The sequence below is a fragment of the Panicum virgatum genome, chromosome 8N (assembly GCF_016808335.1).
Source record: "Panicum virgatum strain AP13 chromosome 8N, P.virgatum_v5, whole genome shotgun sequence".
Lineage (NCBI taxonomy): Eukaryota > Viridiplantae > Streptophyta > Magnoliopsida > Poales > Poaceae > Panicum > Panicum virgatum.
Window position 1 is genome coordinate 22355992 of NC_053152.1, and position 72089 is coordinate 22428080.

At 42.7% G+C, this 72089-nt stretch overlaps 3 protein-coding genes, 2 long non-coding RNA genes and 1 pseudogene across 6 annotated transcripts in view; 4 read left to right on the forward strand and 2 right to left on the reverse strand.

Moving 5' to 3' along the window:
* LOC120685479 (ATP-dependent (S)-NAD(P)H-hydrate dehydratase) overlaps window positions 1-1255 on the reverse strand; it is a 4101-nt gene extending 2846 nt beyond the window's left edge. Inside the window, exons 1-3 of one of the 2 annotated variants that reach the window (XM_039967428.1) lie at window positions 906-1255; window positions 103-179; window positions 1-28 (exon numbers count right to left, since the gene is read on the reverse strand). The exon at window positions 1-28 is cut by the window's left edge and continues 82 nt beyond it. In XM_039967428.1, coding sequence (XP_039823362.1) covers window positions 1-28; window positions 103-179; window positions 906-1203 — 403 coding nt within the window. In that variant the 5' untranslated portion in view covers window positions 1204-1255. The remainder of the gene's footprint in view (window positions 29-102; window positions 180-905) is intronic. The other variant, XM_039967429.1, reaches the window with a different exon arrangement.
* Window positions 1256-10743: 9488 nt separating this feature from the next.
* Window positions 10744-14653, forward strand: LOC120684387. Its single transcript, XR_005679272.1, has 2 exons — window positions 10744-11053; window positions 14373-14653. It is a non-coding gene; the product is annotated as an uncharacterized LOC120684387 (long non-coding RNA).
* A 14537-nt stretch (window positions 14654-29190) lies between these two features.
* LOC120684895 (zinc finger BED domain-containing protein RICESLEEPER 2-like) lies at window positions 29191-30942 on the forward strand. The gene has a single exon (XM_039966760.1). It carries the CDS (start codon window positions 29191-29193, stop codon window positions 30940-30942), a length of 1752 nt encoding a protein of 583 aa, XP_039822694.1.
* Window positions 30943-55202: 24260 nt separating this feature from the next.
* Window positions 55203-56713, reverse strand: LOC120684560. The gene is made up of 2 exons (XR_005679351.1): window positions 56404-56713; window positions 55203-56038 (listed from the first exon to the last, which is right to left on the reverse strand). It is a non-coding gene; the product is annotated as an uncharacterized LOC120684560 (long non-coding RNA).
* An 8148-nt stretch (window positions 56714-64861) lies between these two features.
* On the forward strand, window positions 64862-66321 carry LOC120686225. Its single transcript, XM_039968408.1, has 2 exons — window positions 64862-65541; window positions 65805-66321. The coding sequence occupies exons 1-2, from the start codon at window positions 64929-64931 to the stop codon at window positions 65882-65884; spliced, it is 693 nt and encodes a 230-aa protein (XP_039824342.1). The 5' UTR covers window positions 64862-64928; the 3' UTR covers window positions 65885-66321.
* Window positions 66322-67243: 922 nt separating this feature from the next.
* LOC120684896 lies at window positions 67244-68066 on the forward strand (annotated as a pseudogene).
* The last annotated feature ends 4023 nt before the right edge of the window (window positions 68067-72089 follow it).

Genomic DNA, 72089 nt, shown 5'->3' on the forward strand with positions numbered 1-72089 from the left:
TGCAGAAAACATGTGAAAGATCTGCACCCTGGACAACATCATGTGAAATAATTGCATTTACATGTGGTCCATGCTGTGATGAAACATTAAGAAGATACTAACAACTTTCAAGGCAGAGATAGCCGCAAAATATGGAGCGCCTGTGTACTCGCGACATCCACCAATTACTGCTATCTTTCCTGAAAATTGAAAAGAAACATATTTATATATTACCAAAGCAGCTCTTGTGAATTGAAGTTTTCATTTGAAACACACCAGAGTTAACTGGAAGCAGAAGCCACACTTCTATACAAGATGTAAACACATGAACCATTTTTTGTGAAATTCGTGATTCCAAAATTTAACAAAAATGAGAACGATTAAAACGAAAATCATACTGGAAAAAATGCCTGCATCCTTGAATTGCGTGCCATATTATCCTTCTGAGTACTGCGTGATTTACCCAATGAAAACACTACAGCTTTGTAAACCCACACCCATCAGTGGCAAACAGGCATACAGCTTTTAGCAATTAGCACACAACAAATCGGCAAGAAAAACAAAGATTGACCTAAGCGTTTGAGCCTACTGAGCTTGAATTCATCCTACCAAAATACCAATTTTCACCAGAGATGTCCGGTGCTGACCCTACTCCCAACAACCCAAAGGTTCCTCCATCAAATTGGAACCAACACCATCCTATCTGCAAATTCCCCCGCAATCGACCCACCGAGTTCGCAGCACAAAACACAATCTGCCACCAATCCTCAACCACAAACCTACCCGGGCGGGGCATTCCTACAAACACCGAGCGCACACGCACCAGCGGCACCACCGCCCAAAACCCATCCGCCGAACACGCGCGCTCAGAAGCAGACAAGCACGGCCCGGGGAGCCGGAGACGGAGGCAGACGGCCGCGGCTCACCTGCCTGACCCTTGTGCCTGGCGCGATCGAGCGGCGGCGTGATCCGGCGGACGACGGCCTCCGCGTCCGCCTCGTACACCGTCGCCGCCGCCATGGCGCGGGCGGCCCGGAGGGAGCCGGAGGTACCCGAGGGGGAGGACAGGTGGGCGAAGCGGCAGCCGGCGACGGAGGAGGGTGGAGGAGACTGGGGGAGGAGGGAGCGGAGCAGGACGAGCTGCCTGCGGAAGAACGGGGAGGCGGCCCACATGCGCCCCCGGTGCTGCGGCTGGTGTCGCCACGCGCCCGTGGGCCGGCTCATGGGATGATGCTGCGGCCGCCGTGTGGGGGGAAGCTACTGGAAACTGTTGGCGTGAGCGGTCTGAAATTTGGAGTTGGGGACAGAAATTAGAGAAACTAGTGAGGTTGGCGCGCTACGCGCGCCTATACCAAAAATATGGACCTAAAATATTAATAGAAAGATATTATCTGTTACTATGTTCGAAGCAACATCGTATCGATGTATTGAGTTAGATCTAAAAATTACAGTAAAGCGGCATAGTAGTTTTGTGTCTGAGAGCACGCCAATCTCAAGCATTGTAGTATAGAGGTACAGGTAATTTTTCCTTAGGAATTTTTTTTGTGTCAGTAGGTATAGTTTAATTACTTTAGTAGGAAAAAAAGTAAGATTAGAAATGAATGAACATTTTAATTATATTTTGTGGATTTACGGAGGGAAATCAAAACCCAAGAAGTAGTACAACTACCACATGTAAATATAGTATACAAAGTTTAGTTATTATTTTTGTATGTAGGAAGTAGTTAAATATATTTTGTATTGTCAAATAATGGAAGAGAAATATTTTTTAAGATAAAGAGACTAACTTAATAGAATCGTGGGCCCCACGTGAGTCCCGCCTGAATAGTACATGGGCCCCACGTGGGTCCCGCCTGAATAGTACGTGGGCCCACGTGGGTCCCATGTGAATAGTATGTGGGACCCGCATGAACAGTGCACGGGCCCCACGTGGGGCCACGACTCATGAGGAGGCCCCAAATCTTGGCCCTTTAGTATATGTACTTAATTAATGATGATAATTGGAGCGTGGATTTGTTGGGAGAGTTTTTTTTAGCTATATTTGTTGGGCTAGTTTAACCACTATTTGGAAAATCGGGCTGGGCCATATTGTGTTTCCCTCTTCCATTCGTCAAAGTCGGGTGCACTAATGCTGGCTGTAGGCTTGCTCGAGCTCTGCAGTCCCCCACCCTGGTACATGAGCTTGTATTTATTTACATCCTGGTACATGAGCTTGTATTTACTCTCAGTCTATTACTGTACGTAACTTCCACTTTTGAGGAATTGCTCAACTTTGGTAAAGATTTTTATGCAGTCTTGGGTTATGAATTTTTCAAATTATTCTTATTCAATTCGGGACTGCACAATTCTTGTTTTATTTCATTTGCTTATGAAAGATCGGATCGTGTGCTCTAATCTAAAAGGGGAAGAGAGTGAATTAGGCAACTTAAAATCTAGACCTATGGCTCCAACTAAATTACATAATATTAAACTAAAACATGTTATCTATATATGCAACTAAGGTTGTTCTAGGGTGAAACTCCTATCCCAAAAGAGTTTAGTAATCTATAGCTTTTTCCTATCAAAATACTACTCTAAAAAGTAAAGGCACACAAGAATAGCTAGTATGAATTGTGAAAGTTTAAAGAGCGGGATAGGAAAAATCAAACTCTCGACGCGGGTATTTATCCCGTGGTTCGGTTAGCTACAAAGACACATATATCCACGTTGTTGAAGCGCTCAATAAGAGTATCGTTTCTCGGTAATCAAGTCTCTTCCGCGGACTCAACCACGGTCACTTTGATCCCGATTTCCACTAAGGAGCTTCTCCACAAAGGAAAGAGGGTCTCCACTTTCCTCGTACAAGGATGTCGTCGCCGCTCCACACCAAGTCGGAGGGTTGATAACGTGCCGGCGAGCCACCGATACTCTAAGGTGCCGGCGCACCGAAATCTTCTTTTAGTTCACTCAAGAACTAGAGCACAAAGACACAAAGTCTTGTTTGTTCACTCTCTAAAGAGCTAACCTAGCACTAACACTCTCTTGTGTGTGTGATAAGAACTAAAGATATAATCAATAAATACTTGGATGGCTTGGAAATATTTTTGGGTGTGTTTGAGACTTGTAGCAACTCCAGCAAGTTTTAAATGACCGGGAGATGGCATATATATAGGCCTCCAAGTCTATAGAGCCGTTGGGGCTTTTCTGCGTAAAGCACCGGATAGACCGGTGGTAGGGCACTGGTGCATCCGGTCACTCACGGCTCTGCACTATCCGTTAGCCTTCTGACAGCTGACGAGACTGTCACCGGTTAAACCGGTCCCATGCACCGATGCTTCACCGATTCATCCGGTCCTGTAGAAATCTTCAGCTTCTATCTTAAAATTACACCGGTGCCTTGCCTGGTGCACCACCGGTTCAACCGGTGCTAAAAAAACTTCTTCACATCCACTTGACATGCTCTCAGAGTGATAGTATGGTGGTTGCACCAAGGCTCCCACTTAACATCATCGGTGCATTCGGTGATACTTGCTTTTTTCTACATGGCCTAGGCATTGCATGGCCCATTACACCGGTGCATCTGCTGCCAACCGGTTAGACCGGTGCAGTGTCACCGGTTCATCCGGTGATACTGTTTCTCCAGAACTCGTCCAATTCAGGGTTTCTTTGAGCTCTTTCTTCGTGTTTTGCTTTGCTTGGCCTTTTTGCTTCATCTCTGAGATCTATTAATGTTCACCTGACAAACTCATTAGTCCCATTGATTGCGTTGTTATTCAATCACCAAAATTATAAAACAATGGTCTAATGGGGCCATTTTCTTTACAATCTCCCTCTTTTTGATGATTGATGACAACACAATCAAAGCAAGCATAAATTTTGCAAAAATTGAAAAATTGAATCACTTACATTTGCTTGGATGCTTACCATCATCCAATGTTGACTTGGGCTCCCCCTAAATCTATCATTCCCCTTTTGTTTCTCCCCATGTTTACTACTTCTTCTTCTTTTTCTCCCCTTTTGGAATCAAAATTGTTCCCCTTTTTGGGTGATACTCATTTTTACCTTGTTTTGATCCAAACTTCTTCCCCCTTTAGCAAATCACCTAAAAAGGCTTGACAAAATAATATAGCTCAAAGGGAAAAGTTAGTAGCATAGGGAGTTAGTTCCATTAATCATGATCCAATTGTATAATATCAATGAAGATACCAATTGAGTAATTACTAAGGTGGATCACAAAATCACAAAACTTGCATGACGTGAGCTAAGCTTTCCACAAAGTGTGTGCACAAAAATAATAATGTGAAAATCATATGCGCAACTAGACATTTGAAACAGAGCTTAGATCATATCATGCACGGAAGTAGCTTTATGAAGACAAAGAATTGACAAAGATACCAATTAAAGGAATTTTAGAACCTTACATACCTCCGGGGGTTGTGGTTACCTTGCATGTACCAAGTTGAAAGAGACTTGTGCCAAATGATATCAATTGAAATTAAATACCAATTGAAAGTCTTTGAGGTCAAACACACTTGGTACACAAAGGTGAGTAAATATATGAGCACATAGCCTATGAACTTAGATATGGAATTTTAGTTCAATAGATCATGGCTCAACATGAGACTACAAAAATATAAACTTGAAAATATGTTAGTCTCAAAATCACAAACCATAAGATGAACTCCCCCTAAACGTGTGCATTTAGTGTTTGAATCACTAATCAAATGTATGCACATTATTTTTGACAACAATAGAAAGTTTACCCTATAGCTTGTGTTTATGGTACACAAATGAAATACATACCTAATGAAGTCCGTGTACCATGAAGGGTAACCTTGTGTAACTTTCTACACACTTATCAAACCATGTAGGTTATTCATGGGTTAGAGTCATGACACAAACAATCCACCATATATAGCATTAGGTGATGCAATGCAAACAATCTAGCAAGGGAAATGGAGCTACATGATGCATGAATTGAAATCTAACTACCATTATCTTATGGGGGACTTGGGCATCAAATGTCCAAGTTGTGAGCTTAATTTCTTTGGCTTGAACCTTTTCGTCATCTTGTAAGCTAAGCCTCCAAATCCACCGAAGTCATCCTTGGGCTTCAAGTCTCCTTTGGAACCCACACCATTTGAGACCCTTTCATATTGGTGATGACATCCTTGGGCACCCAAATTGAGTGATTCCAACTCTTTTCTTGCTTTCCAACCTTGTGAGCAATCACTTTGCCATTGTTTTTCTTCTTGATCATATAGATGGTGCTATTGCTTTTGTTTTTCCGATTGGGCTTGGTGTAGATGAGAGAACCCTTGATTGTAAGCTTGTTTTTGTTCTTCTCATCCGAAAGCTTCTTCTTTGGTTGAGGGCACTTATTAGATTTGTGACATTCTTGATGGCACTTAAAGCAAGTCACGGCGGACCTCTTCTCAAACTTCTTCACCATGTCATCACCGTTATCTTAAAAAAGTTGGACATTGCTTTCTATGTTCTTTCCTTTAAGTCTAGTCAAGTCCTTCATGAGTATTTGTACTTTTTGCTTGAGTTCATCATTCTCCTTGGCAATGAGATCATCACATGATTCTACAATAACATCCTCAAAGCATTTCTCATTGCAAAGGTTAGATTTATCAATTGAATCAAAACAAAAAATTGAAGCACTATTAATATCATTAATGCTCTCAATTTTCAACTTGAGCTCATCATGCTATTCGCTAAGCAATTTGAATTTGCATAACAAATTTTCATAATTTGTAGTGAAAATAACATTAATATTATTAAGAGCATTAAGGTTTTCAATTTCATTTGATTGCTTCTTAATAACTTTATGATGCTCATGAACTAGATCAAGAAGTTCTTCATATGAAGGAAAATCGAAGTCATCATCACTTACATCGTTTTCCATACCTTGGGCCATAAGACAAGTGTTTGATGATGATCCTATGTTGGTGCGGATGGTGAATTTCTTGTTTGATTCATCGCTTGAGCTAGCACTTGATTCTTCACCACCACTTACCCATTCACCAAATATGGCAAATAATTCATGTTTGGGCTTCTTCTCCTTTTTTTTCTTTCTTCTTCTTGAATCTCCTCTCAACCTTCATTTATTGGTGATAAGGCCCATCTTTGAGGAAGACCATATACCCCATTGAGTTGATTTATTGCAAACATTTATTTATTTTTTTGACTTGCATGTAGAGGTTGGGGTTCATTGGCTCTTTTTCATCATTTGAGGAGCTTTGGCATTCCTCCTCTTCTTCCTCTTCACTTGAGCTATCTTTGATGGCCATCTTCTTCAACTTCTTGACTTAATTGCATGCAAATACGCTACGTGTTGGTGAAGAAGGTGACGCTCTTGGCTTGATGTCATGATGTAGCTCGTGGGCGATCACCTTATTAAGGATTTGATTTGGTGTCAAAGTGACGATTTCCTTTTCATAAAGAATTGTGATCACAAAATCGTATTCCAGCCTTCGTAGAGAGTGAAGGATCTTACGAATGAGCTCCAAATCATCAATTTTCTTTACACCTAAAGAATTGATCTCATTCACAAGAATATTTAACCGTGAGTACATAGATTCGGCATTCTCATCATCAAATTGCTTAAAGCTATTGAGTTTATCTATGAGAACATGGTATTTTTCATTTGCAACATTTTTAGTGCCTCCATGATTCTCACAAATAGTTTTCCATAAATTCTTAGCATTTTCACAAGCAAATACACAGTTAAACACGGTGTCACCAAGAGAGTTTAAAATAGCACATTTTGCTATAGCATCGTATTGCTTCTCTTGTTGACTATTGCTCTTCACTCCATCACTAATTATCCTCCAAATATTTAGGCCCTTTGTTTGGAGGTGAGATTGCATCAAAATCTTCCATCGTTGGAAGTCTGTTCCATCGAAACGTGGAGGAGGTCCTAATGAATCCATCCCTTCCCCAAAGAGCTAACTCACTAGACGGTGAAGTCTAACCGATCAAGTGAGCCGGTAAACACAAATTGCCAATAGAATTGGCTTTCATTGTGAGACGAAGTAAGTTCCAGCTCTGATATCAATTGAAAGATCGGATCGTGTGCTCTAGCCTAAGAGGGGGAGGGGGTGAATTAGGCAACTTAAAATCTAGACCTATGGCTCCAACTAAATTGTACAATATTAAACTAAAATATGCTATCTATATGTGCAACTAAGATTGTTCTAGTGTGAAACCCCTATCCCAAAAGAGTTTAGCAACATATAGCCTTTCCTATCAAGATACTACTCTAGAAAGTAAAGGCATACAAGAATTGCTAGTATGAATTGCGGAAGCTTAAAAAGCGGGATAGGAGGAAACAAACTCTCAACACGGGTGTTTATCTCGTGGTTCGGTTAGCCACAAAGACACACCTACATCCACGTTGTTGAAGCACTCACTAAGAGTGTCGTTTCTCGGTAATCAAGTCTCTTCCGCGGACTCAACCACGGTCATCTTGATCCCGATTTCCACTAAGGAGCTTCCCCACAAAGGAAAGAGGGTCTCCACGTCCCCCGTACAAGGATGTCATCGCCCCTCCACACCAAGTCGGAGGGTCGATGACGTGCCGGCGAGCCACCAATACTCCAAGGTGCCGGTGCACCGAAATCTTCTTTTGGTTCACTCAACAATCAGAGCACAAAGGCACAAAGCCTTGCTTGTTCACTCTCTAAAGAGCTAATCTAGCACTAACACTCTCTTGTGTGTGCTAAGGATTAAAGATATGATCAATAAATTCTTGGATGGCTTGGAGATGTTCTTGGGTGTGTTTGAGGCTTGTAGCAACTCCAGCAAACTTCAAATGACCGAGGGATGGCATATATATAGGCCTCCAAGTCCATAGAGCCGTTAAGAGCCATTGGGGTTTTTCTGCGTAAAGCACCGGATAGACCGATGGTAGGGCACCGGTGCATCCGGTCATTCACGGCTCTGCACTATCTGTTGGCCTTCTGACAGCTGACTAGACTGTCACCGGTTAGACCGGTCCCATGCACCGGTGCTTCACCGGTTCATCCGGTCCTGAAGAAATCTTTAGCTTCTGTCTTGAAATTACACCGGTGTCTTGCCTGGTGCACCACCGGTTCAACCAGTGCTGAAGAAACTTCTTCATGTCCACTTGACATGCTCTCAGAGTGATAGCATGGTGGTTGCACCGAGGCTCCCACTTAACATCACCGGTGCATCCGGTGATACTTGCTTTTCTCCACATGGCCTGGGCATTGCATCTGCTGCCAACCGGTTAGACCGGTGCAGTGTCACCGGTACATCCGGTGACACTGTTTCTCCAGAACTCGTCCAATTCAGTGTTTCTTTGAGCTCTTTCTTCGTGTTTTGCTTTGCTTGGCCTTTTTGCTTCATCCCTGAGATCTATTAATGTTCACTTGACAAACTCATTAGTCCCATTAATTGCGTTGTTACTCAATCACCAAAATCACAAAATAATGGCCTAATGGGGCCATTTTCCTTATAGCTTAAAAGTAATTGCTACTGCACGCCTAATTATTGAGTACAAGCTAAGGTGAAGTTCACCTCCGTCGCTGCCTAAGCTCAAGTGCTATGGCTGTAATCCAAGCAGTCACCGATTAAACTATCTGCTACTCCACATCATGCTAACACCTTGGCGAAATATGATGATGTGGTGTATCCGAGACCGTATATGCATATAACATACTCGTTGTAGCATGTGATTGCACATTTTACAACTTGATGGACTAAAGTGATACAACATTACAACTTGTTGTATCGTAGGTGTAATTAACTCAAAAAATAGTACCTTAGCAGCAAAGAGGCTTGCGGTGGTGGCCGATTGGCTAGAATATATTTTTTCTTTTATTGTTTTCTATTTTTTTTAATTTATTATTTTCTGGTAATTGATTTGTAGAGACAGATCATGTTGTAGCAGTGTAATAGAGATATATACAAAACCTGATATTACTTTGAATAAGCAGCCAACTGCACAGTGTCAATATGAAGTTGCTGACGTGTCTTCCATTGAGGAAGGTGTGTTGGCTTCTAATTGCAACGCAAGTTAAGTTTAACTGGTTTTGCATTGGCATTTCAAAACTATTGTTAAAATATTATCATGTCTTCTTTGCTGGACCAAATATGGTCTAAATATTGTATAAGGCCAAGAGCCCCAGACACAAAATCAAGATGGGTTAGATAGATGTTGAACTACTTTTGTCCTCAGCGAATACAATTAATTTCTCTGTGAGAATCACTTGCCTATATTCACATCTAGAAGATGAAAAGAAATAGGATGTAATAATAAATTGATAAGCATCCTCTAGTCCTGAAAGGAGGAAAAATGCCATTTTTTGTGGTAGGTATATGCAACCTTCAACATTCATCATAGTAGGCTGAGGAAGCTCACTACCAATGATTGGAGCAGCTGCAAGTCACTAGCTGATGCCATGGCTGGTGTATGCCTGATTTATTAAGGCTTCATGACTGTGTGAGCTTCATGGGTCAGATGCTACTCTTGCTATTTTAATTTTAATTCAAGGTCATCAATAACTCTCTGATCTGATTTGAATTGTTATTGATATGATCATGATAGGGCGCGCAAAGCGCGCCAAATGTTCTAGCTAGCACACGAAAATAGTATGGATAAACGAGGAGATGCCTTTACGCGTGCAACGCCTCACATGTTCCTCTGCATGTCTCGCCGTGAATATCGATGCATGTGATAGGGGTGGGCCCAAGGCCTGGCAAGCCTGGGCACTCATTGCACTCCAGCCTAGTGGAATAATATGATGGGCTGCTACCAGCCCAACTCAAAATCGGTAATTCTATGCATCTTTCGAAAGTTAGATAGTTATACAACGACGCAGGAGGTGGGTGAGGGCGACGACAAGGATGTTGCTGCAGCCACCGCCGCTGCCGGGGACGTTGAGGAAGGACACCCCTTGGTCCAGTACCGTGACATATAACAATGTTGTAACAGCAACAGTATAGAAGGGATAGAGTTAACTTTTGACGACGAGGATGTTACGGCAGCCGCTGCCGCTGCCAGGACGTTGAGAGACACCCCTTGGTCCACTACTGTGACATATAACAATATTGTAATAGAAGGGATAGAGTTAAATTTTTAATGGCCTTAAAGAAATGCCTTAAATTTTCAATAGTGTTCAGAAAATTTTCTTAAAAAAAAAAAGCTAAACTCACATGTAGTGAGCCAGAGCCGTGGAGGCTAATGCATGGAATTCTCTATTCATGTTCTGAGGGAGTGCGCTCCGCGCCTGCCGCGCGTGATCGGACCGTCACGGTCACGGTTTATTAGCAGCTGCGGTCAAGGTTGCCCAGCCCATGTGCCACTAAACAATATAAATCTGCTCATATGTCGCACCGTCATAACCCGAAATCTGCACTTGGGCCGGCCAAACCTTTAGGGCGATTTCGGGCCCGGCGCAGTCCAGCTTGTTTTTCGTTTTCGGTGCGGCGACTATGGGCTTCTTCTATTCTAGCTTCTCAAGCGAGCTGACACGCGGCACTGACGATCGTGCCCGGTAATTCTATCTAAACAGTTTTCTATCTCAAATTTAGAAGTTTAAACTAAAAAGGTAAAGACTACTTACCGACCAGCCGTATTTTTATTTGTCGTTATGGCCTTGTCTATTCCGTGCCACTCATGTAGAAAATACCATCTCCCCCACTCTCCAGAACCAACCATTCTCTTTCTCGTCTTCTCCTCCTCCTCACCCCGACGTCGCCTCCTCCAATCCTCCTCGCCACCACGCCCACCGCAGCCTCCTCCCGTCCCCCCCGACCTCCTCCCTATGCAGCGGGGCGCGCTCACGTGCGAGGACATCGCGGCGCGGCGCGGCAAGGATCTCCACTCCCCGGAGCGGCGCAGCGAGGATCTCCACCCCCTAGAGCGGCGCGGCGAGGATCTCCCTCCATAGCGACGGGTGGGACGAGGAGCGAATGAGTCGGCTCGTTTGCGGCGGTGGGCGGGACAAGGAGCGGATGCGGCGGCGTGTGGGGAAAGGAGCGGCACATGAATCCGCGAGGCTGCAGCGGGGGATGGCGATGCGGCGGTGCGCAGGGTAGTTTCGGCTCATCGTTATCACCGCCGGTAATGGTCCTCCTCCCTCTTCCCCTTCCCTCTCCCCGATTGAGGCATGGACGGGTTAGGATTAGGAGATTTGGAGCTGGTGGTAGGGTGGGGTTTAGGTATGGAGACCCATGGATGCTCTTTCATCGCCATCATCGAGGATTAGAGGTTAGGGGCTAGGGATGTTGTTCGACGTGGTTCTGATTTTACCATTTCTACTTGTCAATTTTGCGCTTGTTGTTTCGTGCTAGAGCTAGCACATATGAACTGAGTGATGCAACCGATCCATGTGTTGTAGCTAGATGATGGTGAGCGAAGAAATGAAGATGTGGATGGGTTTGTTTAGGATTCTACAGTACACACAATTTTTATTGTTTGGTGTGTGTTTAGGAAGGTCCGTTTAGGAATTGAACTTTTTGCTCTAGTTGTCCGTTGCAATGGGGGTATAGGCAAGCCTGATAGGGTGCCATTCAGGGACGCAATGGTTGATGTGGGAGGGAGTTTGTGCTAAGTCGTACTTGCTGCCACTTGTGTTCGAGAAGCCATGGGATTGGTTGCTTAGATTGTTCTGCTCAATTGGAATTGCTTTCATTTGTCAGGCAAAATGAGGCAAAATTAGGCAAAATTATTGTTATTAGTCAGGCAAAATACCATTATTAGAAAACCACTTTTCCTTTTGATTTTCTTCTGCTCAATTGGAATTGCTTTGCATTTGTCATAATTTCTCCACTCCACTTCATGCTGGTAGGGATAACATAAGCGCATCACTTGTTACTTTGATTGGGTCGGCCCAACAGGGGCAGTAGGTATTCTTATGTAGCAACTTTTGTGTTCTTATGATCTGATAATTTTTTCTACTAGTTTAGTTCCTGCTTGGTGTTTGGTGTTAAGAGCAGGCTCACACAGACCATGTTGCAACCAATTTATGCTTTTTTGAGTTTACGATATGATTTTTTGTGGTAGAAGGTATGCATTTTTATCAAAACTCATAACCATTTTAATTGGATCAGTTATGTCTTTTTTCAATCTCATATAAATATTTTAATATTGGTTCTCAATAAAACTGTTATGTGGAAGCAATAATATTGATTCCCAATAAGCAATTTTATTGTTATATCTAGGCATAACAATACATTTGTTTAAGCAATTTTGTCTTAAGCATTTTTTTTGTAACATTACTGGTTGAACAAACAAACTAACATGCTGGTTTTTTTGCCAACTACATTTTGCAGCTTCAACAAAAAGGAATAGGGGTGGGGGGTGAAGCTTGACCAGCAGCGTGCCTATAAAGAATTTGTCCAAACAACTTTATAGATCAAGAAATCTATTGGGGTCAGTTGAACAACTTTGTAGACAAAGCAAAGGTGGTTCAGATTGTCTTTCGGCAGTGAGGTTGGGGTTCTGATGTTTCCGTTGTCATCAGTGGAGCATTTTCATGCTAGAGTCATTTGTGGTTTTTTATTAGGGTCAGTTGGATCCATGCCACTCCAATTTCTTGAAATTGGATCTCATGTTGAAAATCATGCCATTGAGTGGCATGATTTTCAACATGACACCCAATTTCACGGAGTTGTGGTGGCATGAATCGAATTTTCCCTATTTATTTAGGGGTTTTGATGTTTTCGCAGTCATCAGGAGAGCATTTTTGCGCTGGAATCGTTGTGGGCAACGTCGCACCGTGAATTTCTATGTTTAAACCAATTAGTTTTAGCATTTCTGTGTTTAAACCAATTAGTTTTAGCATTTTTGTGTTTAAAATTATCATTAACAGAATATGGATGCATTCAAAGCAGAGATGCATCAAAGTAGCTACTCAGTGTGTTTATCCAGGAAATAATGTGTTGAGAACATGGTAAAACCTAGTTTATTTTATCTGGGGAAATTTTCCTGATTTTTTTCGGATATGCAACTCAGTATATGTATTTAGGCAACAATATGTCAATAATTAGGTAGAATAATGCAAGTTTTTAGGCAATTTATCTGAGGGTCTTTTATGTTTAGCTAGCTAATATGGTTTTATGTTTATCTTTGGTGCTCCACCTGGTTCAGTATTGCCACATCTAAGGGCCTTTTATGTTTAGCTAGCTAATATGGTTCTTAGGGAGGATTGCAATTTCCTGAGTTAGAAAAGGTGTTTGGTTCGTTGATAACTAAGCTAAAACACAAATCATGCTCATTATATTTGAAGTTCAGTTCATCAGTTGGTATCTTCATTTTGGAAATTCAAAAGTTTCAATATCTAAAAGCAATGGTGAATGTTTAGATTTTTTTTAGCTTGTTTCTTTTACTTTCTACAACATCACCTATTTCCTCCCATTTCTTTTTGTCAGGTGAAAGGTCAAACCTGGGTCAGAGAGAGAGAGGGAGGGAGGGAGATTTGTTGTTGTAGGTGTCTGGTTTGGCCCCAAGCATGCCAACCGAACAAGACTGTTGTAGGTTTGGATTTTTTTTTAGCTTGGGGAATAACCCAATGAATATCCCTGAACAATGCATATGACACATAGCTATGAATTTTGCTTAGTGTAGTAATATAGTCAGGTTTTTTTACAGTTAAATATATTGATACCCCAACTACATCACTGCACTAGCAACTTTTTTATTACAAACACGCATTAATCTGTTTTTTGATAGGCAATACTTTGCTATTAATTAGGCAAAGTGTTATCTCAAAAAGGAGGGTGGGAGGAAAGTTTGTTTCTGTAGCACCGTTACACATTCTGTCACATGAGTAAATCTTAGCACCGTGATCACTTTTTGTAATGCCCATAGGGGCTATTATTTTTGCTATATGAGGCATATATATTGCCAAATTAAATCACAAATACACATGGGTCCTAAGATTAAGGTTAATATTCTTGCTTAATCAATTACAGATACACTATCGCATTGTGAGTGCTCTTTTGGGAATCCTACACTTTTTGTTATCCCTTTTGCCTTGAGCATTCATCACCTTAGTTAGCCGCATTGTTTTTCACCACTTGTTCTGAAGCATGTTTGATGTGAAGTTGCCACTAGGTACATCTGTAGTGTCTCTTTTCCTAAATATGTACTTCATTAGGCAACTTATGTAGTTATGCTAGTAGATAAAACACAATTTATCCATTGTGGTTTAGCATTTTTGTGTTCTGAGTTTAGCATTTTGTGTCTCTTTGCATGTTACCTAATCGACCTTTTCTTGTTTTGATCTGCTCCTTTCAAACTACTGAACTGAATCAGAAAATAAACTAGCATTATGATACACAAGCTAATTCACCTCATCCGACTTATTTTTTCCGATTGCACTTTGCTTATATGCTATTTGGTAACTGATTTCATTCTCTTTTTTCTCATTATATGGCAGGTCATGAAAGGAGCTTAACAGTCATGCAAGTATGAAGATAACGGGCATTTGTGATAATATGTTGGTTGATCTTTTTCTATGATCCTGCGCAGCATAATGAATCATGAATGTTCGATTTTGCTTGTGATGTACTTTTGGATTCAGGCAAATGTGTTTCTATAAATAGCCTATTACAAACCAAATTGCTAGGTTTACCATCATTTGTAGTTCTAAATAATGTGTTGTGCACCTAATCATGTAAATATCCATCTATTTTTTATGATTCTGGATCATCCGTGGTAGTGCTTTTAGGCTGCAGTGTCATTTTTTCCAGAAAAGAGAAAGCAGAAACAAACAAAATAACTCTGGTTGCCAAAAGGGGAAAGGCCGTACGGCCGGTCTAATGTACGGCCGGCCGTACATTAGCCGCGTCCAACTAAAAAAGATGCACTCCAGCAAATGTTCTACTTGATTCTCTATTTTGGGAAGGTCTCCAAATTAAGAGATATTGTTGGAGTTAGAACCAAATTTGAAGTCCTCTACAAAATAGAGGCAGCCCCTATTCAATATTTAGAGAGTCTAATTTAAAAACTGTTGCTGGAGATGCTCTTTCCACTTTACCCCTAAAAAAAAATCTAATTTCCTTTTGAGATTTGTGTCCATGTATGAATTCATCTTGAAACCAGCCTTCGTACGGCCCATCCAAGCGAGCAAGCGCTTTCCAAAAGCATGAGGAAGCAAGGAAGACAAGTGGCAACGCCTGATCGCAGCTGTGAGTTGTGAATTTTGTTATCAGCCCGACATTCAAATAGCATTATCTCTCCAACCATGTACTTATTTTACATTCTATTTTTAATCTAAATACTATTTAGAATTAAAATAACAAAAAAGATCCAATATAAATATATTTTCTGTATTTATTATTTAAAAAATCAACAAATTAAATATACTATTTCAATATTGTGAATATATTGTTCCAACATTTTAGATATACCTTTTCACATTACAAATAAAATGTTGAATTGGTTTATTTGAAACGTGGAATTGGATTTGACGAAATCTGGAAAATGGTATTTCAAAATGTTGAATATACTAGCTTTTCTTTTACTTATGTTTTCCAAAAATAGAAGTGAACATCACCGGCTTAAAGCATATATATAATGAGATTGAGAGCAAAAAAAAAATGCTAACATGCGTGAGCACCTGACCATGGAGAGAGTTCATCCGCTGTTCATGACCCGTCAGGTGTCCTTCATGCAGCACGTGGTCCAATCCAACACTTCACCATGACATCTTTGTTTTGTTGAAGCAGCGTGGACACAAAAGACGAATAATTGGTGGCCAGCTTCGAGCTGTTCTGGGCCAGTTACTAGGTTGGATTATAGATATACAAGCTAACTATCTAGCGGAAGGCACCCGTACGTCTTACGTATAACACCCTAGTCACTACTGCAAAATGCTTAGTCCCGGTCATAAAACCACAATAGTCCCGATTTCCAACCAGGGACCGGCAAACGGGACTAAATCCTCTACTACAACCGGGACCAGAAAAACTTATAGTCCCGGGGTGTAGCTGTAATTGGGACCAAATATATGAAAAAAAAACTCCACACCCGCTCTCGCCTGCTCGTAGCCAGCCACCGTGCTCGCCGCGGGCTAGCTCGCCCCGCCGCCGTGCACTGCAGGCACCGCAGCCCCAACTTGCCGCCGCTCGCCATGGCCCGCGCCGCCACCTCTAGCCGTGCCCCTCTATGCTTCCGCCAATCCAGCCGCTAGAGCAAGAAAAGAGAGAAAGAGGGGTGAGATAAGTAGATAAATGTTGTCCAGCTTTTGGTCACGATGCTTACGTCCACCCGGGACTAATATACCAATTTTAGTCCCGGTTGCATTGGTGGCTCCAACCGGGACTAAAATAAACTAGGTCGAGTACGGTAATCATCGTTGCTAGATAACTCTGACCAAAGACCGCACTACAATGGTAGTTTCTCGAGTAAAGTCTCGATTAAAACCACGCTATCCAGGATCGAAGCAGGCAACACTCACACAAAGGCGAGCCCAGAGAATACAACACAGAATATTTCATACATCTCAGAGTTGTAACGGAATTTAATTATTACAAACCAGGTTCAGAACAGCAAAGTACTACGAAGTTTTATGTTACAGAAATTTATTTAAGTCTCATTGTTTGCAGCGGAGAGGTACAAACGTCATCCAGGGTAATGATAGTTCCTTGATAAAGCCCGTACGAGACTTCAGTCAGTGGAGGGGGTGTCAACACCGACTGAGGGACCATCCCACTCTACAGACCAGCCTAGAGACAAAGTACACGGCCAGGTAAGACTCACAATCATGTCTTCAAAGTTAGTACATGAAAATAGTGTCACAAGTAAGACTGAGTATATTAATATTCAGTAAGGCTTACCCGTCTATGAATATACTTAGTCCATGCAAGATTGATATGGCTCTGGGTTTATTTTGCTGAAAAACAACAAAAAGTAGGTCTTTAATTTCAAATTTTAGCTTTCAAATTCTATGGTGATTAACCGTTTTAGGTGAGCACCTGTTTCTAAACATACATGGTTGTCCAACCATCTAATCATACAACCATAATTTCCATAATCCTTTCCATCATATTCCACTTGTTACTCTATGTGACAAATTATTAAGCAGTCTCAAACCGTGAGAGGAGCACGATTCGAATCAGATTTCTTAAGCTTGCAAGGCAAACCTAACACACACGTATGGAAAACTACGCCACCCACACAACTTTTCCCCTTTTTTTCCTTTCCGTGGATTCGGGGTACTCCCCTCGACTAAAGAGTCTGACCACTTTGCAGCCGCATGTTCCGCTCATCCTGGACCAAGTCCAAAAGAGAGTGTAGGGTTGTTCCACTCGTTGGTCTAATCAGGTACTTAAGCTTACCGATTATCATATTTCTCGGCATGTGACTAGTATTTTCAAAAGCTTAACAAAATGTGCCACACACCGCGACCTTAACCAGTTTCCACTATACCGACGGGGTATCACAACTACACAATCTCGCCCGTTGTCCTTATATTGCAATGGTAAGTAAAGTCAGTCAACGCCTATAATCTCGCGAGAGGCAGGAAACCACTCGACTTCTACCGTTCCTAGTTAGCGGGACAACTAGTCAAAGTGACTCAGGGTAACATTACATAGCAACCTAGGAGCATGCATCTATGATTTCAACGAACTCGTAAGAACGTAAATGCGCAAATAAAATTATTACAACAGATATCAAATAGTTAGGTAGAAATATGTGCGAAAATAATGGGATTGATGCACCGAGACTTACCTTCCCGGGCACTATCACTGACAACCTTGGGCTCTTCCGGACGTTGGTCCGGGTCTTGGTTCAATTCAGTTAAATTCAGAGAAAACCCTTCAACAACAGTATCGCTGGCAGGAGTTAATTGTACACGCCGTCGGACAGATTGATCGTCTTTATATGAATGCAAGATAATCTGTGTTACAATATGATACAAGTTTTTTTCCTTCACTATAAAGTTGTAATCCAACAAATGTGTGATTTTATTGATGATCTTTTTTAACTCAATTTACTGGGCAGACATTTATAGAGTAGTTAATATATTTACTTTACTTCATAAAATGGGCTGGGTGTGGGTTTTCATTTTTCTACTAAAAAAGCATAAGGATACTTGCATAATTTAAAACAGATGCTAGAGACAGGATCTGGTGCTAAACATTTTATACAACACAGAACATATACTCATGAATTTATGGTAAAATTTTTAGCTAAAAACAGTAAAGGATGCAAGCATGAAAAATGTTTAAAACAGAGCATGTAGGAATCAATCTAAATTTATACAGAATAATCCACAATGATTCTGAAGCTAAAAGTTTTACAGCAAACTCTACACATGATATTTTACTTATTGTAATTTTTCCAGAATTTAACTAAGCATATACCAGGAGTAATAAATTTGGCAACTTAGTATGTACTTGGAAAAATTAATTTCTACAGAGAGCTACAGAAGGTTTATGTGAACCAAAAGTTTGCCAGAGCTTAATCTACTACTACACATACTTCAGTAAAAATATCAGCAATTATTTCCAGCAATAAATTTATCATTGTATTTACTAATCATGAACATATGCAAAAATTATTTGGACTACTCCCTGTTAAGTAAAGCATATCAAACTTTTTCTACAACATCATGGTACAGACATTAAGCTTTGGTGTGGAAAAATCATAAGCATATATGTAGTATCTTGACCAGAGAAAAAATAACAAAACTAGCCATGTAATAGCATGAACAAAATGTAACTCCAGTTCTACTCTTCCTATGGATTTCAAACTTTGCAGACAACTTCATATGACAAAAATGAAATACTACAAATTTTACCAGATTTTTCTAGAGAGAGGAACTATTTATCACAAATAAGTGCTACTTAACATGGATTAAATCACTGATAAAGACACTCAGATCTTAAAATATCCAAACTTGCACATGAGTGAGTATTTAGCAATCCTAACACATGGAAAAAGTTTCATGCACAGCACTCAAGTAGATCTACCAGAAATAAAATGTGAACTTCAATAGTAGATCTAGAAAAGAGTAAGGTTTTATCTAGTTACAGAGATCCATTTGAGTTCAAATTTTGATCAAGTACTAGAACTAACATGAGATACATTCCAGCCAAAAATCAGCTAAAAATACTGAACCAAACTCCTAGAACAAATATACTCTATTTATCCTTGTATTTAACCTAGAGATAAAAATATCCAAAATTTACCCATAGATCTGGGGACAAACTTGTAGATCTTGTTGCAAGGATTCCAAAACATTTGGGTTTGCATTTTTACAATTTTTCTATGATTTTCTATGCATTTTCAAAGTTCACTATTTTAGATTTTGGAGTTCATGTACTTTTTGCAAACTAGCCCCTAGAATCTAACTTTTTATTTACATCGAGGTCCCTAGTCGCCGGAGTTCAAACATAGCTCCGGTTCTCGGCGGCGTTCCGGTGAGTTTGGCCTCGGCGGCGGGGGCTAGGGGGGAAGGGTAGAGGGGATCCATGCGCACTTGTTGGTGCCCGGGGTCGAGGTCGGGGAGGTCGGGAAGGGGCTCGTCGGCGGCGAGAAGCGGCGGTCGGGTTCGGTCGCCGCCAGCGAGGGTGCTTCGGCGGTCTTGGGCGTCGGGCTCCAGAGAACCACCGAGCAATGAGGAAGATGATGGAGTGGTCGAATTAGGCAATGCGGGGCGGAGGAGGCCGCTCCACGGCGAGCTCGAGCTCGCCGGAGCAATGGCGTGCGGCGGAGAGGGAAACGGCGGCGAACTTGCGCGAGCTCGACTTGGAGTCCTATTTATAGGATGGGAGGCTTAAGGGCAAAGGTTTTGAGGGTCTAGGGAGTGCCATTCGGCCTGGGACGACCCGCGGCGAGGTGGCGGCGCTAGGAGTCGCCGGTGGCGGCGTGTCGGCCTCACGAGCGTCCAGGACGCATGGCGAGGGAGCACTACTAGAAAACAAGCCTTAGATCCACCCCAAAAGTACCGGTATGGAGATGAACCGGTACCTGGGGTGGATAGAATTTATGAATGAGCCTTAGGTACCGGTTGGTATTATCAACCGGTACCTAAGGCTCTCCATAGGTATCGGGTGGTAACTTTTATATTAGTACCGGGTGATACCACCAACCGGTACTTATAGACGAGCCTTAGTTACCGGTTGGTGTTACCAACCTGTACCTTAGGAGCCTTAGGTATCGGGTGGTACCACCAATCGGTACCTTAGGCTCATCCATTGGTTATTTTAAAAGGAAAATATCTCCTTCTCGATCAGAACAACTGCGTAGCTGAGATGGTAAAGGAGCAACGTGCGAGACTAGAGGTCACGAGTTCAAGTCCCAACCAAAGAGAATATTTTGCGTGAATTTTGAAGGCTTAGGCACCAGTTGTTTTACCCGGTACCACTTGGACGGCCAGGTGGCGGCGCGGCGCTCCACTGGCGTCGCCGGCGTACGGTCGCCGTGAGACAGAGAGAGAAGGGGGAGAGGGGAGGGGCTGGGGACTTGGTTGCAATTTCCAAAAATTCAGGGACTTAACTGAAAACTAAAATTTTCTCCCTCTTCTTGATTTAAAACAAAAACTTTTGAATTCCATTTTTGTTCAGTTTTTCAAGATCTACAACTTTTGTTTCAGATACTTTTTCATTAGAGCGAAGGTTTGCAAATATTTTAAATTTTCAATTTTGCATTAAAGGGCCTCAAATTTGGTGTTGTTTTAAATGGAATTTAGCTAAAATCTATTTGAGCACATGTTACTAAAGGTACTAGTTTTCAACCATGTTTATTTTTGTGACATGTTTGGAATTTGTTTTAGGTTTGATAACTTTTGATTTTAGCCCCTTTGCATGAATTACTTATATTGGGAATTTAATTTTAAATTCAAATGTGTTTCCTCCCTTAATTATTTGCCCTCACTATTGTGTTTTAATTTAATTTAGTTGGCTTAATTATGCATTTCAAATACCTAGGGTGTCACACATATCCCTCTGGCCACCTAGCTAGTTGTTGGACTTGGAACTAAAGCCTTTATTAGTCCCAAGTCTAACAACAGCCGGGACTAATATGCTGGATCAAAGACTCTTTTCTATAGTAGTGACTATAGCTAGCTATTATGATATGAGTTTGGGTATCCATGGTGGGCACTCCGGTTCTTACCCAATGAACTCGGTGGTAATGAAGAGCTTACTGGTGAGGGTTTGGCAAAGATTTTCTTCTTTGGCTGGGGAAGGTATCTCCTCTTCTAGCTGGTGAGATCATCGCATGCAGTTTGTTTAGCAATCTTCAGGTATCTTAAGGTTTCTCCGGTGGCTGATGATGATGCATGGGCTCACATGGCAGGCTCAAACCATTCATCCTCACCGGAGAAGCCGCGTGGAGGAGAGAGAATAATCGATTCGTAATTGAGAATCGACTTCAAGCCCGGGCGGGAGGGCGTGTGGTCCGTGCGGGCGCACATGCCCCTATTTTTCGGGGGGCCTAAAATTTTTCATTGCCAATTAGAATCAAGCTCATTAGTGAAATATTTATTATTGACTAGCTCATTTATTTCTAACCATCCGCTTCAAATATAACTAGAGTTGGTAACAGATCATGACCATGGTAGTCTCCTCACAGTCCAATTTAGCCCATATATATACTTTTAGCTTAAAATTAAATAAAATTAGTGTTTGGTCCTTTAGAGCCCGCCACTTAGATTATCTGGGCTAAATTTTAAGGACCTTTACTACCCCTAAATGTAAATGACAAACGCTGGACGCACGCTCCTGGCCAAAAGGTCTGCTAGCTTGCCCAGTTGCCCTCAAGTCTCGGCAGCTGCCGATTCATCTTTACATCATCACGCTCGCGCTCATGCATTCATCTTTATGATATAAAGATTGCTTGAAGTCATATCTTTGGAAATCGACCTAGAAAATTGTTGACGCAGAATTGGTCAACACACAAGCGCTAGAACGCGCAGGATCGCAACGATCAGAACTGCAGCGACGATCACCGGCGACTGTTCAGACCGGTCGCGCCAACCGTTCAGACTGGTTGGACGCAGAAAAGCGCCGCGAAGACCGAAAACCGCAAACACGGGAGGGACCCCGTCGGAGTTCGCGCCTAGGTTTGTCTTGAGGTCGGCATGCCACTCAAGACGCCTTTGAACGCCGTAGAGACGATCAGAGAACAGCACGAGGTTGGAAAAGTTAGGGTTGGATGAAAAAAATAGATTGATTGATTCGATTGGGTAGAAGGACCTCAATCGGTCGTAGCCTTTATATTTATAGGCCGGGAAGGACGTACACCTTCCAAATCGGATTACAAACAGACTCCAAATTATAGATCTAACTCGACTCGGATTACACAGAACCAGACCAGTTGGCCTCGGCATATGACAATTTTGGCTGCCAACAAAAATATGATTCCAACAAATCGCACTTAATAATTTGGTCATGATAACACTTGGGAGTGACATGTTGGAGAATATTAATTATGTATCATTGAATATTTTATTTCAAGGAACATGACAAGAATAAGCTATATAAGTAAAGATTACGCAATTAAGATTAAAAAGGTATAATTCTTGACATGCTATATAGTTTATTATGTTATATTTCATATTTGATTGTTCTATTTCGCTAGTCTACCGGATCTCAATTGTAATTTTGTACATGCCTCCGCTTTATGCGGGCACAGTCCTAATCTACTCATAAAGACTAGAAAGTGAATTGGCTCAAGCAGTTTCAGTTGTGGAGATGGTTGCTCCGGCCTCATCAATTCACGACAACGTCATTTAGTCAGGATGACATGTTAAAACAGTTGGTCTGACAAATAACCTTCATCAGGATATATTTTTTTTTCTGAAAACCATATAAAACAGTTGGCCTAACAAGTAACCTTCATCAGGACACATTTTTTTCTGAAAAAAATAAAAAAAGCAGGGCACGCATCTAGCGTGCCATAGGCCATGTGGAAAAATGCACTGAATTGTTCTAGCGTGCCATAGCGCGCCTGGTCAAGGCCGCAGTATTTTAGCTGCTTTCGTCAACGTTGCCCAGGCAGTGCGGAATTAAACAAACGGAATATATATCGCCCTGTGTCTGACCCGTCATGTGCACTTGGGCCGGCCAAACTGTAGGGCGATTCCAGGCCTGGCGCAATCTAACTTTTCGGTCGGACAGGCTTGGCTCGTGAGCTGGCGACTATGGGCTTCTAGTCAAGATTCTTCGATGGGCTAAAATTCTAGTCCAGACTACTGTTTTCAATGCTGCAAACGGAGCCTGCGATATCTTTCTTCGGGCTGGAGCCGCGCGTGTGCCATCGGAGTCTCGCTTGTGTGGAAGCCAGGTGTAAAATCCCGAAAAGTTTATACTCAAAATTTTGTGATTTCGTTAGCAACAATATAAGAGTGCCTTCTTTCCTTCAGTTAAGAGATTTTATTTCTAAGTTCCGGCTCTTTAAAGTGCAAACTTTATACTCTAAATGGTAACATTGTTGTTTGATGGGACGGGAACTAAACGCTAAACGAGAGCTGGAGAAGAGGAACGGCATGACCTGTGCAGGCCCGTAAGGCCGCACAGAGCCTCCATTTTATTTGGAGACCCATAATTTGAAGCAGCCCATTAACTCGTTGCCTACTTTCAATGTGACCTGGCTGGCCCAAATGCAAGCCTCCTTACCTAATCTGGCTGGCCCAAATGCAATGGTGGAACAGCAGCACGCCACGCTAGGCCCACACGAAACAAAAGGCCCACGACAATGAGGAGTGGTGACGCCTGCTGCCCGCCATGTCAGTTGCCGTGTGCCGTCTTCCTGTAATCCTGTGCCGATTCATCTCTCTCATTTTTCTTCTTCACGAGTCACGGCACCAAGGGCCGAGGTGCCGAGGCAGATGCTAGACGGCAGGGTAGGCAACACCACGTCACTGTCATGGCCACAATCACGAGTTCGCGACGGCGACGCAGCGAGGTAGGCGGCAGGTGGCCGGCGGCCCCGGGGCAGACAGAGGATTCAGCAACGGCAAGTTTGCTACTTCATTTCTTCACGCAATTGGCAGGCCTCAAGGATGGCCCTGCTTGGTTCATCTAGAGTTCCTAGCGTGCACGTTTTTCGAAAAGTTGCAAAACTTTTTTAGGGATGCATGAAACTTTTCCCGACGGATCTAATGACGGTAATTAGTCAATGATTGGCTACAGTGATACTACAGTAACCGTCTTCTAATCACGCGGTCAAAGACCTCATTAGATTCTTCAGGGTTCCTAGCGCAGAGGTTCTGGAGTTGGTTTTGCAAATTGGCTTTATTTGACACTATGATTAATGGTCAAAATGTTACTATTTCCTAGAATGCCACAAACCAACACAAGGCCCACGAGGAAACGGCGGTGAACAAAACGATGAAAAACAGCAAGATCAAACCGAAAGAAGACACGAGGATTTAACGTGGAAAACCCCTCTAATGCGAAGGGTAAAAACCACGGGCGCCAGCCAGCAAGAACTTCACTATATCGAGTGTGTGTTTACAACGCCTAGCGGCGGCTTACAAGAGAAATCAATAAACTATGGAGCAAACCCTAGTCCAAGGTATATGTACCGGGGGGGCGTAGGCGTCCCTGGCTTTGGCTTGGGCTTTTGCGATGGCCACTTCCTCCTCCCAAGCCTCCCGGCGACGGGCCTCCGCTCCGCTCCGTCAGAAGTTGGCATTTTTCTTGTACAATGAATTTGGATCATAATATAACATACTCCACCTTGAGACAAATTTCTTTTTATAGCATATATCAAATCATCACCTGAACACAACAGAGAACAGAATTTCTGGCGCCAAATAACCTCTTGGCTAAGCTGTCAAACCAACTAAGGTTGAGCAAAGCTCAAACTTAGCTACAGAAACTGGTTTAGTCATCATATCAGCTGGATTATCATGAGTACTCATCTCCGGCCCAAGCCTCCCGACGACGGGACTCCGCTCCGCTCCGTCGGAAGTTGAACTTTTTCTTGTACAATGAATTTGGATCATAATATAACATAGGAGAAAGTAAATAAATATTGTTTTCAATTCCCTATCTGGATTGATGTACATGTACTTGTATCCTATTAATCTTTAGTGGATTATAATTATAATTTTATTCTTTCATCTTTTGTGTTAGAGCGAATCGATTGAAGCCGTGTCTTCTATAATTAAATTGATCTAGAAAATAGAAAATACGATTCCAGCAGCTAAAAGCGTAAAAATACACAAAAACTAGATGATTTAACTTAATCTCACAGAGGAACAATTTTTGATGTATTTCATTCCTATGTAATCTATTATAATATATTTTATATTTGATTGTTCTATTTCTATAGTTTCGTAAACCTCACTTCCCAATTTCATACAGTGCCCTGATTTATGCCAGCATGGCGCTGGACCTGTGTGTGACCTTATCCAGCACACGGTACTGCGTGCCAACTTGTCATTTATTTGTATATTCCCGGTGGCCATGTAAGCAGTGAGCCGACGTGTGCTCCGGAACCAGCGGCGGCGGGCCGGGCCAGTCGGCACCTCGCCGGCCGGCTGCCGAGGCGGATCCAATAATCAATGCAAGCTGCTGATCGCGTGTGGGCATCTATCGCCCACCTCCCGTCCAGAATCGGATTCCGCGGGGCCCGGCCGAGTCAGCAGCAGCCACCTTCGATTATTCCCCTTTCTCGGCAGATTCGCATCGTGCGCTGGGGGAGATGCTGATGCCGGTGCCCCGGCCACGAGCCCACGATTTGTTATTCCGAATTTCCGATGAATGAATTGAGTGTTCCTTAGCTTTTCTCTTAATCAATCTAACATTCCCGGCATCAGGTCATCAGGTCGTTGTCTTTGTTTTGTTTTTATTTTCCGGTACTGCCTATCGCGCCTACGTGGAGCTGACTGTATTGCTGCATGCTTCTTTTCCACGCCAGGACATCGTTATCGCTTAAGGTAAGTGTATTGTTGTGTTCTAAAGACAATCTACTACAGTGACACGTAACCTTGAAATAACGTAAGAGACAAGCTCTACAGAAAACGAAGAACTTTTTTATTGTTTTGTAATAACACTTACCCCTTAATTTATAAGATGGAGAGAGGAATATTGAAGGTTGCGTGATAATAACAACTTGTGCAATGATGAGAAAACTAACTTAAATTCTTAATCTTAGATTAGATTATTATGAGACAGTTGTTTTCACAAAACAATCGTATTATTCTCACTCTCTCTCTCTCTCTCCATGTAATCAAAACTCTCACATGAAACTTCATGAAACATCCTATGAGATCACTACTTACACTTAACCAACGGAGCCGCTACAACTTCTTACATGGCAAAATAGCTATCTTCTATTCCTCCTACAACAGTCTCATTTGCTCGAAAACCTACTCTCGCACCTTGTTCACCTGTTCAGAAAAATCGGGAACCAGCCCGCTCTCAACCCAGATGGATTCGTCGTCCCGATCCCTAACATGTGGGTTGGAGCCGAACCGGTGTGGATCCACATACAGGAAGCAGTAGTCTTCCGGTCTAGGGTTTCAACCTGTGAAAACCACCAACACTGTGGAAGCAAATGCTATTCTTCAATGAAAAGGGCGGCTGCAATGACGGCCGGCGGCTTCTGATTCCTAGGGATTCCTGCAACTTGAATGATAATCAATGAGTCCAAAAGCTACTTTTTTAAAAATTTTCTCCTGTGGACAGTAGCAGTAGTTTTTTGTTCAGACATCTTCATTTGTTTTTGGTTAATCATAAACTCATTTGTTCTTTTTCCTTTTATTTTTGGTTAATCCATTAAGATGCACAACATGAAGGTAAGCAAGTGTGGATTTATTTCACCATTAAGGTGCACATCATTAAGGTAAGCAACTGTGTGGATTTATTTCGCGAAGCAAACTGTGCGTAATGGCCACCAAGCGTAATTGCTTTGGCAGGATTGTGGTGCATATAGTTGCGAAGCAAACTATGCAACCCGTGTAAACTGCTGCAACCATTCGTACCAACCCAACAAATTACTTAACTCGGCTGAACCAGCTTAAGCTGACCTACCCGGACCAGCCACGTATCTGCCGGCCTGGATTACAAATCTGCAAGAAACCGGCAAAGCCGGACAGGGCGACTACTCTCTAGTTAGTAATTTGGAGGGGCATGTTTGTCGACTGCTGCCGCTGCATATATTTTTCCATAGTGGTATGACAATGTGTACGAATGTTTCGTTTTGGCCAAATACAATATATAGAAATAGACGTAGACCATTATATACACGCACGCACTTTTTTTGGGGGTGGGGGGTAGCCCTGCTAGTGGGGCGGGGTCAGATGGGAATTTTGGGGCGGGTTTTCGAATGGGGATCCGTTTGTGTGGGTAGTAACGGGTTTAGAGATCAAAGAGTTGGGGCGGGGCGGGGTGCATCCGCGGGTTGGGGTGGAGTGGGGGTAGAAACGGATCAGATCGGCTGCTCCCACAAACCAAGAAGGTGACACCGTCGCCGCTGCCGGCCACCGTCGCCGGATCTGTGGAGGCCGTCGGCGCAGATCCGCGGGCGGAGCAAGGAGGCCGTCGGGCGGAGGGAGTCCACGGGCGGAGCGCGGAGGCCGTCGGCGCGGAGCCGCGCGCGCAGATCCTCTGGGCAGCAGGGGGCGGAGGCCGACGGCCGCGGCCCAGGTGCTGGCTGCTGCTGTAGAGCTGCCCGCCCCGAAGCTTCTCGCCTCTGCTCGCTAGCAAGCAGCTTGAGCACAAGACCCCATTCCCTTCCTTCGAGGATCGCATCGCATCGCATCGGATTTCTCAGATCAGATCCACCGCTGCCGTCTCCGGCCGATGCTACTCCATCCAGTCCGGTCCAGGTAACCTTTACTACTCATTCCAATCCTTCCTCCTCCGACCCCCGTGGATCGGAGGGATTGCCCCAAACCCATGGTGGATGATCAGCTTTGCCTCCGTTAACTAGCTTGCTTGCTTATTTACTCCTGCTTGCTTATTCCAGTAATTTGAGAAATCCTTTAGTTCAGTAATTGTTGCAAATTTACTCCTGCAGACATAGGCAGTTGAAGTTAGCGAACTGTTGCACCTGTAGCCTTCCTCTTGAAGCTGTTTGTTAGCCAACTCTTGCACCACAACGACGTGAGATCTGCTGTTTCGGTAATTCAGTATTCTTGTTTCATAATGTTTCGTACTTGAAGCAATTGACAGCATGTGTTACTACTGTTCTATGATTCTATCTCCTCTCCATATGTTTTGTTGTGATTAAATTCAGTTATTGATGGCATGTGTTTTAGTTTTATTCTTAGCTACTGAGGTCAGTAATTAGCTTTGTTCTAAATGAGCTCCTCTCCACATTCTGCATGTCTGGTCGGATTCGTGTTTTTGGTGAGATCCTATCTGCAAAATGAGCTGCTCTTGCCTGCTCGCTTTTGGCGTTAATGACTTAGCATCTAGTGATCCCAGGAGAGGGAAGAATTGAGGGAGGGATGGATGTATAATGGACGGTTTGCCATTAGCTGACAGGGACAGGTTGGACCATCTGCAGTCTTGACTAAGCCACTAAGGCTTGGCCTTATTGACCACAGGCCAGCCAGATCCCGGGCAGGCCATGCTTCTGAGTCCTGCCTCGCATTCGGCATGCCTGCAGCAACTGCATTTAATCTGCTTCTCACTTCTGTTATAAAATATAAATGTCATATTGACTTCGAAATGTAGTGTTTATTTGAAGAAAATCTGTGTGCATGCATTTGCACAGTGAACCACAACTTTTGAATTCAGGTCTTGTTGCCTCACTACGTTGACATGGTTTTTTTCCCTTCCAATTATAGGGTGCATTTACTCTTAGGAAAGAGATAGAACTTGAGCGACCGGGTATAGCTGGCACAACGATTCGGCCAGACAACAAGATTGCTGCAACCGCCGGTTGGGATCACAGGTTTTTCCCCATTCTTGGCTTTTACTGTTAATACTGCTGACTAGGGACAACAATTAGACCTATTTAACTGGTATTCCTGTATCAACTTGTTAGTGATTATACTGTTGACTAGGGACAGCAATTAGACATATTTAACTGGTGTTCCTGTATCAACTTGTTAGTGATTATACTGTTGACTAGGGACAGCAATTAGACCTATTTAACTGGTGTTCCTGTATCATAGATTGGACTTAATTAACCAGGCAGCTAAAAATCATGAATTAGTTTGCTATTCCTAGTAGATCAGGGGAGCTGACTGTCCCTTTGCACAAGATGTTGTCTAGATGGTAGCAAGAGCAGCTCTCTGTTTTTATAACCACATGGTAAGTATAGTTTATGCCTTTTCAAAACAGATGTCTTCTCTTCAGTTAGAGGCCTCTGGTACAAGTGAGAGCACTGATAATAGTTCGTCACAAACACCAAATAGAAAGGCACCAATCTGGGAGTGTTATGAGCCGGAATTGGTCAGGATAGATGGTGCACTAAAAGCAATTTGCAAGTACTGTGGAACAAAGTTGATTGCAAACAGGAAATCAGGTACAAACAGCCTTAGAACTCACATTGCAGAGTACTGCCCCAAAGTCCCTAGTGATGATAGGAACAGATTTGTCGCTACAATGAAGAAAAAGCCAGATGGTCCATTTACCTTTAATAAGCAGAGAAGTCGCGACCTGATGATTGCATGGATTGTTAGAGCTGATGTAGCATTCAACAAGTTTGATGATGAAGGTTTTGAGCCTTGGATGGAGTCACTGCAACCCACTTTTAGCGGCATAGGGAGACAAACGATTCGTAATGATTGTGTTGCTAAGTTTGAGAGAGCAAAGATAGAATTACGAAGTGAACTTCAGAGTCTTAGCTCTTGCATATGCTTCACTTCGGATCTTTGGACATCAAACCAAAAGTTGGGATATCTTTGTGTTACAGCCCACTATATTGGCCCTGATTTTGTTTTGAAGAAAAAGATAATTGCATTTAAGGATGTGAAGTATCCACATACAGGTGTTGCTATTGAGGAAGCCATTACAACTGTTCTGACAGACTATGGAATCAAAGAGAAGATGTTCACAATAACACCGGACAATGCAGCAAACAACAAGACAGCTTGCGATCTTCTGCAAGAAAGCGGAAAGCAAGACATGTTATTTGGTGGTGAGCATCTTCTTGTTAGATGTTGTGCTCATATACTCAACATTCTTGTGCAAGACGGTATGAATGTTGCTAGTGCTGTGATAGAATTGATAAGAGACCTGATTAGGAACATTAACTCATCACCGGCGCGTATCCAGAATTTCAATGAGATAGCTCAAAGAGAAGGTCTTGATGCAAAGGCTGGTTTAGTCCTTGATGTTCCAAATCGTTGGAACTCAACATATGCCATGATTATGGAGGCAGCAAAGTACAAGACTGTCTTGAAGCGATATGCCACAGCAAACCAACAACCATTTCCAACCAAATCTGAGTTTAGTAAAGTTGAGTCCATTGGTGAATTCCTTGGAGTTTATGAAGAAACTACCAGGGCGTTCTCCGCTGATAGATATCCAACATCCCACATGTTCCTGGATAATGTGCTTTGCATCCATCAAACTCTGAGAAGTCCAGAATGGCACAAGGATCAGTTTATCACTGACTTGGCAAATGCAATGGATAAGAAATTTGATAAGTATTGGAATGGAAATTACAATATGCTCCTTCCTATTTGCAGCATACTTGATCCAAGAAAGAAACTTGACCTCCTTGACTTCTTCTATGAGAAGGTGTGCAGCAACTTTATTGACATTGAAATTAGCACAAATATGGTTAAAGAGTGGCTTCACAAGTATTTTAGGAAGTATGAAGAGGTTATAAGAAGAAATGAAATAAATGTGGTGTCACAAACTGCACAGTCCACAAGCATGGTGAACCGTTCTCCAGTGCTAGTGCTTGGAAAAAGAAGACTGGAACAAGAATTTGCTGAATATAGGAATCGGAGGAGAGGGACTAGGATTGAAAAATCAGAACTTGATGCATATCTAGAAGAGCCACCAGTGAGACCAGTGAGCCCCATTTGCAGGCCTACTGGGGGGGTGGGGGGAGGGTTATTTATAAACAGCAAATTCAAATAAGGGTAACAAAAAAAAATATATGTGGGGGAAGAAAATGAGTAAAAGACTGATTTTTTTTGAAACCTTTGAAAAGGTCATACCAATATTTGCTTCGCGAAAATTCGTATACGTAATTCCGAGTTGGACATACGAGCTTATATATTATGTCATTTCAACTATCAATCCTACATGTCATGGTATTAATTTAACGTCAGATATTTTCTTGTTACTGCAACATCATTAGATGCTAAAATAGATATTCCTTTTCACAGTATAATGAAATATCTTCTCGACGTCGCGTCTAACACACCATGCTTTCCTATCAGTGTCACTGTAGCAATATACAATACTGCGATACGGAAACACAAACGTCTCTTTCATATTTCTTTTGTTGAACAAACATAAGGTTACATCTTTTATTCTGACATAGGTACGCAAAACAAAGTATTTTTTTTGGGGGGGGGGGGGGGGGTGTTGAGTACTAGCTCCGTTCCAACAAAGAATTGAATTGTGAGTTCTGAGTATGCATGGACGTATGTGATGTCTAGGTGCATACCTAGAATTGTATTTTTTGTTGGAACTGAGTATATTACATGATTAATTAATGGTTCTTTTTTTGAAACCTTTGGAAACTTCATATCATTATTTTCTTCACGAAAATTGGTATGCATAATTCGTTGTTGGAGATGGGAGCTTATCATGTCATTTCAACTATTAATACTACATGTCATGGTATTAATTTCCAATCAAGGTAACATAGTTATTTGTAAGATGAAGATTCCTTTTCACTATATGATGAAATATCTTATAAGTAGTGTCTAACACCACGCCTTCCTATCAGGTGCCAATTTAATAGCAATATGCATGCAACACGATACGGAAACACAAACGTCTCTTTCGTATGCATGGTTTCTTTTGTTGAACAGTACATACGCATGGTTACATCTGCTATTCTGATCCACATCTGCAACTGGTCATTTTCTTCCACCCCTAAGCAAATTTGCAGTTATATATAGTCATTTTTCCTCTGGTCAAGACATGCATAACCCATCAGCTAAGAACCAAAATATAGTATTGCCACATACTTACCATCTCTCATTATGTACTACGAATGGAAGCATGTTTAGAGTAGTTTCCTTGATATTTCCATTTGTTACTTTCACTACTACAGAACAAGCCTTTGTTCCAAGCCATTTGTCCCGGCTGCCATTGGGCCCGGGACAATAGGTGGCTTTTGTCCCGGGTCCAACGGTTAGCCGGGCCAGCGGGAGGGGGGGGGGACATGGGCCTTTTGTCCCGGTTGGTGTCTCCAACCGGGACAAAACTTCTTGGCTCCCTTGTCCCCTTCCCTCTTCCCCCGCCCGAGCCATTCAGCTCACTTGTTCTTGCTGTTTTTGGCTCGGGAGAGGAGAGTTCTTGCTCATTTCTTCACCACATTTGTGAAGATCTTTGATTCCCCCGTTCATCCATCGGCGCTAAAGGTTTTGGGCTTGTTTTTCCCTTCTTCCTTGGCTTGTATAGCTCATTTCATGCTTTAGAAATAGAGAAAATGTGTAGCTAGCTCATTTCTTGGATATTTAGATTGCATATGTAGGTGTGATTTTTTTTAGATTTAGATGAGTATGTGGATAGTAGAAATTTTTAGAATGAGTGTAGACACTTCATGTGATGTACTTGTATATATGACCATATTGTGGATAGTTGATTTTTGTATTCTTGAATGAATTAATGAAATGAATATATTAGAATTTTTTGTATTATGAATGGATTATTTTGACACTCTAGTGATGTATTCATTCATGCACACACTGAAACTATCTAGAAGCTTAAAAAATTTATTTCGAAATAAGTATACGTCGTTAATCTCCATTCAACGATGGTGGTACTACATTTCGGGGATACACGATGCAAGATTTATTAATCTGATCATTGTAATTGTAATAGTAAATAATATTTGCATTATAATAGTAAGAATTTATAATTTTGTGAAAAATAAAGGTATTTTCCAGTAAAATATGGCTTCAGCAGCTAGAGGGAGTGGCGCCGGTGGGGGTGATCGTTGTCCTTCTGAAGAGAAGGGCACAACTTGAGTAGGTCATCGGTCCAAGAAACCTAGTGCTTTTCATAGGGCAGCGCTCCGTTATTTGGAAAAAGAATATAGAGAATGCGTGGCAAGGGGCGAGGAACCTCCGTTTGATCTCGAGGATTTATTGCGGCGTTACGGTTCGTCACCACCAAACTCGGAGGTTTCAGCTCCGCCATCTTCTTCTGCGCCAGCAAGAAATCCGTTAGAGCATTCTGCGTTCCCACGCAAGGACGTTTGAAAACCTATGTGTTGTTGTCCGAATTTTTAAGTTTCATATTGAGTACTCCTTTATTAAATTCTGTAATGGATTAAGTACTCCTTTTAATTAATCAAGAAGTATGATGGATATTGCAGATCTTTTAATTATTCATGTTATGTTACATTTAGTTTAATTTAGGTTTGATATATTTTATTTATTCGATACATGTAAAGAATTCAAATCGATTTCTTTAAAATGCAGATGAACCGGCAATTGATGTACAATGCTGACCGACGTTCGAACGAATTCATTGAAAGCCTGCATTATTTTTTGTCTGTGGCTGAGGTAAACAAGCAGAATGGTTTTATGTGCTGCCCGTGTGTTTATTGCAACAATAACAAGGATTACTCATCTTCAAAAATTCTACACAGCCACATTTTCGCAAATGGTTTCATGGAGAAGTATGTTTGTTGGACGAAGCACGGAGAACAGGGGGTTACCTTGGAAGACAATGAAGAAGAAGATTTTGACGACCACTTTTCCGGGAATGCTGGATTTGGTGCATTCGATGACGATATTCTCATGGAAGAGCCCGAAGTAGATGTAACAGAAAATGATCCCAGCGACGATCTGGGGCAGGCATTGCACAATGTGCAGGCAAACTGTGAGAGTGAAACAGAGATGTTGAAGTTCCAGAAGATGTTAGAGGACCACCGTAATTTGTTGTACCCAGATTGTAAAAATGGATTGAAGAAACTTGGCACCACCTTGGAGTTGCTGCAATGGAAGGCGACAAATGGTGTATCCGACAAGGGATTTGGTGAATTACTCAAACTTGTTAAAATATACTTCCTAAGGACAATGAATTGCCTACCACAACGTATGAAGCCAAACAACTTGTTTGCCCTCTAGGATTGGAAGTGCAAAAGATACATGCATGCCCCAACGACTACATCCTCTACCGAGGTGAGTACGAGAATTTGGATGCATGTCCCATATGCAGTGCATTGCGTTACAAGATTAAAAAGATGATCCTGGCGATATCGAGGGGGAGCCTCCCCGAAAGAGAGTTCCTGCGAAGGTCATGTGGTATTCGCATATAATACCACGTTTGAAGCGTCTGTTTAGAAATAAACATAATGCTAAGTTGATGCGATGGCACAAAGAGGAACGCAAGCAAGACTCGACGTTGAGACACCTCGCTGATGGGTCGCAGTGGAGAAAAATAGATAGAACGTACCCTGAATTTGATTTGGATGCGAGAAACATAAGGTTCGGTTTGAGTACGGATGGCATGAATTCTTTTGGTGAGATGAGTAGTGGTCATAGCACTTGGTCTGTGACTCTTTGTATCTACAATCTTCCACCATGGCTCTGCACGAAACGGAAGTTCATCGTGATGCCAGTGCTTATCCCGGGCCCAAAGCAGCCCGGAAATGACATTGATGTGTACCTAAGACCATTGGTCGAAGAACTCTTATTGCTCTGGGGCGATGAAGGTGTACGGATGTGGGATGAATATAAACAGGAAAACTTCAACCTACGAGCATTGCTGTTCGTAACAATAAATGACTGGCCTGCTCTTAGTAACTTGTCAGGACATTCGAATAAGGGATATAAAGCATGCACACACTATTTAGATGATACCGATAATATATGGTTGACTCACTATAAGAAGGTTGTATACATGGGTCATCGTCGGTTTCTTCCCATCAGGCATGCAGTACGAAAGAAGGGCAAGCATTTCAAAGGCCAAGCAGACCACCGAACAAAACTGATGCACCGTAGTGGTAAAGACGTCTTCAACATGGTAAAAGATCTAGAAGTTATTTTTGGAAAGGGATCTGGTAGCCAACCTATTCCGAACGAAAATGGAATGGCGCCCATGTGGAAGAAGAAATCTATATTTTGCGAGCTACCGTATTGGGAAGTCTTAGATGTTCGTCATGCAATTGATGTGATGCACCTCACGAAGAATCTTTGCTGTCAACCTAATAGCATTCTTGGGAGTTTATGGAAAGACAAAAGATACAGTAGAAGCACGTCAAGAATTGCAATGTATGGAAGAATGAGATGCCTTACATCCACAACAGCGAGATAATGGACGAGAATACTTAAGTCCAGCCAGCTATACTCTTAGCAAGGAAGAGAAGGAAACCATGTTTGACTGCTTGAGCAGTATAAAGGTTCCATCTAGATACTCATCTAATATAAAAGGAATCTTAAATTTGGCAGAGAAGAAATTTACAAATCTCAAGTCCCATGACTGCCACGTGCTTATGACCGAACTTCTTCTGGTTGTGCTGCAGGGGATTCTACCTGATAACGTCCGGTTAATCATCGTCAAGCTATGTGCCTTCCTCAACGCAGTTTCTCAGAAGGTAATTGATCCGGACAATTTGATAAAGCTGCAAAACGATGTGGTGCAATACCTTGTTGGCTTTGAGCTGATATTTCCACCATCTTTCTTAAACATCATGACACATCTTCTTGTGCACCTTGTGAAAGAGATTGATATCCTCAGATCAGTATTTCTACACAACATGTTCCCATTCGAAAGGTTCATGGGGGTACTCAAGAAATGTGTTCGTAATCAAGCTCGTCCAGAAGGAAGCATCGCCAGTGCCTACGGAACTAAGGAGGTCATTGACTTTTGTGTTGACTTTATTGATGACCTTAAATCGATTGGGGTCCCTGAATCGCGATATGAGGGAAGACTAACTGGAAAGGGTACTTTAGGAAAGAAGTCTTATATCTGCACAGATGATTTCTCATTCAAGAAAGTGCATTATGCGGTTCTTCAACAATCATCCTTGGTTGACCCGTATATCAAGGAACACAAGAAAATTCTGTTCTCCGAATTCCCGAAAAAGTCTGAGGCATGGATTACACGTGAGCACATGAACACTTTCGGCAGCTGGTTGCGTAAGCATCTAATGCATAACATGGATATAAGTGAATAACTGTTCTTATTGGCTAGGGGACCATTTTAGAATATCTTAACATACCAAGGGTATGAGATAAATGGAAACATATTTTATACGATAGCCCAAGATAAAAAGAGTACCAACCAAAATAGCGGTGTTCGTATGGATGCCACGGACAATAATGGAAAAAAGGACACATATTACGGCTACATTGAAGAGATATGGGAGCTGAATTACGGTCTCAATTTCAAGGTGCCTCTATTTCATTGCCAATGGGTTAAGCTATCTGGAGGAGGGGTAACAAAAGATGAGTATGGAATGACAATAGTTGATCTCAACAATCTTGGGTATAGAGACGAGCCGTTTGTCCTAGCTCAGGATGTCGCTCAGGTTTTCTACATTAAAGACATGTCTAGCAAGCCAAAGAAGGGAATAAACAAGCAAAAGGATCATGAGCCTAAGTGATACATAGTTTTATCAGGGAAGAGAACATCGTTGGAGTGGAGGACAAGACAGACTTGTCAGAAGAATAAAATAACTTTGTTGTCATTCCACATTTCGAAGTAAATGCTGATCCATGCATCCTGCTAGCCAATGATGATGCTCCATACTTGCGCCGTGATCATAATCAAGGGACATTTGTCAAGAGAAAATCTGTTACCGTTAATCTTTCATGTACTTGAATCAGTTTCTATTATTATATACAAAAGTAATGACAATTCGAATACTTTTATTATATATGTACTGTACCATTATCCTTTATGTGTTATATATATATATTATTTTTTATAATTTTCACTTAATTATCAGACTCAAGTATAATTTTCATACAATAATATGGATTACTCAACTAATTTTATTTATTTCATGAAATTACATTCACATTAACACACTATACTCTCTCACTAACACACACAATCTCACTAACACACACTATCTCACAAACTCACACAATACTCATTAATATCATGGAATTGCTCAATTTTATGTAAAATTCACTTTTTAAATGTTAATATCGTAATAGAATCCACTTTCTGTCGAAAAGCAACCGTTTGAAAAAATTTGTTCACTTAATATATTTTTGCATGGTCAAAATAACAAATATGATTTCAAAAAAGTTAGATATTTCGTTGACCCAATCACTTGAATGAAAATTAATCATTTTTGTTGCGTGTATCAAGTTTATATAGAGATAAGAAATTTTGTTCCATAATTTTTGGAATCATAATTTTTTAACTGAATTAACAAATGAACGTCTATTTTAAAAGAGAAGTAAAAAGAAACAAAAATAAACATAAGATTTGGCGGGAATGAGGGAAAACGGGCCCCTTTTGTCTGGGATGGTAGATCCACCCGGGACTAAAGGTGGGCCGCGGGCTGGGAATTTTCCCGGCCCGCCCAAAATCACCTTTTGTCCCTGGTGAAACCACGACCCGAGACAAAAGACCCTTTTGTCCTGGGTGGTGGCTTCACCCGGGACAAAAGCCCCTTTTGTCCCGGGTGAAGCCTTTTGTCCCGGGTCGTGGCTTCACCCGGGACAAAAGGCCCCCACCCTATATATTTCCCTTTCCTCCGCCTTCCTCCAACACTTGGTCAGTTCTTGATCTCCGCCTCGCTCGTGCCGCCGCCGTCCCCTGCGCCCACCGCCTCCTGCTCGCCGCCGTCGTTGTCCTGGAGCGTCGCCGTCCCCCGCCACCAGAGGACGCGCCAACCGAGCTCCGCCGCCCCACTGCGCTGTCAGTCCCGAGCTCCGCCATCCCCGAGCGCTGCCCCGAGCTCCGCCTTCCCCGAGCGCCGCCCCACTGCGCCGTCGTCCCCGATCTCCGCCGCCCCGAGCCCCCACCCTGAGAGCCGACGTCGTCCCTCCTCCCCGCTCGCGCCCGTCTTCCACCGCCGCGCCGCTTGCGCCGTCATCGTCCTCGACCTCCGCCTCGCCTGTGCGCCACCCCGAGCTCGCCGTCCTGACCTCGCCCCGAGCTGCATTAGGTGAAAACGGCACCGACCGTGGGTCGCCGCCGCCCCGACCCCCAAACCCTAAATTTTGTGCAAATTTTAGTGAATTAGATGTTAATTTTATTTATTATATATTAAGTAGAATTCAATTATTAGAATTAGGTGCAAATTTTGTGCAAATATTATTAGAATTCAATTTTGGATATATTATTAGAATTCAATTATAGATATATTAGTAGAATTCAATTATGGAAATATTATTAGAATTCAATTTTGGATATATTATTAGAATTTAATTATGGAAATATTATTAGAATTCAATTTTGGATATATTATTAGAATTCAATTTTGTATATATTATTAGAATCCAATTTTGGATATATTATTAGAATTCAATTTATTATTTAATTATGTCATGTATTTATTATTTAATGTATCATGTATTTATTATTTAATTATGTCATTTATATTACTTCTCGAGCTCGCAAACTCGCGCTAACACACAAATGTTTCCGATAGTTTCGGATCGTTACCGATCCCGACCGAATTGTTTCCGATAGTTTCCGATCGTTACCGATACCGACCGGATAGTTTTCGATAGTTTCCGATCGTTACTGATACCGAGCAAATCATTTCCGATCGTTTCCGATAGTTTCCGATCATTTCCGATCTAAATATGTGGATTATTTAGAGAATTTTCTTAAGGGTTTTATTTGTATTCATATTTTAGTTACGATGGACCCGCGACACACAGACGCGGAAGACGAATAGTTCCTGTTGAATATGATTGCCGAAGGTCAAGGAGATGCCCCTGAACAAGCTGATGATGGCAGCAATACCGACATATATTTGAATATGTCCGGTGATAGAATTGAGGCACCATCTTTGCAGGATGACGCTGCTGGTGAACAAAGTGCTAATGTACATATCACAACTATATTTACTTGTATTGAAAATCATATTTTCATCTGAATCTATATGAATACTATGAATGTTTTTTATAGCCGTCTGGATTATCGTCGTAGCAGAAAAAGACGAAGCGAGGCCCGACAAAAAAACTGGAAGGGCGGTTCATTATAACGGAAGTTGGTCCAAATGGCGAACCAATCGCTCCACAAGCTGCCGCCAAAAAATTCATAAGACAATCCGGATGTATTGTCAGGGACCATGTCTTGATCAGCTTCAGGCTATGGAAAGCTTCCAATCCAAGCGAGGAACGGGATGCGGTACCCAAAAGAGAAAAAGAATGGTGCTGGCGGGAGTTAAGAAAAACTTCACGGTTCCAGCTGAATCTGAAGAGATATGCAAGTTCTGGACCCTGAGCAAGATGGCCGAACAGCTGCAATCATTCAAGAAAACTTTGACGAAGAAATATATCAAGACCGGGACCACGCCCGTGTTTACCGGCGAGCTCGAAAAGCTCAGGGGTTATTGGGATGCATTTGTACAATATAATTCTTCAGAGCTTGGGCTTCAGAAGGTGCAGAAGGCCAAAGACAATGCCTCGAAGAAAGTGTACCATCACACTCTAGGCCAAGAAGGCTATAAGCTTGCAATACCCAAATGGGAGAAGATGGAGCAGCATCTGCTTGACAGAGGCATCCAACCTGCTACCATGAACTGGCCTGAAAGGTCAAGAACCTGGTTTTATGGTCACGGGGGAAGCTTGGACCCATTGACTAGGGCCTGCATCTATGGGACAAACATCCAACTAGCAGCCCAGAGACTACAGGAGGCCATACAAGCAGCGGCCGAGGGAACATTCCAGCCGGATAGAGAGAGGGATGAGCTAACTTATGCCCTTGGGAATCCAAAGCATCCGGGCCGCACAAGAGGCAAAGGCGTGGTTCCGTGGAAGTATGGGTTCAGGGATTACATTGAATTATATAGAAGCCGGCAAAGAAGAAAGAATGATGAGCGGGAGCAATGGCGAAGGCTAGTGGAACGACTCATGTCATACGATCAAAGACTGGAGGAAGAGGTTCAACGCCAAGTGGCCATAGCAATGAGCCAGCAACAGTAAGCGCAACCGGTGCCTCCAGAGCCTAATGTTGCAGCTGATCATCTGTCTCAGTGGAAAAGCAGTTGCGCTTCCACAGACATCGTCGTCGAGCCAATGGGGATCCAGGCCGCAGTTGGGAGACGCTCGAGCTTGATATTCCTGGAGGCGATGGGGAGAGGACACTAGCAGAAGCCATTCATGGCTACATCCTATGGGATAAGCGCTACATTGTCCAAAAGTCGGATGATCGAACACCAAGACTGGCATCTCAGCATGCCTCTCCAAGGCCGTCATCTCCGCAAAACTCCCCAAGGGCAGCACTGTCTCGGCAAGGTTCACCGGCACATTCTCCATCACCATCATCTCATGTGCCGATGAACACTCAAGCGTCACCGTCGCCTCCATGGTCACCCCCTCCGCCGCCGGCAAAGAAGCAGAAATAGCCGCCGGCAAAGAAGGTAGCTGCACCGGCTAAGGAGCCTCCAAAGAAGAACAAAAAGAAGAAGAAAACCAAGGAGGCTCCTATTAAACCCTGGGACATGAGCCTTGAAGAATGCGATCGGATAACTCAAGAAAGAGTTAAAGATCACTTCAAGCCGAAGCCGAAGCCGGAGCCTGAGAAAGTGATAAATCCGGGAGATTTGAAATTTTTTAAGGGAATGTGCGAAGCAAATAAGAGAAAATTCATTCCGCGAGATCCCCCTTCTGACTACGACCACACAATTATCACAACTACTGAGAAAAAGAAGAGACAATCAAAGTCATCGTCGTCCGACGTTCCACAACTCGGAGTCCAAAAGAAACAATCAATAGAGCCTCTCGTAGTGGGATAGACGACGCAACAATAAGACTTTGTTACATTTTTGAAAGAAGCAAACCTGACGGCGGCTCAGATTGTAGGGGGAGAAGATATTCCAAAGGCTGATGTGGTCATCAAATGGACGTTTGAGCTGGGCAAATCTCTTGTACCCCCCGAAGTAGTGTCCGTGCTTCCAATGCAAATGTATAAGCTGCACCAGCAGTACATGCGTGCGATAGCCGATTGCATCTTCATGCAGGGTGCAAAGATTAAAGATGACGATTTCTTATGGGGGGAGGCCATTATATGGATAAACTGGGAAGAAGTTTACCAACTATTCCATCAGGAGGACCTCGACATCTCTATGGTCGGCTTGTGGGTTCTGTAAGTATTTTACTCTCCTTACGTATTGTTTTGCATGATCTCAATATACTGATCCCTTGATTTATTCGGTATCATGTAGAATGGAGATACAAACTTGCAGGAGGAAGGGATACTCTCACCTCGGCTTCATCGACCCAATTACTTGTAATTGGAGGCTTCTACGCGACAATTCCAATAAGATATTCCAAAACTTGTTCAAGTACATAAGCGCTCATCAAAACAAGCAAATGATATTATTTCCTTACAACTTTGTGTAAGTGATTCCTTCCGTCTAACTCTTTCTATTCTGTAATCGAATTGTTTAAACCTTAACTACCAAGAACTGCCTCCGTATAATCTTGCAGTAAACACTGGGTCCTAATGGTCATAATTCCCGAGAAGAGCCTACTCGTGGTTATGGACTCATTGAGGAGAAATCCAGAACAATACGAAGATCGTCTTAACATGATGAAAAAGTAATTCTACCACTACTCCGTCGATGACCAATAATTTGAATCACTTTGTTACTTGACTATAATTGTTCTAATCATGCACGGGATTTGGAAACAAGTCGCTAAAAATCATTCAGGCAAATTGGACAAGGAATTGAAGATCAAGACAGATTTTGCGGTACACACTTGGATGTTCATTGCACGTTGCATTAGTTTTATTATATATTCATATAAATACCTGATAATTTCTTCTCTCTTAAAGTGTATGAGGCAGAAACAAGGCACTAATTTATGCGCATACTATGTATGCGAGAACATCTACGGTCTGGTAGGTCCTCCAAAGGCCTTGGCAGATTGGGAGGAGGAAGTAAGTAAAAAACTTGTTAATGTTTGAACTCGTATTTTAATTAGTCGAAATTAATTATCCCTCTTTTCCATAGGTCGAGGAGATGCGCGATAAACTCATACCGGAGGAAAAGATTATGGTGATTCAAGAACAATTGTCCGGATTTATTGTTGAGCAAGTCCTCGATCCAAAAGGCGAATTCTACTATGATGGACAATCTCACATTGACAATCGCAGCAAATATGATAATATACGCGTATATATATAATTAAGAACAAATATACCTATGTAAATATATATGTTTGTGTATGTATTATATTTATATTTATGAGTATGTATGTATTATATATTTAAGCCCTCCAATAATATATATGTGTATATATATATGTTTATATATGGAAACTATCTAGGACAAATATTATATAAGTAACTATATATATGTATATATTAGTAGAGATCTTACACACTGAATTCCAATACATAAGTTTAATTGAAATGTAAAAGTATAATTGAAATAGAAAAAAAATTGAGAAAAGAGAAACAGGAAAAAAATGGACCTTTTGACCAACCGGGACAAAATGGGCTGCCAGCCGGTTGTGGCAGCCCCTTTGGTCCCGGTTGGTGTTACCAACCAGGACAAATGGGTGCTTTTTGTCCCGGTTGCCAGACACCCTCTTTTGTCCCAGCCTGGCATTCCCGGTTGGGAAACCGGGACAACAGGGGTTCCCCAATCGGAACAAATCAGCGTTTCTGTAGTTGTGTTTCATCAAGTTTGGTTGGATTGCCACCATTGAATCTTGTAATCATATTGAAGGGAACCCTATATATTTTTTGACATGGAGGTCTTGGACAAGGACATGCTCCTTATCCGAGCTAAACAGAAATGAAATTCAATTCAGATGTGTTTCTAATCACGTTATTGTTACAAATTTTTATTTTTCTATAACTTGTGTTAAACGATGGAGCTTGTTTGGCACACTAGGAAGAAATAAAGATAATTGAATGTTGTCTCTTTAGTTGACATTGTATCCATGTATAAATTTATGCAGAGATATAGTCAACGTATGGTACGGTGGAGCAATCAAATATTGAAAAGCGAAAAGGAATATTTATGTACTTCTTGAGATACACAAAAATTACAATGACGTTACTTTTTTTCCTTTTGACTTTTGTTTAGTTTATTGCACAATGCATCGAATATCCTTCTAGCAACAACTCAATAATACACTTCATATCAGTAAAGATATGATAATGAGCAAATTCAACATTTGTATGGGCTGAAGCCATAAATGAGATCTTTACCTTACGCGACCCTTTAATCTGCTAACTTTTAGTGATCATCCTCTTGGATTCTATTTGCCAAAAAACAACACCAAATAGAAGTGAATATGCAGCTCTTCAGCATATTGAAGAAAAAAAAAACTAAGATTCATTACTACAGAATAACCCATTCCAAATGCCCCATCACCGCCAGTTTGAACTGAAGCAGCGGTTCCAAATGGAAGCGGCATTGATGGGGAGTATCGCCGCCGGGTCATATTACGAATCCACAAAGATATGCTTTACCCTCTTAGCACTTCTCTCCCTCTTTCTCTCCTTTTCACTACTTCTCTCCCATCCTTCTCTTTTCCCAGCTGCCCCTTCCCCACCGTCGCCTCCTCCTCCTCCCCTTGTCCCCTCATCTCCTCGCCGTTGTCTCCTCCCCTGCCTCGTACCTCTGTGGCAGCGTGGCATAGAGCATGAGCACATGCGGGGTCGGGGTGGCGTGGGGGGTGGGTGCACATTTTTGTTTTGTTTTGTGACATGAGCATCACTGCCTACCCAGATCGGAACCGGCGGTGATGATGTTTTTGACTAGGCGGTGATGGGCCTGTGTGCGGTAGAGATTTTAAAATTCGAGTGCAGAAGCGAATTGTACTTTCTATATAATTTTTATCAGAATAGCAGGAAGTCTATATATTTCTCTCTGTGAGTTCAATCTTGCTGATTTCCAGCTTTAGATTGCCTTGAATTGTCTCATAAGACCTTTATATTAAGTTTTACTCTTCTTGAGCTATATCAACAATAATGCCTTTTTGCCTATATTTGTATGTTTCAGAGCTACTTTGTTATTTTGCATCCCTTTGTCTCTGCAGCTAGCGGGCCTCATTTTCTCCAGAAAAAAAAGTAAAACCTAGCTACATACTAGGGTTTCCTTTTTTAATGCCCTACAGGTCCAAGCACGTAACATGGCCCCATACCATCTTGCTTGTGCTACTTAAAGAACTAGCATGTGCACTAGAGAAAACGGCAAGACACCTAGAAGGCTAGAACTGCGTCCTACTATCTGATCAGGTGAAAGCATATCCATGCATGTGAGCACGTGATGGTTCCTCCAATTAGGGGCGTACCAGCAAATTCGGAGACCTTGTGCGAAACTATGAACTAGACCTTAGTGGTCTATTAATAACTGCAATAAAATAACATATATATTATAACATAGTACATGCAACAAGATATTTCAAGAATTATCATACCTATTCATTATTCAACTTTCTTTGCATGATCTTCACTTAAGAACGTCATTCTTTGAGTGTTCTTTGAAATGAATTCTTCAATTATATGCTCAAAATCAATCTTCTCTAACAGTTTCCTCTTCTGTGACATATTTGGGCCACAATTTACTTCATATTGGACCAAAAGACAACTAAAATAAAGTCTACTATATAACTATATCTAGTATACTCATTATATTTTAGGGGCCCCTAAAATTTGGGCGCCCTGTGCGGTCGCACGGGCCTAAAAATGAGCTTGCCCGCAATTGGCGTGGAGATATCTCCAGAATGACTTACTTTGGTTGCTGGGACATGAGTTGATCTCTAGTTAGATATCCATGTTGTCACTACTGGAAAACTAGCCATCTGTCCAGCCCATTACCTGGGCTAGTTTTGAGCCTGGGACTAATATGGACATTAATCCTGAATCCAAACTAGCTAGCGCTAAATGGGAACTTTAATTTTGGTTGGTGGATCCAACCCGGACTATTGCGGTGGGTGGTTTCGGCCAGGATTAAAATGGGTGCATTAATCCCGGATGGAGCCCACCATCAGAACAAAAAATTAGAATGTGTTGTTTATTTTTTCTGCTCGATTCCATCTGCTCAACTCTCTCTTGTCTCGATCTCTCCTAGACCATACTTTCCATTTTGCCTTATTATCTTCCTAGTCCTCTCCTCTCCCGCTACCAGTCCCTCTCCCTCATATTTCGTCCTCTTGGGGATGAGGTGCAAGAATGGTGTTGACTAAGAGCGGGGGAGTCTAAGGGAAGGGTGTGGTAGGACATGAGAGGCGGAACCGCAGAGGAAGGAGCGTGGTCGGCTAGGAGCTGCGCCAAGCCGGAGCATTGGTGGCTTGGGCCCACGGTGAGCCGTGCCGAGTAGTGGTGGCTCCGTTGGCCCGTGGCAAGCAGTGCCCGCGGCAATATGCGGTAGCTCAGGCTTGTGGCTAGCAACGCCGAGCTGCGGCATCTCGGGCTTGTCGTGAGACGCGGCACTGCGGCGAGTAGCGGCAGCTTAGGTCGGTGGTGCCTACGGCGGTGGCAGCGAGGATGAGCGGAAGAGGAATTTGGAGAGCCATGTCCACTGTGGTGGCTGGAGTGTAGCTCCTGGATGATGGTGAGCACGGTGGCCACCGCAAGCAGGGCGAGAGCGGGGCGTAGGGTGTTTTTATTTAATTTTTGGCTATGTTTGGTCTCGGCTGGTTACATTAATCGTTTGTGCAACCGGGACTAAAAGTTCTGGACATTTAGTCCCGAATACATAGTACCAGTTGGGAATGCGGGACGAAAGTCCTTCCCTGACCGGGACTAAAACCGGTTTCTGTAGTAGTGTATCGTCAATTGGTTTACCTATTTTAATCTGCAGGATGGGTGGACCATACTGGTCTATGCCAACAACAAATTTTGGATACCTTATCTTACATGCATAGTCTATCACCGGGCGTTTGTAATGGGGGTTCTCTGTAGTAGTGATCATGCTTCACTTATGGATGTTAGTCATGGAACCCTATTAATGCAACAATACACTGTTAATTGTATGGTAGAAAAAGGTTTCCTAAATGAACAAGAAACAAAGGCGGCGCAGCTTTGCTGCACCCTTGTTGGAGTGACTCGTCCTTGTATATCTCTTTTGCTGTGTTTTAGAATTTTCTGAATTTGAGGCCCTTGCTAATCACTCAATTTGTGAACAAATTTTTGGTAGATTGAACATAACAAGCAAGTAGTCTCGTGAATTATTTAGAGCCTAATTAAACACACAAAGTTCGGTGAAATGGTATGTGTGGGAAGCTCTTGAAATTGCTGGTGTATAAAGAAAGATATAGCAAAGGAAATGGCAAAGAAAACATCATTGCTGTGTGCAAATCCAAAGAAATATCTCAGTCACAAATAATTTGAAGAATCAAATTTAATTTGATTTTCAACCTGAATGATAATGAGGTCGAGACGATGTGGATGCTCTGAATTAGATTTTCAACCTCAACGATAATGAGGTCGAGGCGATGGACAATGCCCTAATCGGCATGGTTGGGGAAGGTGTCGATGACCTATAAGATGCGATAGTACATGCACTCAAGGTGAGTCTCCATCTGGTGAAGGATGTAACAGTCAAGCGGCAGCCAACGATGATGTTTGAGTTGTGGAGTTTGCGAGAAACTAAGTGGGGCTCATTGTCTGGATTTTAGCTTCATGTTTGGGGTGTGCTTGAATGGGATAATATGTTTGTTGAGAGGCTTGGTGTTGGGTTGTTGCATTTTCCTTTTTGTTGTATTGCTCAATCTGAGTTTTCATCTTTTTTTAAATATAATCTGCAGCTCTTTTGCCCGATTCACTCAATAACAAATAATTTGATTCATTGTTAGATTACAAAATACAGATGCTATGGTTAGCAGTCCGCACATTTTACCACCGTTGCGAAGATTAAAAAATGTAAAAACTATTATTTTGCAATCGTGTAAACCCCACTGTAATGATTAAATCTAAAAATAAGAAAGCAGGACTTCACACTAGGAGCAGTAGATAATGTGTACCACTACCACCTCAAAGAAACCCTCCGAAAAGGAGGCTTATCCGAGCACCTGAGTTTGTTGGATCCTAAATGAATAGTGCTGCTCGTTTGAGCAACTTGCATCAGAGTGATTGGTGCCGGATCTGCGAATCTGGCTACTGAAACGGGTGGAACACGGAATGAACACGTTACTGGTGAAGCAGAGTGGAATGCAGAGTTGACTTGCTCTGGAATAGGAAGTGGAGCTCATGGCCGCAGGCCCGCAGCTGATAAGCAGTCTCGCTCGACTGGTGGCCACATGATTTGTTGTTTGGTACCTGTCCAGCTCGCGTGTACAGCCGCCGTTGATAGATTGTCTGTAAACGTTAAATTAAAAGCCAGTATTTTCTGATCCTTGACTTTGATGCCCTTAGGGTAACCCATGGCGCAAGGGTTGGCCACGTAAACAATCATCCTCGTATGGGCAGACGGTTTTTGATCTTAGACTGGAAAGTTGATGAGGATCCAGTACCCGATTGCTGTTTGGCAATTTGGATTCCATCACAGCCTCTCTCTCTCTCTCTCTCTCTCTCTCTCTCTCTCTCTCTCTCTCTCTCTCTCTCTCTCTCATAGGGACACAATCTGTATCTGCAAGAAACATGGTCTTTCATGGCACTATCAAGTTGCTTGAGTGCTAGTGATGATGGTGCCCCGCGGAGCATCCCCAGCCCGGAATCAGATTCCGTGGAGCCAATCGAGTCAGCAAGCTTCGCGGAGCATCCCCAGCCCGGAATCAGATTCCGTGGAGCCAATCGAGTCAGCAAGCAGCTATCCATCTTCGAATTTCTTCGCATTGATTCGCATCGGGAGGAGATGCTGTCGCTGATGCTCTCTATAGTAGATGCTAATGTTCCGTGCCCACCTGCATCATATGGCCGGTCGGCCCCGGTCCTATAACTCTGCAGCCCTGTGTCCATCTGGCTACCAACGTGTTTGTATGCTATCATCTATGGTGTAACTTTTACCTCCTTAGTCCTAGAAGAAGAATTTTTGGAAACGAGAGACAGCTGAGATTTGCTATCATATTTTTTGCTGCTTTAATAATTTAACTTTGCTTTCTCGTCTAAATGAGATTAGGATGGCATGTATACCTTGAGATTGATGTTGTTAGGGGTGTAAATTGGTGACTCTTAGGTACATCTCCAATCCTCTTTAATTTAAATATTTGTGCTAATTTTTCAAACTGAGATCTCATTTTAGGAGATAGCACAAAATTTTGAATTAAAGAGTGTTCGAGGTGCACCTAAAGATCACTAATTTGCATCCATGGATGAAGTCGCCACCATTGTCTTCTTTCAATAAGCAGGTCCTCTACTACAAGAATATTTAACCGGAAATATGAGCAGACATTCTGAGTTGGAGACTCGAAACCAAGTAGACATGGGTTTACTTGTGTTTAATCTTGTTTAATGAACAAAACTGGCACTGTATTATATGCCCTTTCAGTTAAGAAACTCTTATTCTCAAACTGATAATAGTTACCTTCCAGTTTTACCACTTATTTTTTTTCCAATAATGCAAACGCTATTAGTTTCTTTCACATCTTTCAGTGTCATGTCAATTTGACTTTGCACCAAAATATCTCTCTCAATATATCGTGTAAAACTAGTTCCTTCAGCGTCGATTGAAAACTTAATGACAAACAATAGTATATGTGCACTACTACAGAATAGGTCTTCGTTCCAGGCCATTTGTCCCGGCAGCCTTTGGGCCCGGGACAATAGGTGGCTTTTGTCCCGGGTCCAACGGCTAGCCGGGTCAGCGGGGGGGGCCAAGGCCTTTTGTCCCGGTTGGAGACACCAACCGGGACAAAATGGGGGCCTTTTGTCCCGGTTGGTGGTTCCAACCGGGACAAAAGTCCCGCGTACCCTTTTGTTCCGGTTGGAACTACCAACCGGGACAAAAGGCCCCCATTTTGTCCCGGTTGGTGTTTCCAACCGGGAAAAAAGGCCTTGGCCCCCTTATCCCCTTCCCTCTCCCCCCGCCCGAGCCATTCAGCTCACTTGTTTCATGCTGTTCTCGGCTCGGGAGAGGGAGGAGTTCTTGCTCATTTCTTCACCACATTTGTGAAGATCTTTGATTCCCCGTCCATCCATCGGCGCTAAAGGTTTGGGGCTTGTTTTTCTCTTCTTCCTTGGTTTGTATAGCTCATTTCATGCTTTAGAAATAGAGAAAATGTGTAGCTAGCTCATTTCTTGGACATTTAGCTAGATTGCATATGTAGGTGTGATTTTCTTTTAGATTTAGATGAGTATGTGGATAGTAGAAATTTTTAGAATGAGTGTAGACACTTCATGTGATGTACTTGTATACATGACCATATTGTGGATAGTTGATTTTTGTATTCATGAATGAATTAATGAAATGAGTATATTAGAATTTTTTGTAATATGAATGAATTATTCATGAATGTATTTATTCAGCACTCTAGTGTACTCCTGGAACTGAAGGGTGTCAAAGTAATTAGAAGTTATAGAGAATTCTTTCAATTAATTAGAGATTTCTTTAGAATTAATGATACATTTCGTCTTTTTTATATGATTTCATTGTTATTTGCAAGAGTTATTAATCTGATCATTGTAATTGTAATAGTAAATAATTTTTGCATTGTAATAGTAAGAATTTATAATTATGTGGAAAATAAAGGTATTTTTCAGTAAAATATGGCTTCAGCAGCTGGAGAGAGTGGCGCCGGTGGGGGTGATCGTTGTCCTTCTGGAGAGAGTGGCGCCGGTGGGGGAGATATTGTTTCCTTACAACTTTGCGTGAGTGATTCCTTCCGTCTAACTCTTTCTATTCTGTAATCGAATTGTTTAAATCTTAACTACCAAGAACTGCCTCCGTATAATCTTGCAGTGAACACTTTGTCCTAATTGTCATAATTCCCGAGAAGAGCCTACTCATGGTTATGGACTCATTGAGGAGACCTCCAGAACAATACGAAAATCTTCTTAACATGATGAAAAAGTAATTCTACCACTACTCCGTCCATGACCGATAATTTGAATCACTTTGTTACTTGACTATAATTGTTCTAATCATGCACAAGGTTTGGAAAGAATTCGCTAAAAATCATCCATGCAAATTTGACAAGGAATTGAAGATCAAGATAGATTTTCCGGTACGCGCTTGGATGATTCGTTGCACGATTCATTAGTTTTATTATATATTCATGTAAATACCTGATAATTTCTTCTCTCTTAAAGTGTATGAGGCAGAAACCAGGCACTGTATTGTGCGCATACTATGTATGCGAGAACATCCATGGTCTGCTGGTAGGTCCTCCAAAGGGCTGGACAGATTGGGAGTAGGAAGTAAGTAAAAAAAACTTGTTAATATTTGAACTCGTATTTTAATTAGTCGAAATTAATTATCCCCTTTTTCCATAGGTCGGGGAGATGCGCGATAAACTCATACCGGAGGAAAAGATTATGGCGATTCAAGAACAATTCTCCGGATTTATTGTTGAGCAAGTCCTCGATCCAAAAGGCGAATTCTACTATGATGGAATATCTAATATTGACAATCACAGCAAATATGACAATATACGCGTATATATGTAATTAAGGACGAATATAACTATGTAAATATATATGTGTGTCTATGTATTAAATTTCTATTTATGAGTATGTATGTATGTATTAAATTTCCAAAAGGCGAATTCTACTATGTAATTAAGAACGAATATACCTATGCAAATATGATGGAGTATGTATGTATTATATATATAAGCACTCCAATAATATATATGTGTATATATATATACTTATATAATATTGGTCCTAGACATTTTCATATGTAAAGGAATTCACATGTATAGATATGTGTATACATATATATATATAAGTGAATTAATTTATATATGAAAACTATCTAGGACAAATATTATATAAGTAACTATATATATGTATATATTAGTGGAGATCATACACACTGAATTCCAATACATAAGTTTAATTGAAATGCAAAAGTATAATTGAAATAGAAAAAGAATTGAGAAAAGAAAAACATGAAAAAAAGAGACCTTTTGTCCCGGTTGGTAACACCAACCGGGACAAAAGGGTGCGCCAGCCACGTGGGCGCTGGCTGCACCGTTTGTCCCGGTTGGTGTTACCAACCGGGACAAAAGGTCCTCTTTTGTCCCGGTTGCCACACCCGGGACAAAAGGGCACCCCCTTTTGTCCCGGACAGGCGTTCCCGGTTGGGAAACCGGGACAACAGCGGTTTCCCAACCGGGACAAATCAACGTTTTTATAGTAGTGGTGTCAACTCATAAACCCTACGTTGGTAGGATATATGTTTTGTTGAAGCAAGGCAACCTTGCCTCTCAAATACTCAGATCCACGTGTGTAACTTATTACTTCAATTCCATCCTCGCTGATCTCAAAATACATTTAAGTAACTTCAATGCCCGTGCTAAGGCTACAACAACATTTAGTAATGCAAATCAAACAACCTAATGATAGCATATTTTATATAGCAATCAAGCATATAATGAAAAGGTTTGACCTGCACAAGGAAAACAAAACAAGGTAGAAATGTTCACTACTACAAAAATCCCTATTCTGTAGCAACGCCCTATTTTTTCAGAGCCGGATCAATAAGTAACTCGTTCCGACAAATGGAGCAGGGTCACTGTTTGACCTGTCCCTGAAAAATGCATTTCTAGGGCGGGTGACGCCATGACCTGCTGCTAAAAATTGTGGCAATTTCTAGAAGCGGGTGATGGCCTCACCCATCCCTAAAATGCTTTTTTTAGGGACGGGTGATGGCATGACCCACTCCTGCAAATGGTACCACACAAAAAAATCATAACTTTTTATGTGATCTTGGATGAAGTCAAACTTTACATCAAAATTGTAGAGAATGAAGAGATCTAAAATTTTGTAGTTGAAAGCTTTCTCATTTAAGGTCATTTAATGGTCTAAAAAATTATAATATATAGTATCTCATATAACTCAAGTAATCTTAACATTTATATACACTGAAATATACTTCACATACTTTTTTGTTTCTATAGTTCACAACAACAATAGTGTAGAAGTTTTACTTTTTATTTGTTTTGCTATATGTAAAGATTTAAATGAATTTTTCAAATTAAATTGAAAAATATTTTTAGGTCAGTGGTGGTAGGTGGTTGGCCGGATATTTTATTTTTGCTGTTTTCAATTTTTTAATTCTTTTATTTTAGGACATGGATTTGTAGGGGCGGGTTATGACTCACCCCTAAAAATTGATGCTATAGGCGGGTCGAGATTTTTAGGGGCGGACAATGCCATGACCCGCCTCTAAAAATTATTTTCAAGGGTTGGTGGTTACCCGTCTCTAAAATAGCATTTTTAGCTGTGAAGACTAGGGGTGGGTACTGCACCCACCCCTAAAAATATATTTTGCCCGCCCTAAAAATAATTTTTGTAGTAGTGATTGTTTCATTGATATAGAGGGTTATCCCATTAATAGTGAGTTTGTCATACAAATACATTTGCTTTTGCAGCACGAAGCCAAAGGATCAAGACCACTACAGCACGCGAGCGCGTCAGTTAACTTGTTATCTGTATTCCGTGCAAATTCAATAATTGAAAAGAGTTTATGCGTGCTACTTGTCAGCAATCCTCAGAAGTCACACACCACGAGATTAACCGGTAAATAAAGAACTCTGGATGATTCAGCAACCAGTCATTTGGATCAAAACCTTTTTACCAACTATTACCATCAAATGGTACAAATCTGTTATTAACCATAAAATGATTTACATACAAATATACAGGTAAAGGGTACTAAAATTGGGTAGAACAATGATCTATATGAGGTGCATTATCTCACCTTCAAATGCCATATGCCTTCCACCGGCTTTTTCTCAAAATTTACTTTGTCATTTGTTGCAACATGCTTTTAATTTGTGCAGTATATATTCAGACAACATATAGAGTAACTGGATTTCACAATTTACCATCACAACTTAGTTTCCCTCATTGCTTATGATTTGAATTACTCAGATAATGGAATAAAAAAGGTTTCGACATGCAATGAACTTTAAATTGGTTTTTACAAGATGATATTACGGAAAATGTTTCTTTCGTCCTGCAATAAAGCAAAGAAAAAAATTCTTCAAGCACAACAATTAGTAGTGTCGTTACATCTATTTTTTTCCTAAAGTATCTTGAGCACGACAGTAACTAGAATGATAAGAGCAATGTTGCATCTTCTTATAGCCAAGCTCAACACAATCCATTTTTATATATAATCTGGAGTATGCTTTTTATCACAATTCTAGGATTGGTTCGTGCATTGACCTCAAACTTAACAGCCAGGTAACAAAGAGAAACTATTACCCCCCCCCCCCCACAAAAAAAAAAATCCTCGACACCACTCAAGTTGTTGCAGTATAATCTGAAAAAGAAAAGTGACCTAGCCTAACTTCGTTTGCTCGAAAGAAATAACAGTGAGATAATTGCAACAAAGAATTACCGATCCCTAACAGCTTATATCAATTTCAAACAATATAGTTATCTGGAACCCATCCATTGTCTTTTCCATTAGCAAAGACAGCTTCTAACATTATTACGGCAGTTAGTTTCACATTCACAATTTTGCACCTCACAAAATCAAATAGAAAAAGGTCCAGCAAGATCTACTCACTTCTCGGCAAGCTTTTGAAAAAGTTCAAGTAGCCTGAGTTCAAAGAGAATAAATATCAAGGGCGGAAGGGGGAACACATAACTAGCATCGTTCAATTAGTTTCTGAAACAAACTACTTCTCTGCACATGAACACCAAAAATATATATGCATTACCTGGACTCAACTGCATCAATCAGATCCAATCATCTGGCCGTATAGCTGGGCCATGAGTCCAACCTATAAGAAAGCATTCATATTGATATAAGAAGCAATGTAAATAGTCAAAGAAACACATGCATTCAAAATTGGAAGGTATATTGTAACCAAACAAAACTCTGAACTTATCATGCATGTGCAAAGGTCTGGAGTCTAAATTCTTGCAATTTTGGAATCTATATATTTTATATAGATGGAACCCACTAAACATCATTAACTCTGATTTTGCTGCAACCACATGAAGCCACATCATCGGTTAAATCTAAACCGTAAGATTTCTCAAACCTCATATTATCCATATTGTTTTAACCATCCGATTGTTTTCTCAGCTCCTTTCTTTACTCGGCACCTTTGGCAGATTAAGAGCCTCCTCTCTTTTTTAGTCGGCACCTTGGCAGATCAAAAGACCACCACAGCTAATGGCACTAACGGCATTAGTACTTCATCAATCATCCATGTTCTCACTCCTTCGTGCCTTGACGTGCTGCCTACCAACAATTAAAGGGCACAAAATGCTCTTCTTTCCACTCACATCATTTGTCCCTTGGGTGCCTTCCATGGACAACGAATCAAATAGTCAGCCACCATGCATGTCTCTTCAGCTTCTCATCCATTCCAATTTTCAGTAAAGCCACATGTCGCAGCTACTAAGAATCATAGTAGCATATAATTATCGATGTGCTTCTTTGTTCTCCTAGCATATGCGCCTAAGATCAACCTGATCAACCTTTAGACCCTTTCATCATTCCCCAATTCTCCAATGGTCTTGATGATGGAATTCATGTACGCTCGCTTGGTCGATTCAGCAAGCCTGCAGGAGCAACAAGTTTTCTTCCATGGCCACGTCATAACATACTCGATCTACCGCATTGATGTTGTTCCTTATACCCAGGTTATCCATCTAAATATTCCAACGACAATTCTTTCCAATGTATGTAGTTCTTCATCTATCCTTATTGTAATTTTGGCAGGGAAATTTTTTAATCATGTGATAACCCTCCTTATGTTGATGCAGCTACATTAAAAAAACCATTGTTTGCCTGAAATTCTTATTTTCTAAATTGGCAAGTTGTATCTCTAGAGCACGAGAACCAGCTCTCTTTTTCATAAGGTAGCATTACATAAAGTTACGAATTTCATATGCTAGCATTTAATCGACCTCTTACTTATTTTTTCTTTACATTCAGTGTCTAATTTATTAGCATGTCTTTCTGCAATGAACAACTTTAAGGTTTCACCTAAATTCTAATTATTTTGTCACTGATTTTCTTTCTATGTTCAACATAGTACTAAAGAGATCCATCTTTCACTTCTTGAGATGTATGCATGGCCCTCTTTATATCTGGGCACTCACTCAATAATTGTTCCAGCATTTTTTTGATATGGTCCAAATATTCCCGCAGCAACGCGCGGGGAATTCACCTAGTTACTAATATTACGCCTTGCAATTACTATTTCTTCCATTTAATGTATTCACCAAATATAGCATTAAAGAATAATTTTTGCAATTTCTACAGCTAATTGTCATTCTACAGAGACATGCTCATCCTCTAATTTTTGCAATATCTAGAAAAATGTCCGAATTATCGACACAACTCTCATCAGATGAGACTCTAGATGGCCAGGCAAATGATGACAACAAAAAATCCTTAAAAAATCAGGAGGCTTTCTTCTACATGTGTGCATTGTGTTCCTTTTGCAGCAACATTATCTTTTATCTGGTTAACCTGAAAAACTATGGCACTCAAAATCCTATTCCATAAGTTAAATGCCAAGGGAATTTCCTGTTTTATTTCATAAAGTCAAGAATCAGTGGGTATCAAATGAAATGAGTTAAACTAACAAGGGACTATCCTAATCAACAAATTTCAAGGAAAGAAACTCAGAATGACAATAATTCAAAATATTAACAAGCACTATGCGGCCAAAGCAAACAATTCCTACAAATTGTAGCATAATTCCAAGGCAAGCCATGGCAGTAAAGTTTAAGGTCACGAATGGAGTCCAAGGCAAGCTAGCTCCTTCCAAATTAAACACATCTCATCACAGACATTAGGATCAATGGTTGGAGCACCCTGCAAAAAAAAAGATGTGTGAAAAGTAGTACCAAGCATCTAGGGAAATTGAATTGCGTGGATTCCAGAACATGGATGCAATGCTTTTTTAAAATGCCTAACTCATGTACGAGTCCATAAGCCTTAGACTCTACTTCAAATATAATGCCTAACCAAATTTGTAACCGATTCTATGCTCTAATTACTATGTACCACATGTTATCATCTAAACTGAATATAAATTAAATTTGATTCTTTTGCCGACTGGTCTATCAGAGAATTAAAGGCATGATGTAGTAAAAAAGAAATCATCAATTAGCATGGAACAAGCATGAAACGAAATAAACTCAATGCGACCTCATAAGTGATCAACTTAAATAGCTTACCTTTTGAATCAATCAGGGTGCCAGACGCGCTAGGCCTCTTCAATTGCATATGTTGATAACTTTGGTTGAGATAAAAAATATATATATAAGTGCCATCAAGGATGATGGCGACGAATGCCTCTATGATGTAGGTCATGAGTGAAATGGAGCTCTTAAACACTATATAGACCACAACAACGTAATGAAAGAGGCATCAGAAATAATTTCCAATTCGCTCCGGCACAAAGTAACGAAAGAGGCATTAGCACATTTGAGATGGGTTTGGGGGTTATAGGGAAAGTACCTGTGCAACATGCAAACATCGAACAACTCTTAGAGCATCTCCAGTAGATTACTCATCCCTCTCCCTAATACAAAAAATCTATCTTTTTGGTGGTAATAGGAGGTATACCGGTTCGTATCGGTATACCGGCCGGTTAGACCGATATACCGGCCGGTTTGACTGATAACCGGTCAAATTTATTTTTTTTTTTGGTTTAAATTCAAATGCCCGCAAAGTATACTAAATAAATGTTTGTATAACATATTTTAGTCTAAATGAACCCTCCAACTCTCTTTTGTACTACTTTTACATTGTATTTGTATACTTTTGTATGCACGTTTTTTTGTTTAACTTCAAATCCGTGCAAACAATGTTTTTTTTTTAAAACTATACTTTTGTTCAGCCCCGTCGTCGGCCACGCGGCACCTTAGAGTCGAGCGAGGCGAGCCCCACCAGCCGTTGCCACGGGCCCTGTGCTCATCATCATGTCACCAGCGGTCTTGCCTCAAGGCAGATCTGCGTGTCGGTGGCAGCGTCCTAGCAACGCCACCGGCCGCTGGGACCAGCCACCACCGGCCATTCTCTCGCCCTGCCAGCCGTCGGATTTGGAGGGTAGGGGGGGAGGTGAGGGAGGGAGAGCTAGGAGATAAATGGGTGAGCGGGTAAGGAGTGAGGAGTAGGAGGTAGGGGCGCGTGTGTGGGCATGCGGGTGCGGGGATGCACGGCGAACGGAGTGTTGGGGTGATCCAAATAATAGCAGTCGTTGGATTTGAGTGAGAAAGAAGAGGATCTATGAATCGATCTGGACGCTTGATTTTGAATGGAGTTGTTTTGACGTGCGTATGAAATGGGGATGGAGGAATGACATCTCAGTGGAGTTATTGAGTGGGGTGGAGCTAAGAAAGAAAATTTTGGCGTATTAGTAGGGTGGGTGTGTGTACACACACTGTCCAATTTATGATGCCTTGATGTAGTCAATATATTCATAACTGCTTTGATTGAGACAGTCTTCTATTGAATAAAAAAATCTTCGTGTGGTTAGTTAATGCGGTTGCGAAATTAAGTACAAAAGATCTGATTTTGTTCGCCAACTCAAACCTCTTTTTACGACATGCCTCTTGCAAACTATGAAATGAAACTCCGTATATAATAGGAATGGTCTCACTACAATATGCATATAGCAAGATTAAAATGAGAGCTCAGTTACTATAGTACGTGAAACGAACATGGCACCATTTATGCCAATTTGAGTGATTTTGGTGATCGAATGACAACACAACACTTGGACTAATATGATTATTAAGATGACCATTCTCAGGCTTTTAGGTTCAAGTGATTACAAAGAGAAAGAGAAGATAGGCGTAGCAAGGCCCGAAGGGCTGCCCCCTCTTCAGATCAGGAGCACCGGAAGAACCGATGCCTAAGCATCGGTGCATCCGACGCTTGTCGGAAGAACCGACGCTATGATGTTTGGTGCAGGAGGGAATCGAAGCCAAATCAGCCTATAGTCACCGGTTGAACCGACGGTCCAAGAAAGGGCATCGGTGCATTGGGCGTACTGTGTACCAGAGACGATGTCAAGTGCCCAGGAGAAGTTTTCTTCAGCACCGGTTCAACCGACGGTGCATCGGAGTATTGCGTCGGTGCATTGACGCCAGCAGAAGAGAAGAAGGTTGTGAGTGACCGGTTTAACCGACGGGCAAGCATCGGTTCAACCGGTGGTCACTGTGTCAGCAGTCAGAAGTTCAACGGCTACTTCGTGTCTTAGAGTGACCGGATGAACCGACGCTACCCCTGCCAGAGGCATCGGTTCATCCGATGATACGCAGATTTTCTGCTGACCGTTGGAGCAACGGCTACAAGACTTGGTGGCCTATATATACGCCTCACCCCGGCCATTTGAAGATTGCTGGAGTTGCTGAACATCCCACACACACCCAAGAACATCTCCAAGCCATACAAAAGCATCAAGATCATATCCTTAGCTTTTAGTGAGTGAGATTGCAAGGCTTCGAGCCTTTGTGCTGTGGTTCATTAGCGAACCAAAACAAGAGCGTGGTGCGCCGGCACCTTGGAGCGTGAAGCTCGCCGGCAACGTCATCGACCCTCCGACTTGGTGTGGAGCGGCGACAACATCTTTGTGCGGGGGACGTGGAGACCCCCATCCTTTGTGGAGAAGCTCCTTAGTGGAACCCCGGGGGCAAGGTGACTGTGATTGTGTTCACGGAAGAGACTTGGTGGCCGAGTAGCAATACTCTTAGTGAGTGATACAACAACGTGGATGTAGGTGTGCCTTTGTGGCTAACCGAACCACGGGATAAACACCCGCGTCAAGAGTTTGCTATCTTCTATCCCGCTATTTAAGCTTCCGCATTTCATACTAGCAATTTGTGTGCCTTCTTTCATAGAATAGTTTCTTGATAGGAAAGGATATAGGTTGCTAAACTCTTTTGGGATAGGGGTTTCACACTAGAACAACCTAGTTGCACATCTAGATAGCATGTTTTAGTTTAAGTTTTGTGCAAACTAGTTGGAGCCATAAGTCTAAATTTTTATTAGTGCCTAATTCACCTCCTCCCCTTTTAGGCTAGAGCACCCAATCACTTTCAGTACGTTTATTGACTTCGACAGAAGGATCAAATGCGTCGCACGTACATGTATTGACGATCAGATGGTCTCTAACTTAATAGTTTGTAATTCTGTAGTAACTAGCAAGTTAATTCGACACCACTAAAAAAATAAAGCATCGAACCATCAGCTAGCATACTAGTACACAATAAACTAGCAAAAATCAGTATGGTGCTAAATGGACAGAAGGGAAGGTACATTCGTTCACTAACCATCAGACGATGAGCTCATCCTCGTAATTTATTGCAACACTAGAACAACAAGAATGAGATACAGGATTCTGCAGGCGGACGGCTGCTGCACAGGAGAAGTGAAGGGATTCGGCGGCGCAAACGGGCGAACGGCCGCTGTAGGCGGGCAGCTTGCATCTGGTAGCTGAGCACAGAACTATGGATGCCCAAAAGCTGCCTAGAGCTTGCTGTAAAATAGTCATCCCATGCTAATCGGACGACTAATCATAATTAGTTGATGATTAGTCGAACAACCAAACTTCTATTCACTATGTAAGAAAAGTACAATAGTGACAGACATTATTTCTCTAAGGTGACAAGCATTGCGCCCGTTACTTCTACTGTGTCACTGTTCAAAATAGAAACAATGGTCTCGGTGGATATGATCGGTGCTTGCAGACCGATAAGCACAATCAACTATGACTAATTATGATTAGTCGGATGACTTATTAAAAACACTGCATACAACTTTTTGTTATGTATTCCAGTGTTATTACCATAGCTTTGAGACTCATCATGTGAGAAAGTAGTTAATTAAGTGCCGATGCGAATCGTCCCTTATGGACTTAATTATATTTATTTGGACGATTTCCCAACCTCAAGAAGATTTCTCACATGAGATCCAACCACTATATTGGAAAAATTCATTTGCTTCTGTATAAATTCAAGATCGCATTATTTTCATCTGTCCATATATAAGTGACAGTTTCTAAAATGGATGGTCTTCTGCACTTTTCTTTGGCCCAATGATTATTTTACATGCAAGTTGAATTTGTTATAAAAAGTTCTGGGAGGGAATTGAATACAGTGTCGCTGCACAATGAAAAGTATATAATAGCTTGAACTTGATTTTTAAATTACATCAGAATTGATGCGACCAAGAATATCTTGGACCCACATGTCAGTAGATCATAGCATCTGGAAAAACAAACAAAAACTACTCCTCATCATGTTCATATTCTGCTACAACTACAAGTAGATCAACCGTTATGGAGCATTCAAGATAATAATAACCACTAATGATCACCTAACTCACGCACCTCACGTTCATGTTGTTCTTCCACAAGTGGGCCCGCTGTTATCGAACACTAGTGTGGTATCTCTCAATTATCAAATTCCTGGTAGGCCCAACTGCCAGCAAATGATTAACCACGCCTACTACTGCTACAGCTACTCTCCAACGCCCATCCTCCCAATTAAACTATCTTCAAATAATATTTATATGCATATTGTATTGCATCTTGTTTTGCAAGTAGCAGCAGAAAAGATGTTTGTGCACTTCATTTAAACTAAAGCCAAAGGTACACGCGGATATTCCGTGTGAATCAAATCAAATCCATGTGGTGGCCATGCTAAATTTGTCCTTTTTGACCAATGTAGAAATCTCATGGATCTACACATACATACCCAATAAAGAAAAAAAACAGGTTTGATCTACTATGCATATGTCCCTTTCTTCTGCAGACACTATACTACTGCAGTAATCGCCCGGACAAGAAAAAATATAGAACTAGTATGACACTACCTAGTAGGATTGTGCAACTAATAAGGATAAGAGTTTCTAATTATGCAACTAATAAAGGGCCTAAGCAACATGACAGTCTTACAGTTACTCCCTCCATACCCAAAATAATTGACGTTTTGGACAAGGTTTGAGTCAAACCTTAAGAATATAAATCATGAATAACTCTCAAATTGTTGAGTTTGAAAATGTAAAAATTATATGAATAAATTTGTCTTAAAAAATACTTTTATGAAAGTATACATATATTACTTTTTGATAAATATTTTTAGAGAAATAATAAGTCAAAATTGTATTTTGGAGACCGTGTCGCTGTCTTAAACGTCAATTATTTTGAGTATGGAGGGAGTACATGATAGAAGAAAAAAAAGAGAAAAACTAGCCAACGGCTCGACATCCTAGCCATTATTATTTGTTAACAACTACAAAGAACGACACTACATAGCCGTTTTGGTAGTGAGTGTATATGTATATAGTAATTCTGACCATTTTGATCTAAATAACCTACCTAGAAGCATAAAACCCCTGAGAAATCAGTTAGATTTATCGGAAAGCCGAACACATGTGTAGTTGTGTACTATTACTTTCAAAACTGATCCAAAAGCCAGGATTATAGTTCGTGCCATCTTATTTTAACGTTACTTCTGTACTAGGTTTGCACCTGGGTTGCTGCTCTTTAGACATGATGCATCATCATCACCATCGTCAAAAGGCAGTGCATTATACAGTGCCCCAGAAAAGCAGGAGTACACTAATGAGCAACATTACCAAAAAGTGATGTGTTCTCCAAGCACCTGAGTTGGATTCCCAGATGTGCCACTGCTGCCCTCTTCTGAGCAACTTGCATCAAAGATTAGACTCAACACCAGATCAAGCCCAGCTGATCCCTTCTGCTCCATCATCCTCCCCTCTGCCTGCAACTTTACAGTGAAGAACGCGGCAAATCTGCCGACTGAAAGCGGAGCAAAGAGCACTGTGTTATTCGAGAAAGCAGAGGACGAAGCGTGGTTAGTTTATTAGTCCGTAAACGCCGCTGGCAGACCACATAATAGGATGGAGTAATGATGCTGTTTGCACTGCTGTCTCGACGTGCTATTTTAGTGCAGGATCAAGCAAGTCTGTCAGTGTTTTGCTTGCTGAACCCATCTGAAAGGGAATCTGAAAATCTAGGGCAGCTGCCAGCGCAGCAGTGCGTCCCATGCGAGGCACGGGGCCATGGCTGTGTCTCTGGAGTATTCTAGTGCTAAGCGACATTGTTAACTTCATAATTAAGGGACTGACAGTGACCATTCGGCGGTCACTGGTTTGGCCAGCGGTGCGTGTGGATTCGTTTGGATGGCCGGCCCATAGAAGCCGGGAACGTAGAACGTGGCCACGTTCCTCGTTCCATGTTCCTCGGGAACGTTCCGGGAATAATTTAGTGTAAAAATTCTTCATAAACGCTGTTCCTCGTTCCGTGAACATTCCAGTTCCGAGGACGGTTCCGGGAACATGGCTACTAAGGGCCGGCCTAGAGCTGCCGTGGAAAGACATCTTCCTCTACAAAAATGTGGAAGGTTTCAGCCTTTCATACCTACTAGCTAACTTCTGCAGCTGGGGGAGGATATATTCTAAGGGAAATATGATATGAAATGCTTGCGAAAGGGTTATATTATTAGTGTGTGGAAAATGCTAGGGTCGGGCCTCATTGGAACATTGAAATTTCCCAAATGACAAGCATGCATCAGTTCCAACTTTTAGTTTCTTGTGAATTTTTGAGGATATGTTCCATGGTAAAAAATACATATTTTTGCTTTGCAATGCATGATTACTACAATAGTAACAATCTTCCCGATAGTATCAGGTGCGGGCCCAGGAATTAAGGGGTGGGTATTCAAAATATCAAAAAGTATAAAAAAAGTTTTTTTTGATAGCCCAAAAATTCATAAATTACAAGAATAAATTTTTAAAATAAAGATCAAATTTATCACTAGTAAGCTCATCTTGTGTCCAGCTTGATTTCGCATAGAACTGATTATGCTTGCTCGCCCATGCCCCACAAAGCACGGACTGCTGGAGCGTTAGAGCTTTGGAGGCTCTACCATCCTGGCGAAGCAACAACTCCTTGCCCTGGCCGCGCGCGCCATGCCGTGCATGGTCGAGCCCTGTGCCCTTGCCTAACTGAGGCACTGGCCTAGCCACTACTCACATCTCATGGTGCGCCCGGCCGCCAAGCCCATGACACTGTCTATCTACCTAGTCGCGGAGCCCCTACCGTTATCCGTCCTCGCGGCCGACGAGCCCCTTCTTTTGTCTGTCCTTCTGGCTTCGTCGCGGCCTCATTGCTGGCATCGCTAATTCGAGGAGCTGGGTTGCGGTATTGCAGCTGAGGATTGGGAATCGAGGGACCGAGGGGACGAACGGGCGCTTGGCCTGCCTGTCAGGCTGGCTCACTAGCTAACTAACCGCTAATGGACCCGTGAACCGTCGGGTGGGGAGGGGTGGGACGTGAGCTGCTATCATTTTTCAGCACAAAGTAGAAACTAGAAGTTTGAAAACATGTTATGTTATGTAATATTTGTATTTTTTGCGTAATATGTATATGATACACTATATATATAAAAGATTTTGCCAGTGAATAATAGGTATTCATTTGAATACCCATGATACACCCTGGGCCCGCCCCTGGATAGTATATACTTTAAAGCAAACAATAATTTCTAGTCTTATGTTAGTTATGGATTATAACTGTTGTTTGGGGGGGGGGGCAATGTCGTTGTCAAAATTGTTAGAAATGAAAAAAAATCTATTTCAAAATTATTTGACACTCGAGGAAAATGCTAAGAACTACTAACAGTATCATGTAGCTAAACAATAATTATGTGGAAAAAATAGATATATCTCTTCAAGTGGTCGGTGGTGCTACAACACTATGTAGAAGGTTTCAGACATAGCTACAGGTACGGAGGATATATTCTAAAATCCTTCTCTATCAATAAAATAAGCACACTCTTCGCGTCCGTCGTTCAAAAAAAAACTACTGCAAATGAATCAGCTCTTAATCCATGTGATTGTTTATTTCGTAAAGGTAAGGTTAAATCACTGCATTTCAATGGAGGCTTATACTCTGTCTTGAGACGCATGTGTTAAACACCTTAGAGCAACTCCAACAGATTGATCTTTTCCTTTTCTCTTTCCACTTTTTCTCAATATAGGGGATTGATGTTGAAAAAACATACTCTAGCAGATTGATTTTTCATCTCCCTTTTCCCTTTATTTTTTCTCAATCTCCAATAATTTCTCTCCAATCCCCAATAGAAAGGGGAGACATCGTATCTCCCTTTTTATATAGAAAGGGGGAAAATCAATCTGCTGGAGCACTTCTTCTATATATATATATTGAATTTAAGAAAGGAGATTTCCCTATATAGTGAGAAAGAAGAAAGAGAAAAATCAATTTGTTGGAGTTGCTCTTACAGTAGCTCCCAATTTTGAATCGACCATCCCCGCGGCCAAAATCAAATTCCCATTCGCAACGCGTGTTGCCGCCGGAGCTATGACACTTCCGCGGTTGAAACGGGAAAGGGAAAAAACAGTAAAGAAAAAGAAACAAAGCGTTGGAATTGGACAAGGTTTTACAGCTGGAGCGGGTGACTGGACCCCCGCCGCCGCCGCCACGTCACGCGCACTTGCATCCCCCATGGCACACCCCGACACCCTGTTCAGACCAGAGGGTGGGCCCCACCCCGCACCCGCCGGGTCCCCACCTCCTCCCTCTCTCACACCAGCACGCCTCGTATTTATACCCCCCTCTCCCGTCTTCTCTCTCCCGCGAAGCGACCAACCGGAGAGAGAAGAGAGAGACGCGGAGCGGCCGCGCGAGAAACAGAGAGGGAGAGCAGCGATGACGTGGAGCTCGGACTCCGACCGCGACGAGCCCGTCGTCACCGCCACGGCCTCTTGCCCATCCTCGCCCGCCGCGCAGGCGCAGCAGCAGCCGCCCTCGACGCCGCCGCAGCCCCCTCGCCGGCGGCGCCACCAACGCGCCAGGCGCCGGGCCAACCGCCGCGCCCGGAGCGCGGTCGAGGAGCACGAGCAGGAGCAGCCTGCGGAGGTGGAGGCGGAGGACGTGTGGCGCCGGCTGCAGCTGCAGCGGGAGGCGCCGTCCTGGCCGCGGCGGGCGGCGCGGCCCGTGGTGGTGGCCGGCGAGGTGGAGGGCGGGTCCCCCGACGCGGCGCTTTCGAGGGAGGGGAGCGGCGTGGGGAGGGCGCGGAGCCTCACCGACGACGACCTGGAGGAGCTCAAGGGGTGCGTGGATCTGGGCTTCGGCTTCAGCTACCACGAGATCCCCGAGCTCTGCGGCACGCTCCCCGCGCTGGAGCTCTGCTACTCCATGAGCCAGCGTTTCCTCGACGAGCACCAGCAGCCGGGGAAGCCCGAGGAGGCGTCGGCGCCGGCGCTCGCTCCGGCCTCGCCGGCGCAGCCCGTCGCCACCAACTGGAAGATCTCCAGCCCTGGTAATAAGCTGACTCCAACCGTTCCACTTCCACCTCTGCTACTGATTGGTGATTGATACTAGTGTTCTTGATTTCTGTGGAAAGCAACCGTGTTCAAGATCGTAGAAGTTTAGCAAAAATCATTGCTTCTAGTTCATCACAACCTTTTAGTGATCTGTCCAGAACTCTTTTCTCGACTGCAAACAATTACAATCGAGCCTTGATTTGATGATTTCCTCTTGGATGAAGACTGAACTCATGTGTTCTTGATTGTGTTGCTGCAGGGGACAGCCCGGACGAGGTGAAGGCGAGGCTCAAGTACTGGGCGCAGGCGGTGGCGTGCACCGTGAGGCTCTGCAGCTGATCAATGGCGTCGCCACGAATCTTTCAAAACAAACACCGGAAAGAACAGCGAAGAACACAATGAATTCATTCAACTAAATACAGGGCATCTGCTGAAACTACAGGAATCGCGGCACCGGGATGATCCATATCATCAACAAGCACAAAAGGGAATGATATGCTAACAATCAAGTCGCCTGCAAACGTCATCGAATCGAATCTCCATCGTCACGACGACAATTCATCAGAAGCACACAAGTTGCCAAATCACAAATCTTGCCGTCCGAAATTTTGCCAAATTACGCGGGGAAAAGAGGGCCGAGTCCCGTTCCCCAGCCATAATTTTTGCCCATGTAAAACGCCACCTGTAAAATACTCCACTATATTCATGAACCTCGATTCAGACAAAAGAAAATAATCGCATCATTCCAGGCCGAGCTGTGCCGTCTTTGATTTTGACTCTGTTCTAGTGTGTTCTTTGTCATGATACACTCTGCCAGCTAACATGCCTTCATCAGGGGGCTAATGGACCGGACCACCCGGAAGGTGTCCGAAGAACATGTCCATCGATTGCTCCGTTCCTAATCATCATAAAAGCCAGCGGCTCGAAGCTCGATACAAGTTGTTCCTTCTTTTCGCCGAAAGGAAATGTTGTTTAATCCAGGTGTGAATGCGCCAACTTGTCCGGTTGGAGATTCAATCTGAGATCTGCAGGCCGCAGCTGTGCTGTGGCTGTCTGACTACCTAGGGTGGTCTGCTTTGTTCAGAAAAGATATGTGATCACAATCGGATTCAGATAGACCGCCGCACTGAGATAACTGCTCCTGCATGAGCACATCTGACTCTGAAACCTCGAGGCTGTTCGGCTGATCTAGGCTTGGCTTGTCTCGACTTATTTCCTCTAATACAATACTATGCATTCTACCAGCCGAGTACTATTCATGCTCATTTTCCATGCTTGACAAAATCTGGTTCTTCTCTAAGAAAAGAGTTGTAAACGCCTGCATATAACTTGTCCGGTATGCTGAGAATCACTGAACAAATAGTAGTTTTTTTTAAAAAAACTGAACAAATAGTACAGTTTGAAAATGTTCAAAAAGATCTGCATTGTGAACTTATAATGTGGCATAGGTTGTTAATTAAACAGCCAAAATAATTTTGGCCATGTTTGGATCCATGGGTTAGAGTTAGATTAGATTAGATTGGGGTTATCTAATCTAAAAATATCCAAACAGGGTGGGTTAGAGTGGGTTAGATGCATCTAACCCACCCCATAAAACTATCCAACCTAAGGGGTGCTTATTTGGGTTAGAGTGGTGGCCCCCACATTTCTTTTTTCAATCCGGATCCAATTGTGCCCCCCCGACCCGTCGCGACCCGGATGGGGCGCGAAGGCGAATTTGCCCGACGCCCCCCTGACGCCCTTCGCTGCCGCAATTTGTCGGCACACCTGACGCCCCTGACGCCCTCCGCTGCCGTCGTTCGCCGCCACACCTCCCACCCCCGACGCCCTCCGCCGCCCCCGTTCTTCGGCAGATCTGCGCGCTGCCAGCCCCCTCGACGATTGCCGCCGTTCCCGTCCGAGCGCCGCCCCGACCGATCGGTGCGAAGCGGGGCGTGGCGTGGCTGCTGCGCACGCTGGCACGGTGCGCGGGGACGAGCAAGGCGCGCATGCGCGTGTGCGGCGAGCCGGCGTGCCTGATGGACTACTGGATGCAGGACACGCTGCGGGAGATGGACGAGGCGGCGGCGGCGGGGGACCTGCCGCCGGTGCACACCGGTGACGGGGAGATCGGCGGCCATGTGTTCGACTTCCTGTTCGCGGTGCAGGACATGTCCACCTCCTCCCTCTGCTGGGCGGTGTCGGCGCTAGACGCGCACCCGGACGTGCTCGCGCCGAGGTGGCTGCGCTCTGGTCGCCGCGCTCGGGCGAGCCCATCACCGCGGCGCAGATGGCGGAGATGCGGTACACCCAGGCGGTGGCGCGCGAGGTGATCCGGCACCGGCTTCCCGCGACGACGGTGCCGCACATCGCCCGCGGGGCGTTCCGTCTGGCGGAGAGCTACACTGTGCTTCTCATTTGTATGGACAAATTAATTTTTATCATGTTTTCCTTGCTTCATCTGTGGAGATGATTTATTTGTGATATTTGTGAGCGGCAGGAGGCCACACAAGAGCTGGCCACACCAGATCCAGTCAAATGATTGGAAAAATACTTTTAATCTAACTATAACCCTTGCATCCAAACACCACTCAGATTAAAGTTAATTGAGAGTTAGTCTAGAACTAGAAACTATCTCTAACTTCTAACCAAGTTAGAGTATCAAACAGGCCCTTTGAGTTATTCTAGAATTACTTTACTCAGCTTGGAAACGCACAATAAGTCATGGCTGCTTGCTCACGAGGGCAGGGGAGCACGACATTACTGACAAGATTCGTGATGTTAGGTCACGACTAATGAGCCATCCAAGGTTGAATGTACGCAACCACTGGCAGAACTACTTGTGTCAGCTTGCCGTGTTTGCGTTTTTTCGTGGAAGCTTGACCCTAATTGTCAGGTAGCTTCAAAAGCATGGAAAAGTATGAGGTCTTGGGCCCGGTGACATCGGGAACGGTATACGTGGATGGAAGATCATATTGCTCGAAAGCGAGATCGTTGACATGATCGTGTATGAAGTTGATAGATGATTTTATTAGTGGATGGCATGGAACTCGGGGAATAGGACGGTTTATTTGGACCTGGAGGGCTTCGGACAGACATGGAGTGGCCTGGCGAGGACGGATCTTCGTATATGCGAGTTGCTTGGAAATAGTGGCAGATGAGTTGAAAGGAGGATGGAAGACGACGACAATTTTTGCTGTAGGACATCCAGTCATCCAGCGTATAGCATGAACTCAGATTTTGTTTTTGACTAGCATGAACTCAGACTTGTGGTTGGAATGGTAGCCGGCTCTAATCCCAGTCGAGGTGGGAATGAAAGGTGATCGAATTGCGCTATACTAAGACTGTGGTTTAACTTTTTTAGTTTTTTTATTACATAAAACCACAACAGACAAGATGCCAGCCTGAACCTGTCATTGATAGATACGGAAAACTACATATTACAAACTAATAACATATAACTCAACAAAAAGGAGAAAGAAAACACAGCTCTAATCGAACGAGTTGTGCTTTAGTTCTCCTTTTTTGGAGTTGTATGTTACTAGTTTTGTGTTTTCATTCTCCTTTTTGTTGAGTTGTATGGAAGACGAGTTGCATGTTTCACCGGCCACGGCAGCTGCAGCTGTGAGGGTGTCCGCTGCTCTCGGGGCTGGTTCGGGCATGAAGTTGGATCTGCCTCGTCGGCTGGTGGACTTCTGCAGCTGCTGCTTCAAGGCATGAGGGAGGTCCGCTGTGGCGTGGAGGTCGGAGGCAGCCCGCAACGACGAGGCACACGGCCTTGAGTAGCTTGCGCACACCCACCGGAGCTTAAAGAGGCACACGGCCGACCATTCCCGCAACGACGAAAGGTTAGCCCGAGACGAGACAACCCTCAACGTGAATCCTTGATTCACCTAGAGTCTCGGGGGCTACATCCACTGGGTGCACTCTTGCACCTAGCGCAGGAGGACTTCGCCCTACCCGACCGAAGGAGGGGACTCCGCCTCGTCCGACCTAGGGGAGCAACCTCTGCCTCGCCCGATCAACAGGAAGGCGCCCCACCTCATCAGGCAACTAGCCAGATGAGGGGGGCGCCCCGACCTGGGGGAAGGGCCCACCACAACTCGCGCCGCGCAGGACTCACAGCGGCATGGGCGGACAGGCAACCGGGCGCGCTGACAGGCCGTGGGCTGACACATTGTACAGTGGAACGCCCCTTCCCGTCATGGCCTACAACGACGTAAGCTATAGGGTAGGGGCGTGCTGCGCCTTGACTAAAACACCACCACATCTCCCGCTCCATGGACTGCGCGGCGAGACAGACCCGGCTTCGGACGAGGAGGGCAGCAGCGACAGGGCCAGGTAGGCCCACGATAAATGAAGGAGCAGATCTCTCTCTCTCTCTCTCTATTGTACTCCGTCCTTCTACTTGACGTATAAAGAGAGGAGGATGGGTTTCTGTGCAAGGGATCGGACTCCCAAGATATCAGATACCGGATCGACTCATCTCAAGGGATCACACACGTACGCTCTTGTGGCTGGGGGCGGGAGCTCCGGGCAGCTCCCGCCGATGACTGCCCCAACCAGACAAGAGCGGATAGATAAACCGGAACACCCTTTAGCGATAGAGACTCTCCTCTCTTTGATCCTAGAGACTTGGGACGCTCATCCCTCTCTTGCCTGTTTGTTTCTCCCTACTACAAACAAGTGCAAGATGCACGAGCAACACGAACTGGACGTAGGGTATTACGCTCCCAAGTGGCCCGAACTAGTATAAATCCTTGTGTATCCCTGCATTACCATCCACCTCTAAATGCGCATCCATAAAATCACTAGCCGGTGGTAAAAAACACCAACTGTAAGCAGCATGTACTTTGCAAGTGAATTTTACTGCTAGCTCTACACCTTTGTTACCATGATTTACTGATCTGTCCTTGCTGTTTTGGTACCCATGCAGCACTTGTTTGAGGTTGCAGAAGATAATAACAACAAGAGGCGGACCGTGTTCTGGAAACCTATTTGAAGAAAAGGGTGAGCGACATGATGTATGAAGCACGTGTGGGTTCTATAAAGGTGTACTATATGAAATGAGATCAGATACTAGATGATGCACTAGCCCACCCAATATAGCTTGTGTATGAACAATACTTGGATGGCAAGTTCAAGTGGTGCAATGATGAGGTGTGCCCTAAACTCTGTCGTTATTGGTGCTCAAAAGAATTCAAAAGAAAACGGAAGAGAGGGTAGGCCTGTCGCTTGAGTTGTAAAGATACTGGTAAAAATCATGGAAGCTCAAGACCATTTACAAAGACACAACAAGTTTTGGTCAGTTTTGTAATTTCATTTGCAGCCACAATTGAACACTATACCACAGCCCATAATCACTGAATACATAGGAGTCGGTATAAGCCGTTACACCAACTAACCATTAGTCGGTATAGAGTTTTGCCGACTCCACTTTTCTGTCATAGTAAGTGGCGTTGGTATATAGTTTTACTGACCGACATCTTTTTGCCAACTGACAGTTAGGCATAATTAGAAGTTTTACCGACCAACACGTATATAACAACCCACTGTTTGTTACACCTTGTACTGATAGATTGTTTGATGCTACTGGAAGCTTTACCGACTCATTGTTCAACAGGATCAATTGGATGAGCTAAAAAAAAAGAAATGTTGATTATAGTATGTATTCAATAAAAAATTAAATTAAACTAGTATCCACGGTACATAGGTTCATCATAACACATGGGACCACAATTACCATATACAAACTTTGATTCATCCATATAGGCACATAACAACATAACAATAGCTACCATACTAGATCCAGTGTCACATAACATCCAACTAGATACTACATGTCCTAGATAAACATAGAGCTAACGATGTCCATCAATCATAAAGGCATCCTAACTAGATATACTAATCGTACACATCAAACTGGATCAGCACTTTGATTGGGTTGTGGTTGATAAGCTGTTACCTAGCACATCCTAGAAGTTCCTGAAAATCAAAGTTGGCAAGAAATCAGCAAAATCCCGCAAAAACTAATGAAACTATATGTGCGACAACATGAGCAACTTTGAGGATAACAGAAATACATTAGTCTATACATTTGGATGAGAAAAAGTAAGAAAAAATTTAAGCACTCGTACATGTTATCCTGCACCCCTAAAAATCATATACCACACTACTCTAGTTGTTGTGCTGCATGCATATATGTAGCTTTCATCCCAAAATTAAGCCAGCTGTCTTGGCATGTTATTTCACTGAGCAAAGACAAAATTATATAGAGCAAAGATAAAATTACAACAATAAGACTTGGAATATAATTTGAACACAGATAAATTCAGAATATATCCAATCATTTAAGCTATTGAATTTTAGTTTATACAAGACATGGCCTAGTTAGCAAGTTAAATTTGACGTTCCAATTGTTGATGTATCTAGAGATCACAGCATATTATGTTCCACTGCTAGGGGTGGCAGAGGACCTTAAGTTTTTAGCCTAGATAATCTAAGGCCCGGGTCCTAAAAGGGTCGGACACTAATCTTATACAATTTTAAACTAAAAATATTAAGA

Bases quoted from the DNA above. Each gene is read 5' to 3' on its own strand.
- LOC120684895 (XM_039966760.1), top strand. From the start codon at position 29,191: ATGTCTTCTCTTCAGTTAGAGGCCTCTGGTACAAGTGAGAGCACTGAT.
- LOC120686225 (XM_039968408.1), top strand. From the start codon at position 64,929: ATGACGTGGAGCTCGGACTCCGACCGCGACGAGCCCGTCGTCACCGCC. The intron at 65,542-65,804 runs GTAATAAGCTGA...GTGTTGCTGCAG, and splicing joins CTGGAAGATCTCCAGCCCTG to GGGACAGCCCGGACGAGGTG.